This window comes from Sciurus carolinensis, chromosome 2 (assembly GCF_902686445.1).
Source record: "Sciurus carolinensis chromosome 2, mSciCar1.2, whole genome shotgun sequence".
In the NCBI taxonomy this organism is placed as follows: Eukaryota; Metazoa; Chordata; class Mammalia; order Rodentia; family Sciuridae; genus Sciurus; species Sciurus carolinensis.
This window is the reverse complement of record NC_062214.1, coordinates 95,919,090-95,991,178: the sequence shown is the minus strand read 5'-3', so window position 1 is coordinate 95,991,178 and position 72,089 is coordinate 95,919,090. Positions and strand designations below refer to the sequence as shown.

The 72,089-nt window shown below is 40.2% G+C and overlaps 1 pseudogene; it reads right to left on the bottom strand.

Moving 5' to 3' along the window:
• Nucleotides 1-30,028: 30,028 nt before the first annotated feature.
• On the bottom strand, nt 30,029-30,651 carry LOC124977988 (high mobility group protein B1-like; annotated as a pseudogene).
• Nucleotides 30,652-72,089: the final 41,438 nt, after the last annotated feature.

Here is a 72,089-nt window from a genome sequence, read left to right as displayed (position 1 = left end):
GACATCACATCCTGTAATGGAGAGGTCTGGCACCCCAATTTGGGTCAGAGCACCCCGCTCCAGCTGTGCATGTTGGCTGCTGGTTACAGATGCCACCCTCTCTGGAAAACTGGGCCTGGATGAGCAGGAGTTGCCTTTCCTGAAGATTATTCACCCTCTTCCGGAGAACAGTCACAGCAGATGACTAGTTGTGGACATGGGGGATCAACGTGCCCCTTCTCCAGGGAGCACCAAGTCTGTAGTACAATTCAAGCTTCAGGGCTCCGGGGGGTCAGATTGAGAGTATGCCCATGTTCAGCTTCACCCCCTGCCCCATTCAGCTTCCCTCACTCCTCTTTTTTCTAAGAGCACTCCTAAGTAGATCTCACACACCCAAATCCTTTTCGTGAGCTCAACTTCCAGAGAACCTGACCTAAGACTTTACCCAACACACATGCACCTGAAATAAAATTTCAGGAAAACATGCCTATGCTAACTTCATGTGATACATTGTTTTGTGATATATAATATCACAAAAGATTATATATATATTATATATAAGATTATAGATATTATATATATATATATATAATCTTAACAGATCTGTGTCCAACACATGAATGGGTAAGAAAAAAGGTGGTATATATACACAATTCAATCACAAAGAATGAAATTACGTCATTTACAGGCACAGGTATGAAACTGCAGAATATTATGTTATGCAAAATAAGCCAGTCTAAGAAAGTTAAGAGTCATATGTTGTTTGTTTGTTTCATATGCAGAAGCTAGAGAGAGAAAGGGATCTCATGAAACAGAAAGGAGATGAGTAGGGTAGAGGAAGTGGGTAAGGGAGAGAGAGGAGGCAAGGGTACAGAGAGGTATTAGGGAATGAAAATGATCAAATTTTATTATGTTCAAGTATGAATATGTCACAATAAATCCCACTATTATGTATAATTATGCATCAATAATTTTTTTAAAAAAATCAATTGACCCCAGTATTATTTCATTTTTATTTTTTTAAAGCTAGTAAAGATAATATGGAAAAATATATTCAAAATTATTTGTGGTACTCATCTGCAGGGGAATGATTGTGAGAGGTTTTTACTTTCTAAACTATGCAATTCCACAGCAATTGAACTTTCTATTGTAAGGATGAATTATTTCCAAATAAGAAAAGGCAATATATATATTTTTCATGTATAAAAGGTGAAACACAAAAAGCAACCACTGATAAGGTACAGCATAGGTTCGTCCTTGAGCACACCAGCAATGTCCTGCCAGGTGAGAAGGTTTGTGAGGGTCAGAGGAGGCACTTCTGTAGCTGTGCTCTCAGGAAACACCTTCACCCAACAGTGGAAATGTTAGCTCAAGTCCAATCGGAGGAAATTTATAAACCATAGCAAGGTCAGAAACTGGATAAATATCCCTGTGTGCCAAAAACAAAGAGAAACTCTATCAGGAGTGGACTGAGGCTGGTACCTTCAGGGTCAGGCTGAAATCAGGGAAAAGGGGACTTCGGCAGGGCCAAATGGGCTAGGGGATAGGGTAGAGTTGAGGGACCTCCAACTGTCTAGAAGGCTAGAAAACACTGGAACATTGGGCTGTCTGTTTGTTTTGATCAGGGGTTTGATATCCTGGCTACAACTTAAATCACCTGAGGTCTTTAAAAAAAAAACTACCGCTGCTCAGAAACTAATCTAATTTCTTTCTCTCCCTCTTCCTCTCTCTTCCTTCCTTCTCTACCTCTCTGTCTCCTCCTCTGTCTTTAAAGTTTCTTTTGGAGATTCCAAAACAATCTAGGACTGAAACCACCTTGGAACATTGGCTTAAGGGACAGGAGATCCAGATTCTGCCCAGGAAGTGAGTCAAGCAAGCAGCCGGCTAGAGATGAGATATGGCATTTCCCTACCACCCAGAGTGGGTGTGCCTAGCATCAGTGAGGTTGTTTTGAAGCTGGAGGCCCTCAAGAGTGAATGGACTCAAGAAGAGAGCCAAACGTGGTTAGTCAGAGTGGGGTAAAGAGGCAGAGAGACCAGGTAAAAAAAAGATCATCTGCAGGTAAATGAATGAACACATGATGTAATGAAATTACATGAGATCACATAGCAGTGAAAATTTGTAACCCACCATTACATGGCATAACATGGATATCCCTCAAAAGTAGAATGGTGAGTTATAAAAGCAATTTGCAATATGGTTTGTATGTTATGATGCCATTTCACTTTTAAACAATAGGAGACAAAAAGTTTATATTGCTTTGTGGCTAAATATATGTACTGAAATTGTAAAAAAAATCATGAGACCCCAACACACTGACTTCAGGACAGCAGTTATCTTTGGGGGAAGAAGAGATGTGGGATTGGAGGAGAGCATACAGGGAGCAAAGAGCAAGAGCAAACTATTGTTGGATGCCCACAACAAGAGAGATGAGATTCAAAGTCATCACTGCATGTAGAAACTCGATGTCAAAAGACCACAAACCTTATGGTTCCACTTATGATGTTTGTGGGAAGACAGAACTATGTAATGGAGAACAGAGTCAAGGTTGCCAGGAGATGAGATTATAGGGATAGTGCTCCAGAGCTTCAGTATCCTGACTATGGATAATACACATGTATTTAAACCTTGTAGGATTGAATATCACAAAGACAAAGTACAATGGTAGTTGCCAAGACCAAGAGGAGGGAATTCTTGATGAATGGGTATGGAGTTTCAGTTTAGGAAGATGAAAGTTCTAGCAATGGATGTGGTGATGGTCACATGACAATGTGAATGTACTTACTGCCACAGAAAAGGGTGAAGATGGTAAATATTTTTGGTTATGTATATTTGATCACAATAAAAAAATGAAATAAGATCATAGGACTGTATGCCAAAAAGAAAGAAAAGCCAATTTTACTACATGGTAATTTTTTTAAACAAAAAGAAAAATTCCAAAGCAAATATCACAAAATATTATGATATATTAAAGCTAATTGAGAGATATATTCATATCTATTACTTACTTTTCTAAGCCTTTTTGTGTGCTTAAAATATCCTAATAAGTTATTAATAGTTTAAGATAGCATTCAAATTTCAGGACTTTTGAGATGATCTGCTTCAAATTCTTTATTGAATGGAGTAAAATTAGTTTCCACAACTAAAACTCCTGACTCCCAGTCCAGTGTTTTATCTGAAGTTCCAAATTGACAATTAAATCAGACTTCTTCACCTTAAAGAGTGTATGGGATACAGATAGCTATAAGAAGTGTCCTCGACTTTCTCAATCATTAGGAAACAATTTCTATATAATCAGAATGACCAACCAATTTCCAAGAGCAGAATTAAAATCTAATCAGCAGATCTCTTTAGAAGAACTGTTAAAATAATTTTAACGTGTCAATTTTACTCTGAGATATCTGAATTGTTCTCCTAAGACATCTTAATTTGTTTCATCTCTTGCTTCTGCCTATTTTTGTCCTCACCCCCACTCTGCTCCTATCTAAATACAACCTCATTTTGAATAGCTCCTGTGACCTCTTCTCACCCTGTATCTAATCTTAGATTAGAACTGACTTTCTTTAGAAAGTAGTACTCTGCAAAATTCTGGGGTGAAAAAAGAAATCTCTTGCCATATTACATTTGCAGGATTCTTGGTTGCAAGCAACAGAACGAACTGGGAAGGTGAGAAACGACAGGCCTGGAGGGGGAGTGAGGGGGGACATGAACAAAGACCCCAGCAAGAAGGCTGTGCTTGAGATGCCACCTGGACTGGTTTGGATGTTAAATGTCCCTCACCACTCCCAAAAGGGTTCATATGCTAAAAACTTTGTGGTCAACTTGTAGTGCTAGTGGGAGGTGGGGGAACCTTCAGGGGGTGGGGCCTCAGGGAAGGAAGTTAGGTCACTGGGGATTTGCCCTTGAACAACATATTGGAACACAGTCCCCTTCCTCTGTCTTTTTGTTTCCCAGCTGCCATGAGGTGAGCTGCTTCTTCCTCTGTGTGCTCCCGTCCTGGAGTACTGTGTTGCCTCAGGACCAAGTGACCATGAACTGAAACCTCTGAAACCCATGAACCAAAATAAGTCTTTCTTATAAGATGCTTTTCCCAGGTGTTTTTTTTCCAGCAATAGAAAGTTGACTAACACACTGCATTTGCTACCATTAGCACTTTAACATGTGATCATCATCATAAAGAATTTCCCAGCTGATGGAATCTTCTGTGGGTTGTTGTTACAATTTGGATGTGAGTTGCCCCCCAAAAGCTCATGTGTGAGACAATGCAAGAATGTGTAGAGGAGAAATAATTGGGTTATGAAAGCCTTAATCCAATCAGTAAATTAATTCCCTGATAGAATTAACTGAGTAGTAACTGAAGGCTGGCAGGGTGTGGCCGGAGGAGGTGGGTCATGGGGGTGTGCTTTGGTCTCTCTCTCTGCTTTCGGATCATCATGTAAGCCACTTCCCTCTGCCACACTCTTGCACCATGATGTGCTGCCTCACCCCAAGCCCTGAAGAATGGAGCCTGCTGCCTATAGATTGAGACCTCTGAGACCTGAGCCCCCAAATAAACTTTTCCTCCCCTAAAATTGTTGTAGTTAGGTCTTTCAGTCACAGCAGTGGAAAAGCTGACAAAAACAGCCATCCTATTAAGACTGGGCATCCGATTAATCGAGCTTTGTCCTCAGCACGTTCTCTGTCTGCAGGAGCTTCTCTAAAGGCACCTGCCCACACTCACGCAGGAAGGATTGCCCTCAGCCCCAGGTGGAAAGAGGGTGCCACACTGGGCAGAAGAAAGGGAGAACTGCTGATTCCACAGGCTTCCCACCATCCGCATGTGCCCCTCCCCCTTACTAAGTCCCCCTCACCACCCCACTGCCCTCAGGCTCCCATCGAGAGCCACACACACAACCCTTTTTCAGGCAACCAAATGCCTCCTCCCACCACAATCCTGGCGGCTTTGAAACTCCCGCTTCTACTCTTAGCTCTCTTCAGTCACTTCTCCACCTACCAACAGAAAGATCATTTTAAAATCTGAGACAGAGCTTGTCACTCCTCTGCCAAATCCCTCCCATGACTCTGACGTCACTCAGAGGGGAAAAAACAAACAAACATTTTCACAGTGGTCATCTATGTCCTACATTACAGTCCCTCCCCACCGTTCTGATTTCCTGTCCTACTGTTCTCCCTTGCACTTTGCTCAGAGGGAAAACTCAGAAAAAGGCAGAAACTCAAGTACATGAAGCAGCAGGAAACACAAACCCAAAGGTCCAGCAAAGGGTCATAACAGAAATTGCCCACCAGGCAGCACAGATGATCCACTAGAGGGCTGAGCCTCTCCGAGGAGGCTGCAGTGACCTTGTACTGCCCACACAATCTCTTTGTCTACACAGGCAGTGTCAAGCCCATGAGCAAGAGTCAGACAGCAACCTGCCTTCCCCATCTCACCCCAGGCCCTCTGCTCCCACCTGCGTGCATGCCGTGCCCTGCGGTCCTCATTGACCTCCATACTCATGCATCCCCTCCTGCCGTGGGACCTTCCCATGGAACTTTTCCCATGGTCTAGAATGCCCTTCCTCCCCTTCTCAAGCCTTTATCAGCTTGGTGACCTACATACATTTCAAGAGCCCACTAATCTCCTCCTATAAGAAGCCTTTCACTCTTCTCCAGGTCCCCTGTGTTCCCACAGCACCCAGGTGACATCTCTGTTATAGCCCTGATAGTATTATTTTGCAATTACCTATTTTCATGTCTGTCTTCTTCACTAGACTGTTACCTTGCAGAGGGCAAGCTCTGTGTCTAATTAATACTAATTAATTAATTTATTTATTAATTGGGTTTCTATTAATGAGTTAATTGGGTTGCTCTAATTAATCTCAAGGGTAAGGCCTAGTCATTTGCCCCAGAGAGAATGCATTTGCATATTTAATAAGTGCTTAAACAAATAAGTAATTAATAAAGACCCAGAAAGCTGGAAAATACCCCAAGGTTCCACTTAATAGAGTCCTCTATCTTTAGGCAGGAACCTACTGAAATCTGACCAACTTTCTCCTTAAAACTGAGAAATCAAAGGTCAGACATTCTAATACTTCATCTGCATTTGAAGAAATATTCTTATGCCTAATGTAGATTCCTCTTACTGCATTTTACCCCAATTCATTCTCCCCCAGCCCCTCCACCTCTCTCTCTTCTCTCTCTTTCTGTGGTACTGGGGATTGAACCCGGGGCGCTCTACCACTGATTAAATCCCCAACCTTTTTTTTTTTTTTTTTTTTTTTTTAATTTTAAATTTTGAGACAGGGTCTTGCTAGTTGCTAAGGCTTGCCTAAAGTTTGCGGTCCCCCTGCCTCAGACTCTCAAGAGGCTGGATTATAGGTATGTGCCACCACACCCAATTTACCAGTTCTCTTGAGTCCTCCAATCATTGAGAAGTAAAAGCTGTTCACCATCACTCCTACAACTTTTATGCAAAACTAGGAAGGAACGGCTACACTATTAGTTTGCTAGACTTGCTATAACAAAATGTCACAGACTGGGTGGTTTAACAGAAATGCCATTTCTCACAGTTCTGGAATCTGAAGTGCAAGCTCAGGTGCTGGCAGCGCTGGCTTCCTCTGAGGCCCGCCTCTGTGGCTGGCAGAGGGCTTCTTAGATTGTGCTAATACAATGCTGCCCCTTCATGAGGCCTTTCCCCTGTGCACACATTCTTCTGTTGTCTCTGTGATTCTTAATCACCTCTTCTCATAAGGACACAAGTCAAATTGGATCAGGGCACACTCCAGAGGTCTTGTGTTAATTTAATTACCTCTTTGGAGGTCCTATCTCTAAATACAGTCACATTCTGAGGTATTGGGCACAGGGGTTCAGCATGTGAATTTGAGGGGAATGATTCAGTACATGTACCTCCCAAACCAGCATCTGTCTCAGACAATAAAACCAAACAGTACCTGTAGAAAGCCAGGTGCACCCCTCTTTCTTCTATCTATTATTATCCCACCAATGTTTAATGAGAGCTATTTATATGACTGCATGGTCTACATAAAACCAACCAAATTATCTTTCCAAAATGCAGTTCTGACCATCTCTCTGTTCATATAGAAACTCCTGAATGATTTCTCTTGGTCCTAAGAAAATTCCAAAATCCAAACAGTATCCAAAATAGTCCAAACTCAGGAATCTGCTTACCACCCAACTGCAATTCCCTCACATGCTGTTCACTTCAGATAAAGTACTGGAGTACTGTGAGTCCCCAGATAAATTATGCTGAGTTAATCCTAGCTGTATGATGCTAGGCAAAAGTGTATTTTATTTGTATTTTATTCAAACAAACATTTAATTATCATTTCTTTTCTATAGCTATGCCATGGCCTGAGGCAGAAAACAAGATCCCATCCTCAAAAAATCTAATTTGTCAGATAAGTAAACAAAAATTATAATGCTACTGATAGGCAATATAGTTTAGGTGTACACAAAATGTGTCAGGAGCTCAGGGGAGGGTCTTCTTAAATTTTTAGAGCATGAGTAAAATAGTATATCAACCTCTAAAATTAAACTAAGGGGATATTCAATTTATAGCGAAACTTATGTGTTGTGCTAACACATAGTTGAAGAAATCATTAATGTGAATGCAACTAATACAAATGAGATTATCACATCTTCCATACTAATGAGATGGAAATTGATTACACACCCACCAATGTTTGCAAAGCCTTCAGGTAGACATAAAATTCCTCCTTACTGGTATGACTCTCTCTCTCGAGTGTTATTAAAATGCACATGTGAAAGTCGCATGGGACAACCGTAATACAAACTGCTCCTCCAAGTTTCCGACAGTCTAGTTTATTAATCACTGGAAATTAGCAGCCATGGTCTGATGATATACTAAAATATAATAACACAACTTGTGGCAAGGATTATTTTATTTGTGTTTTAGACCTTCTAACATGTGTCTGAAGGAGCTTCCTGAGCCAAAAATTTACAAAAGAAAACTGAAAAAAGGATAAGAACAGGTATTATTAAGTCAACAGAAACCCTCCCTCTGAAAACTTCCCTCTGAAACCTCCCTCTGAAGAAAAGCTGGGTGATATACTCCATCATGTTTTTAATGCATAGCTGTGTTCAATACCAAGAAAGGGAAATTCCCAAGTGATGATGATGAAAACAGAACACAAAAGTCAAGCAGGAAGTGAGGAGTTGGGGACAATGGACTTTAAAGCCCACATGGGAATGGGAAAGGAGCTGTTGAGTCCACAGGAAGTGGGAAGTGGGAAGAGGACCCGCAAGAAGCCTGAGCGCTCAAAGGGCGTCACCTGCAGAGAAGGATGGGCTAACAATTATGTACCCACTGGAAGTGTGTCTTCACCCACCTTCCAGATGAGGAAAAACTTCAGTTCTGATAGATTGATAAATTGAAGTTTATGTCAACTTATTGCCTGCTTTCAGCTTCAAATTTATTTTTTAGCACCTAGTCTGTAATAGTAGTTTGGACAACTTACCCATTTCCTTGTCACAGTCAGCATCATGCTACACTCTGTTAGTAGAAGGAACTGGAGAAATTGCAGGAAGAAAGGGTTTTCTCTTCCTGGTTCCTGAGTGCTAGGTTTGCTTTTTCTTGCTCCTGCTGCCTGGTCAGCTGTCTGGATGTGTGTGTGGTGAGGAAACATCTGGTGGTATTCTGAACTATGCGTCAGTGACCTCACCATCCCAGTTGGGCTTGGGGGCCACATTTCCATAGCCCCTTGACACAGATACCACATGCCCCAGACTTCACATCCACACTGTGTTCTGAATCTCCTGTACATGCACATAACAGCTTTAGTGCTTCTGTACCCAGAGAGTTGCTTCTGTCTTGCCAGGGACTGTGGGTCAGCAGTCCAGCAAATTTCTCTGCCTTCCTGTGACCTCCAAATACACCTTCTCCAATAAGTTCTGAACCCCAGCCTCAGGGAGCCCCACTCTAAGTTTGGACTTTCTTGGGTACTCTCTCTCAGTCCTAAAGTCCTAAGTTAGCATTCTCTTTACATCTTTTAATTACTCCTTTACCATTGCTAAACAGTTCCTTATATTAAACTAATACTTTAAATTATTGTGTGGTTTCTATTTCCCGATTAATACTATTGAGAAATCAAAATCCTTGGACTATGGCTTATTATTAGCTCAAACCCTCAAAGGATGAATTAAATAGCTTTACATTACTTATCATGACTAAGAACTCAAATATTGGGAAGGGATAGTTCGTCAACCTGGTCTCCATAGCATCCTAACAGAAAAGGCATGCTGAGTATAAACTCACAGGAAACTCACCAGGAAATAATCTTTCATGAGGAAGTGTTTTCAACTACAACAACTGTGGATCTTAGAACTTCTATCAGTTCTGATAATAAGACAATCATAAAACGGTTGTAAGTATACTTAACATAAAATTGATAAATTAGAAAAGAAAAAAATTTTAAAGATAGATTTGTAAAATTAAACTAAAAGTAAAACTTCTATAAATAAAAAAAATGAGTTAAGTAACTGAGTAAACATATTTGCAGAGAAAATATTGGACAATGAGAACAGAATCTGCCCTGAATTCAGCACAAAAAGTTAAAGAGAATGAAAAGTACATAAAAGAATAAGACGCTTCAAAATGCAGGCAATAAGAGTTTTAGAAGAACAAGACAGAATGAATTAGAAAGATAAGATTTGGAAAGATAATGAGTGAGATTTTTCCAGAATTGATAAGTACTTTCTGAGAATGACTTCACATATGGGAGAAATACAGATCCCAAGCAGGAAAAAAGCCCAGAAACACTGAAAAGAAACTGCAGACAAAAAACAAACACAAAATGAAGTCAAACAACAAGAAAAACCACAACAACAGAAAAGAAAACCTTAAAAGCAAAAAGAGACAGATTGCTTACACATAATGGTTGGACTAAGAGCAGAAGTACCCATGACAGCTGCAGAGATAAGAAGACACAAACTAATATTTTCATAGTATGCAGGAAAATAACAAACCAGCCCAGAATTTTATACCTAGCTAAATTATTACTCAAGAATGAGAGCAAAATAAAGATGAACAAAGCTAAGCAAATCTATTCAATGACCCTTGCTAAAAGAATTGCTGAGGGACTGGGGTTATAGCTCAGTTGATAGAGTACATGCCTTGCAAGCACAAGGCCCTGGGTTCTAATCCCCAGCACCCTCCAAAAAGAAATTTCCAAAGGATGTACTTCAGAGAGCAAACCACTGAGCACAGGAAGAAGGATTGGGGTATAGGAAGTAACAGCGAGCAAAATAAAATCTGTGTGAATCATCAATTTATTCCTCTCAGCTTCCAATTCACTTTTCTGTGTCCTCCTTTGGGACATGGAGCTGAATCCAACTGGCACAATGTTGGTCTGTGACAGCAAGAGGGCACTAGAAAGGCTTGCTTTTCTGGCCCTTCCAGCAGCCAGAAGGCAGTTGGTTTATGAGCTGTCACATCCTCCAGCAATGGCATGTAAGAGACACACTGATACACATATTCCAGAAAGTTCTACTGACTCCCTAGCAGATGGTTTCCTAGTGAGTTCAACTGGTATCCCAATGAGTAAGTCCAAGAGAGTCCGTCACTGGCAGCCCAGCAGATGGTCTGCTATTGGTGTTGCCAGCATTCCAGGAAGAAGTTTTGCCTGTCCATGAGCTCCAGTATACAGTACCTTGGCAAACTCCTTCACCATGTGGTGGGCCTCAACCACACCCCCTCCAAAAAATCTAAATCTCAGTCTGAAAAAGGACTCTTTTCTGAATTTGTCTCTTCCTTTGGGATTCTCCCCTACTACTAGAGGTAGTAACTGCTTGATTTGCTATTCCTACATTCTTTAATGTTAGCTTTACCCCCTCTTAATAGTTAATTCTCTGCTAGTTAAGAATTCTTTATATTTCAGATAACAAATGCATGAAAAAGGAGAAATAGTGTTTGGAATTTAAACTCCTTAAAGTTCTTATATCATTCAGAAGGAGAGTAGCAATACTGAATAATTTTTAAAATTAAAGCTTGCATATTTTATCTTTTAAATTAAAAGGGTAGCCAAAAGAGTTAGTCCAATGTTTCTACTTCAACAACCAGAAAAGACAGGCAAATTATACAATCTTATTGTTTTAATATTAATGCATCTTGAAAGCAATGGTGACTCCATTATTTCATTTCCAGAAGGAAAAACTTGAAGGAAAAAAAAAATGCCTTTTTGAAGTGAACAGTGTTAGCCAGTTGCTGTGTTTCTTCCTTGGAAACAGTTGCTGATGCTATGCACAGACTGAGAACTGCATGTGGAAAGCAATGGGATTTGGAAGGCCCAATGGCAGAGTGGACAATCTAGAAGGCCCCAAGCATGTGACTGGCTTTCCCGTGGAACAAGTGTGGAGTGCTCTGGAACATGCAGGAAGCCAAGAGCAAGGTTGAGGGCTTCCAACAGCACAGCATGCTCTCTGACAGTGACCCAGTCCACAGGAGACAAAGAACCATGACAGAATGGGCCGGCCTCAGGCACAGTCAATCTCTTCCTCATAATGTTTGGTGGATTTGTAGGAGTGGCAGGGTTAGATCTCCTGCAGTTTTTCAGGATTGAGGGGATTGAAACTCACTAGGCCCTCATCAAAACCTTGGGAGTATGAACCAAATCTTGCCAACTTCAACCCAGCTCAAACTATAATCAGATTCTCTGACCAGCTTAAAACATAATAGGATTCAGGTATTAGCCCCTTTTCTTACCTACCAAACAGAGGAAAGAGAGACTCCCATTTAAAGTACAACATTATAAAACTCATTTAAAAAACTGTCTACAGTGGCATACAAATAGAATATACTATGCCAATAACAATAATAATCCAGAGATTAAACAATAAAAGTAAACTCAGAGATGATCCAAATATTGATGTTAGGGTACAAACACTTTTAAATCACTGTAATTAATAAGTTAAAGACCACAGATAAAAACATGGGATTAACAAGAAGAAAAGAAAGACCACAGAAAGGGCAGGTACCTGGATAAGTAGAAAGAAATCTTGAATATGTAAAACATCATCTCATGGGGTTCACACATATACAGAAGTAAAACATAGAAAAACAACATCACAAAAGGCAGGATGGGAGTCAAGGTTAAGTCACTGGAAGTTTCTCACATTGCTTGGGAAGTGGCAAAGCTATTAACTTAAGCTGTAATGAGTCAGGGATGTCTATCATATTGTCTAAAGAAATAACACAAAGACATGTAACCAAAAAGTTAATACAGAAGTAAAGTGTAATAAAAAATACTCGTTAATCCAAAAGGAGGAATAAGGAAACTACACATGGGGCAAAAGGAAAATAGCACAATAGTGGACCCAAAGTCATGTACATATTTATATAATTACTTTAAATATAAAAGAACTCAATAGTCCAAGGTCGCAGGTTGTCAGATTTTTATTTCCTGTTTATATGGTGTTTACATGGATGCATTTATTCCGTGAATATTTATACAGCTATTCTTTTACAATTATGTAGTTTCTGAATGTATCATTTGCTTCAATAAATATGTTCTCAATGATATATACATAAATATTGGATCAAAACGGAGACATTTTTTAAAAAGAAATTGTAATAAAGTACTATGCATTAAAACTTGGCAATGTAGGGCTGGGGAGATAGCTCAGTTGGTAGAGTGCTTGCCTTGCAAGCCCAAAGTCCTGGGTTTGATTCCCAGCACCGCAAAAAAAAAAAAAAAAAAAAAAAAAAAAACTTGGCGATGTAGATAAAGTAATCCTTATAGAGAAGAAATCCATACTTTAAGTAACCACATTAATAAGAAAAAAAATCAATAAGCTAATAAATGAGATCAAAACAGAGTAAATTCAAAGAATGCAGAAGGAAGGAAATCATAAAGGGGAAAAGTGCATGAGAAATCGTGAATACTAATAGCTTTTCTAGTTCTCATCTGCCCTTGCCCTGGATGGTCTATCCGAGCTGGTCAGCCACCTGAGCATTGAAGCTGCTTTGACCCTGAGGGCTTTTGTTGATTTAGGCAAACTCTTCAGTTTTAGTGTCCTCATGAGGTGAAAAAATAGAAAACTAAAGGCCCAGGGCTCACCTCGAGACCAGTGATCTAATAAGAAATTCTGTTCCATGTCAAACTGGTCCCAAAAGACCACATCCCCAAGCGAGGTCAGCCACAAGTTAGTCTGCTCCTAACCCATCCCTGGGCACCACAGTGAAGGTCACATGAGTGCGAGGGCAGCTGGTGCTCAGCCTGCCTCCTGCTTCCCCTATTCCTTAAATTCTTGCCTAAGAGTTTGCTATGACTTTGTCAGTTCTGAAATACTTTTGCTAGATTTTAAATTATAGTTAAAGAATCATAGATATTTTCACATATAAGTAAATATAACATCTAACTATATCTCTCTATCTATATAAAACATCCATAGTTTAGGTAGATTTTCATGTACTTATCGGGGGAATGGGCTTGACTTTCCTAGTCTAATATTATCAGAAGCTAAATCTACATATGTAGTTAAAGAATTAAAAATCTGCCTGGAGTTATTCGATCAGGTAAATGGTTACTTCTGGGATAGAAGAGATGAAAAAGAGACAAATCTTTACCTTGATTTGTAATGTCTTATAACCTTAAAAGAAAACAGAAGATCTGAAACAAATCTGCAAAGTATTAACATCTGTTAAATCCTGATAGTGGGTGGCAGCTGACATTGGTGGGTTGTGTGCCCAATATCCCTTCTCTCTTTTTCTTATTAACGGAACCCCAGTTTTGATGTGGTTGGTAATGTCACTTTTCCAAAGTCCCTTGGAGCCTGGAAGGATCATAGAGCAGAATTCTGGCCAAAGAGAGGTAGGCAAAGATTCTAGGATGTGCTTCCTAATGCAATGAAATGAAAGCAACAACAACAAATGTTTGTGTTTGGAGAAGGGCCCTCCTGGAATAAAAAATGCAACATTGGCACAGCCATCTTCAGAACGTGAGGCTGGAAGCCACATAAGGTGGTCCAAGGGTACAGAAGCAGCAAGAGAAAAGATACCTAGATCCTAAGGCATCTTTAAGGTGCCATTTCAGCTTTGGAGTGTCTATCTTCGAACTTCTTGTTATGGTTCAGAAAAATAACTTTTTAAAGCCACTAATTTTTATTTTAGTGTTATAGGCTCCTGAGTCCCAATCTGTGTCATACATTGGTGCACAAGTTTTATTATATGATTTTCTTAATGTTGAAATACACCAAAATTAAAAATATTTTTAAAATTTAAAGAGAAAACACAAAGTATAGGAAAATAGAAACCACTTAACAAATGAGTGTAGCTTCTCTACTCTGTTTAGGCTGGCTGAGGGGAATTAGTGGCTATATTAGTCATTGTTCCTTCTGTTTCTAGTACATTTCTTGTGCAGAATCTGATTTCTGTTCCAAGTTTGAAAAATAAATCAAAGTGGAGTAGTACACTCTGAACAGGAATAAAAATAGTCTTCTTGCCTCCTGGGTACTAAAATTTCAGCTTGTACAGCTAAGCAGGTTTGACCAATGTTACTGACATTATTTATAACATCACTATTTGATGGCCTATGGCCTTCAGTTACATCTTGTCATAAGTTGAATCATATCATGGTAGTGGGTTTGTCAGCTTTCTGTCACTATGACAAAATACCTGAGATAATCAACTTAATAAAGGAAAAGTTTCCATTTGGCTCAGGGTTTCAGAGGTTTCAGTTCATGGTCGCCAATTCCTATTGCTTTGGGCCTTTGGCAGAACAGAAAATCATGGTGAGAGAACATGTCAGAGGAGTCTCATTCACTTCATGGTGCCCGAGAAGCAAAGAAAGAGACAGAAAAAAGACCAGAGTCTCAATGTGCCTTTCAAGGGCATACCCCCAATGACATAACTTCCTACCACTGGGCCCCACCTCCTAAACCTTCCATCACTTCCCAAGAGCACCAAGCCTTGAACCCATTGGCTTTTGAGGGACATTTCAGATACAAACTCTAGCAGGCAGTTTGTTAGAGAAGAACGGAAAACAGGTAGATGGGTTAGACAGAAAGAAAATAATGTATGTATGGGAAAGAAGCTGCATATTGAAGGGAAGACTGAAGAGGTAGATGTGGACATCTTCATGTATTTTAGAGGTAGGAGCAACTCAAAGGCCTTGGCAAAGCGTGTTCACCAAATGACTCCAGCCATTTATTTCATCTTTGTGACACAGCAGTCCAAATTCAAAGTCCCAAGTCGTGTGTGTATGTGTGACAGAGAGAGAGAGAGAGAGAGAGAGAGAGAGAGAATTATTAGTTACACAAGGCCTTCTTTCTGCTGCCAGATTTGGACTTGAAGAACAGACAAACGGAGCTTGAGGTTCTGCAGAGGAAGAGCATGCCAGAGACTTCTCTCTCTATGCCTTTAGGAGAGCTACTGCAATGAAAGTAATGTGGGACACTGCAAGGAAGGGGCCCCTATCGGGGGTGGGCAGTGTGTGATAAAACAATGACAGCTGCCTACTCCAAGCTATGTGTGCAGAAATAAGCTAGTTTACTCTAGAGATTCCCTTAACCACTATTTTTCTACAGTATTGCATGATACAAATTCTGCGAATGGAGATTCCTATTTTTGTAGACATATTTGAAAGTGTATCTCTCAATATCCCTGTCAGCTGAATGCATAGGTAGTATTATCAATTGAAAAAAAAACTGCTCAAAACATGGACTTGTCAGACATGAAAATAAGAAAAGAGAGACCTCTAACTTGTTTTAAAGAAAGGAGTGGCCATGTGAGTAAACTGTATCCCCAGCTGATGAGAGTAATGAATGTTAAAAAGCAAATAAATAAAGATCATCCTAAGGTGTTACCTTATGACATCATTTATTCAAACAACTTTTCTATAATAAATATAGACAATGATCTCCTACATGTTAGAGTTAGTTTTGAATAAGAATTTTACAAATTACTTTCTGAAACTGTTAAATATTTTTTTTATTATTTTGAAGTTCTTTAATGGGTAAATTTTTTACCTTAGAGCTCAGATTAACATTTCTATTTAATCTGTCTTTTTGTGAACAATTAAAATCTTTGAAGAACAAAGCAGAGCATAATGAAATCTTAAGTTTGAAAAAATTGTTCTGGTTTGTGGTGCGGAATAATGTATGAATACACACATTTATCTACTCTTCCTCCAGAGACCACATTAAGATGAAACTAAAGGAACGAGAAAGGACAAAGTCGACAACAATGATGAGAACCAGAAGAGGCTGTTGATGGATGAGAGATTTCAATAAATTTATGCAAGACAAAAAGTGGATAGAGACTTTCACTTCTGGGAGTGAAGTGGGTTGAATTTTCTAAAGGGTCCTGCTGCTAAAAACTAAATCCTGCATAAATTACAATGAACATGACTGCAAATGCCTGGCTGAGATCATAAGAAAGAGAAGGAAATTTATAAAAAGCAAAAGGGAGGGTGTGGGGAGAGGGAGGGAAAAATGAAGGAGGAAGAGAGGAAGGGAAAGGGGGAGGGGAAGGGGAAGACAAAAAATAAGTGAGCGGAGCCCAAAGGAGCACAGTGATCAGTGTAAAGTAATTTCACCCTTCATGCAGTAAATGTGTTTCTACAACCACCAGGCTATGGGCTTTTCCATAATAAGAAGAACAGGACAAAAGGAAAAGCAAGGCTTTGAGGAAAACACTTCAAACTTGTATGGTCTCAGGAAATTTTAATGAACTAAACAATGGGCCCTCTATATCTGTGAGTTCAACAAACTGTGGACTGAAAATATTTTTTTTAAACTCCACATTTACCGAACATATACAGACTTTTTTGTCATTACTCCCTAAGCAATACTGTATAGCAACTATTTACATAACATTTACATTGTATTGGATATTATAAGTAACCTTCAGATGATTTAAAGTATATAGGAGAATTGTGTAGTAGATTATATGCAAATACTATGTCATTATGCACAAGGGACTTGAGACTAAGGATTTTGGTATCCCCAGGGGTCTGGAACCAATTCCCCTAGAACACCGAGGGATGACTATAGCAATAAAGGTAAATGAATGCAAATATAAATGCTGCTGCCATGTCCTATAAATAAATACTATGGTAATAACATACATAGCATTTAAGTTTGCTTGCTGTGCTAAAATGTATCTCCTGAGTAGTGGAGAAGAGGAATAAGGAAGGACATCATTCATAGACTGGAGTTCTGACCAGAGGTGGAAGTTGGTGACTCGTCTGTTTATCTTTCTTTTGCTCTGACTAAAAATAGAAACCCTACCTTTGTGTTTCCCAGCTCCCTCCTTTCATACAGAAGCTATAGATGTTCTAAAGGCAGCCCACAAAGGGTACCATCCTACAGCTCTGAACACTAATGGCACTAACTCAAACCCCTTGCAAACATCCCCATCCCAATGAGCACCATGATAATGAGATGTGTTCACCTCTCCCTTCCTGTATTTTGATGGTGGTGTCCCCAGTGGAATGCAACATTCTTTGAGTGTCACATGTTCACTCCTTTCTTTTAAAATCACAATGCCAAGCTTTCCACAATACTTCAAAGCCTTCCTCTCTGTTTTCCCTACTTGGATTCATATAGCCAGAAAGCTTACTCATATTCAGAATGCTGTCTTAAAAGTTTATATTAAAAATAGCACACAAGCTTAGGAGAAGAGTACAGTACAGTCTGGAAGGTTATATGAATAAGCTAGAGAAAGTGAGGAAAGTTGGGGATGGAGGGTGTGTGTGTGTGCATGCATATGCATTATGTGGACTTCCAGAGTGATCCTCCGCTCAAGCATAGTCAAGATGTGAAAAATCATAGATTACACTAACACAATTTCTAGTTGAAGTAAACCTATATCTTTGCTTATTTTCCTCATATATATATATATATATATATATATATATATATAAATTTGCCCATTATAAACAAAACAGAAGAGATTGGAATGAGGCAAAGGCAAGATTGCCTCATAGACAAATATGGATAGCAGTTCTATAATCTGGAGAGTAACTCTTGGGCCAATGGCAAAGCCAGTGAGCTAAATCTGACTCAGGAATTATAGTAGGACTCTCAAAGGGGGTTACAGTATTGTTGTTAGCACCCTAGTTCCCAGAGAAAACAAATACAAAAATTCTCTGGGTGGAAGTAACCAAATTTAGGCTCTCAGGAGTCCCAAAATCTAATCCTCTTCATGAACAGAGGCATAAATGATGTCTGTGCTTTTTTTGGGTATACTTCTACCTTAATTGGCTTTTTTTTTTTTTTAATGAAAGAACTATAGAGCCTAAAGAAATTGTGAAGCAAAGGGGATGACAATAGGAAGAAGGGAGGGAATGACATTTTTATCTTGTAGTAAAAAGTCAGTAGATACTTTCATGGAACAAAAAATGTAGGCTTAACTATCTTAAGGTTGCAAAAGTGATAAAGGGAGAATCCAAGACCCGTGATAAATTACAGAATGTGGATGTGTGGCAGAAGAGGGTGAAGCGATGAACTAAATTTTCACTTCTATAGAAGGAACAAAATAGACAATGCCTAAACTAGATAAAGAAACTTTGTCTCCTGGTCTCAACTCAATGTCTCATGATTCTGTTGAATGACTGGACAATTCCTTCTTGACTGTTGATTTTACATGGGCTCCCCATTGCTGGACCCAGTCAGCCTAATGTATCATCTGGCCATTAGTCCTGACAGATGGCTGGGGCACTTCAGTTCTCTTCCATGAAGCCTTTTTCTTCTGTAGAATAGACCAGCCTCCTTAAATGACAGTCTCAGGAGGGCATTCCAAGAGCAGAGACTGCAAGGTTCCTTAAGGCCTAGCCTCTGCCATGTACAATGTGCCTTCTGCTGTACACTACTGGACAGAGGAGGTCACAAGGTCATCCCAGATTTAAGGACTGGTGAAATAGATTCTGCTTCTTTTTTTTTGTTTGTTTGTTTGTTTGTTTGGTGCTGGGGATTGAACCCAGGGCCTTGTGCATGTGAGACAGGCACTCTCCCAACTGAGCTATCTCCCCAGTTCAGATTCTGCTTCTTGATGGAATAAGCAGTAAATTCACATTGCAGAAGGGTGACTTTAATAGGATAGGAGGAATCTGTGACCGTGTTTGTGATCTGCTACAGTCTACCTTCTGCCCAAAATTATTTTCATTTCTCTCAAACAAACACAAATAGAAAGTTAAAATGACTAGCTTCTGGGAAGTAAAATAGGGGTGTATTGGTCAGTGTTCTCCGGAGAAACACAAACAACTGGATTGATTGATTGATTGATTAAAAGAAATTGGATGCTGAGAAATCCCACAATCTGCTATCTATAAACCTGAGCTCCAGGAAGCTGGTAGTATAGTTCCAGTCTGAGTTCATATGTCTGGCAACCAGGAGAACCCATGATATGAGTTCCAGTCCAAGTCCTAAAGCCTGAGAATCAGAAGCACCCATGTCTGAGGGTGGAAAAGTCCTGTCAGCTTAAGCGGACAGAATGCACCTTCCCTTCCTCCACCGTTGTCTTCTATCCAGGCCTTCGATGACCTGAATGCTGCCCACACACATTGGGGATGGCGATCTTGATTCCAGCCCACCAACTCAAATGCTAACCTTATCCAGAAACACCCTCACAGACACACCCAGAAATGCTAAACCCAATATCTGGGCATCCTTTGGCCTATAAAAATTTACCCATAAAATTAACTCTCCCAAGAGAGAAGGCATGGGGACAGGGATTCATTTCATTAGAAGCCCTTCCATCTTATTCTTTTAAAACACTGCTTGTTTAATAAAATTGGTTACTTCTAATGTCCTATACATCCCCTGCTCTGGACAGAAAAACTAGAAAGGCAGTTTTCCCCATCTTCACTTAATAGGTGCTGAACAACGTTTACTGCATAGGGATTTTTAAGAAATTTAAGTTCATTAAACAACTGAGAACCAACATGCTTCAGCCTCATCCTGCTACCCCACGGGAATAGCATTCAATTAAAGAATATGACTGTATATGTGAAAAACGCTCTTTAAACTGCAAATGTTTTGTAACTCACCATACGTTATCCACAGCTGCTAGTTCTGTGTGGTACCTGACTCTGAGTTACATGAGCTGTGTGGAGGCCCCAAACAAGCCAGAAAATAAGGTGCCTGCCAGCAAAGAGTTAACAGTCCAGGTGAGGCGACAAGATGACACCACAAACCAATTATAGTACATTACCCTAGACTGGAAGGGCCCAAGTAGCCAGGGAAATTATGCTTCGTTCATTGCAGACCTCTCAGGGACCCATACATAGTAAGACCTTGATAAATATGTATTAATGGAGAGATGGATCAATGACCTGGAAGTCCATAATTTGGAGATTGGACACAATAAGTACTACAGGTACTAAAGCACCAGAGAAGCAGAGATGGAAGAACTGACTGTACTAAACTGAGGCACCAAGGCTGGGCTGTACTTCCAATCAGCAAAGTCACAGTGTCGCTGAGGGGATGTTGAGTTTTCCGGTCTAGGGAGGACCAGACACGGAAAGACTCAGGAAGTGAAAAGGAGAGCAAAGCAGACTGGGTGGAAGCAGAGGGCTGTGGGGTCCCCCAGATTTCCCATCTTGGGCCCCTGGACAAGCAGCAAGGAGTGGCTGTAGAGTGAAGGGGGACAGGAAGTCTTCAGGACATAGAAAGATACAGAGGGAACAAATCCCACTGTGCAGCGAGACACAAGTGAGACCCCCTCCTCAGGTGCTGCTGCCCTCCATATGGAGGAACTTCACCCTTTCCTTGAACTTTCATTCAGGATCTGCAGTACCAGAATCAAGTGGGAAAACGAAAATGAATTCCCCATTACTAGGACCCTGAAACCTTCTATAGTGGAGAAACCAATAGTTCTCTAGCAAAGGGCAGATGGTGAACATCCAGGATGCATCCCCCCGGATAGTGAATGGCAGGGCTCTGACCTCTGAACCTGAGTTCCCATTCCACTTCCAAAGTTGTAGGTTGAGACCTTTAGGTCAGTTAACCTTTCTAAGCCCAGCTTCATCACCCGAGACAGTTCCTGCCTCACAGGTTGTGAGGACACAATGAAGCCACCTTTGGAAAGTATTCAGGGTGCATAACTCCTGCTCAGGACTCCATGAGCGTTAGTGTCAGGGAATCTGCAACTGTGAGACCAGGGAAGACTGGACGGAGGTGCTGGCTTTTGATCTAGGCTTGAAAATAAGCAGCATTTAGATATGCAGAGACCAGCAAGTCAGGGCATGCCAGGGGAGCTGCAAGGGTGAAGTCCCAGCAGAGTAAATCTGTGTGGAGGGAGCCATGAAGCTTTCTATTTGGGAACCAGTCTAGTGAGGTCTAGGGAGCAGACTGGTGAGGTCAGGCTGGACAGAGTGGGGCCAGCCTTGTGCCTAGCCCCCAGAGGTGGTGGTTGCCAGGGGTAGGCAGGGGTCCTCTCTCCAAAGGTCAGCACTGAGGACACATTCTGAGGAAGACCTAGGGTGGGGTTGTCATTCTTAGGACCTTATCTCTTTCACAACTGGCTTCAAAGGGGAGAAGGTGGGGTGACAAAGAGGAGATAAAGGGCCATGTTAATGATTGAAGTGACAATGATTGAAGTGACTTGGTTCAGGAAAACATTAATAGGCCTCAGCTAATCATTCACCAAGTGAGGGAATTTCCTGGGAGAAGTACAACTCTGCAGCCCTGACAAAGGAACCAGAGTCCAGATGTGGTCTGGAACTGGGAAAAATGAAAAGGGGATTGTTCTCCAAATGTCCTTCAAAACTTTCCAGGGCCCCATTGCCCATTAGCACCACCCCTCTCTTGGGTGCTAGACACTATGGCCCCATCCAAATACACTGTGGCTTCACAGACTTGTGAATCCCACAGTGCTAGTCCCAGCTCTGTGACTCTGGGAGGTGGCTTAACCTAGTCACTGGACACCTCTGCAGGTGGTGAAGGTGAGTCCTTCAGTGGAGACCTCCTGTCTGAGAGTCATTGTCTCTACCACCAACATGGAGGAAGGTGGTTGAAATCCAAGGAACACTGAACTAAGTCCCTGTGGGTCCACCCTCCAGAACCTCCTGAGTGTAGGTGCAAAAGCTCAGGTGTTTTCCTTTCTGGTTGATTCTAAACCCACACAGACAGGCATAACATGAAGATATGTCACAATCTGTGAGAACATCTGAACTTATAATCAACTTACAGTCAGGCACGGGGCAACTGTTCCAGACGCTTGCAGGTGTTTCTGGGACAAATTGTTGTTGGTGGTGTTTTGTTTTGTTTCCCTTGAAGAAATTTTATGAAATGTTCACACTGGTAAAGCAATTCCAAAATGAAATGTGATTCAGTACATCGTTCCACTGGTTTTAACATAAAATAGATTTATATAATATTATTTCCCTTTTGAATTTGGCAATGATCTAATAGGAGGGTTATTATTTTCATTTGATATGCTTCCACTGAATTTTAAATTATCTCTATCATATATGTTCCAGTGTAAAACTGAAAGCATTTCTCACTGGGAATACAAGGTTCATGAGCATTTTTTGCCCCACTAAATCTAATTTTGTTAGGGTTTTGCGCTAGAGTTTAAGTTTCTACCTTTCATATTCACTAATATTAGCACTGATTAAGTAGTGAATGCAAATGTTGTAAGGCTGTGAAAGTCACTTTTTCCCACACGAAATACAGGAAAGTATTCAATCATGTTAGAGGCACCGTTTAAGTAGAATTTATTTCTGTCTGGTTCATCTCCAAAGGGCTTTTCCTCCAACATTTTCTTAGCTAAGATAAAAGGCCTGAAAGCAATTGAAAATATAAAACCATATTTTGAAACATCTTTCAGCAATTCAGTCTGCTGTTTCTTCTGTCTAACCTGAACACATTCAGTTTTACACAGCGATGTTAAGAATAACATTGAGAGCAGACTTGCAGGTATTTTCACACACATCCTAATTTCCTCATGAGATAGGACAGTTGTGAAAGAATAATAATTGGAGTTCTTCCTTGCTCAGAATGAAAGCAGACTCATGAACTCAAGCAGATGAGAAAGCTTGAAAAATCGACAGGAATTCTTATAAGAAAACCACAAGCATCAAACAGAAAAAAGAAGAAGAAGAAGAAGAAGAAGAAGAAGAAGAAGAAGAAGAAGAAGAAGAAGGAAAAGTAATGTAAAACTAAAAGAAACCATGATTTGAGATAATCAGGAAACAGAAAGCATCCTAAACCATAAGCAAGCAAAAAGGCTAATAATAAAGAAGACAAAACCTAATATCTACAGAGATATGAAAATATATTTTACACATATGTATTTAAAAGCCATGCTATCCTTTAGAAACAGTCAAAAAATCAGAACTTTGAAATTTTAAAAAGTATATTGAAATTCAGTTTAATAGTGAGCTTTTCATAATAGGATGCCAGAACACAAATCAAGAAATGTGACAGGAAAGGTGAGATACAGAAACAGAAATAGAGCATCTGTCGACTGAGAAGGCCAATTACCCAATTTATAGGTGATGTAGAAAAGTGAAGAAAATGGAAAGAAGGAAGGGACTTACTAAAAATAATAGAAAAATATCCAAAATGAATGGTGTGTATCATCAGAGAATAACTTTTGACCAGCAAATATAATTTTGAAATCTCTACAACTTAGATACATGATATAAAAAATAAGGAAATCTAAAAAGTTTTTATGGGGGACCTATGAAAGACAAGAGACAGGCTGACATCTGACTTCTTATAAGCTGTACTAGATGTAAAAAGAAACTGGTGGGGAAACGAGTTTTGAAGGCAGAGGTGTACACCCAACCAAGCTATTAGTCAAATGTGATTGATATAAATAAAGACATGAGGACAAACAAGACCTCCAAAGTTACTGCTAGCTTTCTTAACACGTTACTTAGGGATATACTCTATCAAAAATGAATGAGAACAACTCAGAAAGAGTAAGACATGGGATCCAAGAAACAGCAGATTCAACCTAAGAAAAAAACCCCAGGATGGTTGCTACACAGGAGAGAGAAACAAGTCCAATCCCAGGTAGGAGAACTTAACCAGGGGAAAGACAGGGATTCTGCCATCACTGGTATGTTTGAAAGGCTAATAAACTGGAGGATGTGGTACAGCCACCTTCTTCTGTTGCTAGAAAGCACAGAGTGAAGAAGGGAGAAATAAAGGTAAATGATGAGACGTGTCAGGAAGCCTAGAGGAGGAAGTGATCATGCAAACACAGAGCAAAGTAAAGTGTTTTCTGATTTTAAGCAATGGATAGATTGAAAGAAAAGACCTCAAGGTTATGACACTTCCTCTCTTTCCAGTGGTCCCCAGGCAGGCCCTGACATCAGACCTGTAGAAAGGAACATGGAATCCTAGCACATGGTCTCTCCCTAGAGTGGACAATAATTAATTGATTACAATGATACAAATGCCTTTTTAGTGGATTATAACTTTTTAAGTCAACACAGACAAGCAGAGAAACCTTTATTACAAATGCAGAGCTGAATGCAAATCTTATGAACGTTGACAATATGAAGCCAAAGTGTTCCTGATGAAAGTGACTCTAGGTTGACTCAGTGGGTTGGTTCACATTCCCCATAAAAATGAAATTGCTGAGCCAGAAGCCACAGCAATCACATCAATATGAGAGGCTAAAATCCAAAATTTGATAAAGTTTGCAAGTTTTTATATTCATCAAATTGCATATTAGAAAATTGGGCTGTCTTTACAGAAGGTAAGAGATGAAAGAGAAAGAATGTTAACCTTATCTTTCAGAGTGCAGCGTGAAATACTGAGATAGCTGACAGAACAAGAAATAGAGATTTAAGCACATTATTTAAAGTTAAAAATAGCAGCGATAGAGGAATTTATTTAAAAATTAATATAATTAGGCCACAGGAAGAAGACTAAAGGTGGGGCCGTTTAGCACCATTCAACCTAAACCCTCATCTCTCACACCAGGAGTCAATAGAATGTCCTGAGGCTGATGAAATCGTGAAACAGCAATTCAAGATGATTATGGCACTTTGAATTATGAACTAAATCACAGAAGAATGGAAAACAGAAAACTTGATGAAGCTTTCATGAGGAGAATGGGCCTAAAGCTCAGGAGAGGTAAGCAGGAGAGCAATACTAGTTTACTTTTTCACTCTGTGTATCAATGGTGTTATTAATATTTAGGTGGGAGGCAACTTGTAGACAAGGGCCGTATTTTATTCTCTTTGTTTTTCTTCTATCCTAGTAGCTGGCACAATACTGTTACTGAAAGCTCAGTCCTTGTCCCCAATGCCAATCCAAAAATGAGGACATGGTTTTGAGAAAAAGGAAACAGAAGGTTTATTGCTTTGCTAGCAAAAGAGAAGCACAGGGCATTTCTGTCCCAGAGGCTGTGATTCTGTCCATCAGAAGGAACAGGATTTTTTCTTAAAAAGGTGATTCTAAGGATACATTCGTCATGTTCTATCTGGAGTTGTAATTCACTTGTTAGTTTGGGAGATCGTCATTTCTGAGATCTTCTGGTGCCGTCCCCAAAGTCTGAATTACTTCATTCCTGTGGTGGGTGTATGCTCAAGGACAGAAAACTCTGCCTGGGATGGGGAAGAAAGGCAATCTGGTTTCCCCTGAGATTAGGAGGAAAAGGGAAAGAGGAAGAGAAAGAAACACATCCTTTTAAAATTAAGTCACAGGGGCAGAGAGGCAGGGCTATATTCGTAGCGTAAAGTGAACCAGTGTCACAATACCAATAAAATAACAAGAATAGTAAGATCGTCTGTGTATTAAGTGCTTCCAAGTCTCAGACACTGCACCAAGTGTTTCACCTACAGTATTGTGGCTCCTTCCACAGCTCTACAAGATCAACATTATCTCCATTTTTTTGATGAGGAAATGAACATAAGAGAGTTTAAAGACAGGAAATTTTCCAAGGTCTGATAGTTAATTTTCTAGGAGTTTGGCCTTTTATTTTTTTCTAACTAAATCAACATTTGAATAAATGCTTGTGAAGAAATGATTGTGAATAACTAAATGCATGCAAAACTTAAAATAAATGCCAGCGTGTTAGTCCTTGCCTCAAAAATACCATTCTATCTTGCTACAAATATTACCATTTAAGCACAAAAAGCTTTAGCCTCAAAATCTTACTATAGCTGAAATAACTGGAAGAGGCTATTGTGAAGTAATAAATAAGGTTTGGTGGGAGCCAGAGGGAAAATTTAGATTCTCAAAAGCAAGTGAAGAGATTTTGTTCAGTAATAGAGCAAATTGAAATAATCCATGCTGAAGGAACACTGGGTAGTAAATATATATTGAGTCAAACTCAACACTCAGCTTTCTGAACTAAAATATTATCTTCATGCAGATTTAAATGGCATAGACATTAGGGCTTAATGCAAAATTAGTTTGCCTAAGTGGCTATGTCTTTGAACGTAGAGAAGGTCACACAGATGCAAGAGCACGCCCTGCTACAGCAACACAACATGGGTCCCCAGGCCTTTGGATCAGCCAATCAATGACAATAGAGTACTCCCCACTCCCCTTATATATGTATTTATAAATTTTATTCTGATCTAAATTTTATTCTGATCTACTTAAGATATGCATGACAGCTCATACACAAAAAAAAGAAAACCAGAAAGGATTAAATAAATACGACATAAAAACAAAAGTTCTCTTTCTCCTTATTCTCCAATGGATAATCCTCTACAACCCCAGCTGCTCTCATTTTGGAGAACACTGGTATGTGGGGTGAATTATCACAAACTGAGCAAATGGCCTTGAAAAACAAATCGTGCATAAAAAGAAAAAATATATAAGTAGAACTACTGCTTATTAAGCACTTGCCTTGTGCCAGGCCCTGTTCTAAGCAGTTCATGTGTATTAACTCATTTAACCCTTGCAACAACCCTATGCGGAGGTTTTATTATTGGTTCCCATTTTACCAAAGACAAGACTGAGATGCTGAAGGATCAAATAACTTACCTTAGGTCAATAAAATTGTAAGGGTTAAATCCAGGATTTTTTTTAATAAACACTTTATTTTTGTAGTGATGTTTAATTTGTAGATAAGTTGTGAAGAGAGTACAGAGAGTTTCCATATGCCCATCATGCAGCTTTTGCATTGCTAGTGTGGTATGTTTGACAAAAAAAAAAAATTGGTATGTTGCTGTTAACCCAGACTTACCCGGGTGTCCAGTTTTTCCACTAATGTTCTCTTTCTTTTCCAGATTCCTCCCTCCAGGGACCACATTGCAATTAATTGTCTCCTCGGTCTCCTCTGGTCTGTGGCAGTTTCTCTGTCTTTCCTTGTTTTGCTAACTCTAAGATCTATGGGAATCACAAGGCATTTTGTAAAACGTTCTTCAATTTTGTTTCGTTCATCTCATATGTTGTGTTGCTCCTGAATGGATGGGGCTGTGAGTGCCCCTCTCCCCGTACCAGAGATTGAACCCAGGGGCACTTGAACACTAAGCCACATCGCAGCCCTTTTTTATATTTTATTTAGAGATAGGGTCTTGCTGAGTTGCTTAGTGCCTCACTAAGTTGCTGAGGCTGGCTTTGAACTTGAGATCCTCCTGCCTCAACCTTCCAAGTCACTGGGATTACAGGTCAGCTGGGGCTATGAGTCATGAGAAGTGCCCTGCTCATCACAGGGACTGGGGCAGATGAGAGCAACATATCACCACTGATGCCAACTCCAGTCCTTGACTAAGGCAGTGTTTCCTAATTTTCTCCTCCAGGAAATTACTGTTTGGTTTTGTCTCATTTTATGCTCTGCTTTTTGGAAACAAATTGCTAAGTCTAGTCCACCCTAGGGAGGAAGAAAGGGATTAAACTTCACTTTCTGGATTAGGGGTTATCTACATATATTATTAGAATTCTTCTATGAGAACAATTTGTCTCTTGTCCCTATTTATTCATTGAATGGCTTATTTATGGCAGTGTGGATTCACAAATACTTATTTATACTTGGTTATAATCCAATACCATGTTATTTATTGCTGCTCAAACTATTCCAACGTTGGTTTTTGACTACCTTTTCAAGTTGACCTCTGTGTCCCTTTAGTATACTCCTATGGATGTGAATGGAGGCTTTTTTGTTTGTTTCAATTTAACATATTCTTATTTTCTGGCACTATAAGACACTCCAGGTTCATCTTGTGTATTTCCTGCCCTGATCTTTGAGACTTTTCTTCAAGAATGGCTGGTTCCTTCCATTGGAGGACCATATTAGAAATCAAGGTCTGGATGCTGGGTATGCTCATTTGTAATGTCATTGCTTTTAGACTTTCTTGGCTAACATAGCAATGACATTGATATATGTATACTAACATATGCATATGCACAGCTTTATAATTATATATATATATATATATATATATATATTTAAAAGCATGAGTTCATATTGTTGGTCTTAAACACTAATGACTTCAACTAAATGACTTCAGGGCTCATTTTAGCCTTACTTTCTTGCTTATCTCTAACTTTCCTCTCTGACAATGGGAAACCTGGCACCAACTATCTATCATCCAATTACTTATTTGTTCAACTCTAGTATACAGATAAAAATTCAAAATTGTTAACATACAGAATTAATTTATCAACTAAAGCACAATGTTTTTTTATACATCCTTCTATAAGGTCTTAGGCCTTATAACTTCTAGTTAAAACAACTTTTTCCAGTTACTGAGGAAATGTTCCCCCATTCCTTCAGTGCTATTCTATCATTGTGCATCAATTGGTTCTACCAGATACACATACCAGTAGGATATGGAGAGATGTCTGCATTGTTCCTTGGCTAAGCGGCCACCACCTTCTCCAGCATCTTCACATCTCCTTTCCTCGATGCATGTTTATCTGTGTCCAAATGTTTTCCTTTTTTATAAAAAAAGGTCATAGTCATATTGGATCAAGGCCTATCATAATAACCTCATCCTGATCACCTGCAAAGATTCTGTCTCCTAGTAAAGTCATGTTCACAGGTACTGAGGGTGAGGATTTTAGCAAGTTTGTTGGGACACAATTCAATCCCTAGCACTAGGCAAACCTGAAATCCATAGGGCAGGACATCAGAAAGTACAGACTGGAAAACCTCAGACAGGGACTGAAGTTGTTGTCCCCAAGTAGAATTTCTTTTCCTTCAAGAAAGACTGCTCTTAAGTTCTTTCAACTGATTGAATCAGACCCACCCGCACCATCTAGGATAACCTTCCTTAATTAAAGCAAACTGATCATGGACTCAACTCACAGTTACCAAATACCTTCATGGCCTCACTAAACTGACACATAAAACTGACCATCTCACAGTGTGATACACTTGGATTCATTTGTCATGATCTGCATTCCACAGGATACCTTTTGAAGTCAGAAAATATTCAGAATAAGCCCAGAAGCTTCTGTAACTATGAGCATTAACTATGAAATTTTAGGCATCTGCTTACCAATGCCAGATTTGTTCCACATGCAGACTATCTCATTTAATCCTTCTAAGAACCCTGTGAGTTAAGATACCAGCCCTACTCAACAGAAGAGAGATCTGTGATGACAGAGGCAGGATTGGAGTCTAGGCATGTCTGTTTGACTCCAAACCTTTGATGTCCAAAAGCTTAACCATGATGCTACAGTGCCTCCCTGATCCCCAATAGGGTCTTTTTTTTTTTAACTAATAAAAAAATTGTATTTACTTAGAAGCATTCAGAATGTCAACAAAACAGCTGCAATTTTTTTTTTCCAATTGCAGAGTGGTATTCAGTTAACAGAACAACAATTATTTCATATAAGCTGCATCAGAGAACAACTGCAGATGAAAAACTACCATCCCCATATATAACTAATTTGTGCGTGTACCATCAGAACCTGCTTTAAATTTCCGTGCCAATTGACAACCCCCATACTATACCAGGCAAGGTGAGTGACTATGGAAAATACCACCAGGACAGGGCTATCTAAAGACACATTTGGTAGTGTGTTAACTGTACAAAAAAAGACACTGTATGGTTTTAAAACAAATCTTACACAGCCTTACAATTCAACTTTTTTTCTTTAAAAGGAGTGAGTTTTGTATAGGGGGGTTAAATGCTTTATAGACAAGAAAAAAAATAATCATGCTACAACCAACTTATTCATCATCATCTTCTTCATCTTCTTCCTCTTCCTCCTCCTCCCCATCTTCTTCATCTTCCTCCTCTTCCTTCCTTTTCTTGCTGTTTTCAGCCTTGACAACTCCCTTGTTGCTGCATCAGGTTTTCCTTTAGCTCAGAAGGCAGCAATATCCTTTTCGCATTCTTCCTTCCATTTGCAGCTTTCTTTTCCTAAGGCTGCTTGTCCTCTGCAGCAATGTCATCCCACATCTCTCCCAGTTTCTTTGCAACACCACCAATGGACAGACCAGGATGTTCTCCTTTGATTTGGGGGCGATACTCAGAACAGAAGAAGAAGCAGTCCGACACAGGCCTCTTGGGTGCATTGGGACCCTTGATCTTCTTTTTCATTTCCCCTTTAGGAGGGATATAGGTTCTCATTTCTCTTTCGTCACGAGCCTTGTCCGCCTTTGCCGTGTCTTCAGTTTTTCCTTTCTCTTTAGCAGACATGGTCTTCCCCCTCTCTGAGCACTTCTTAGAAACTCTGAGGAGTTGACTGAAGCATCTGAGTGCTTCTTCTTGTGCTCCTCCGGGAAGTTTGCACAAAGAATGTGTAAAATGACATTTTGCCCCTCTGCTTCTTAGGATCTCCTTTGCCCATGTTTAGTTGTTTTTCCTCAGCGAGGCACAGAGTTGACGAGTGCCCGTTGGGCTCTCACTTGCTCAATGGCCTGCCCCCGATGGGATTTTTTCAAACATACATGAGAAAGATTCCAGGGAATGTTTAAGCATTTTGAAGTCGTGTAATTTGTATTTTTTTAAAAAAATCCATTTATTAATGCATCAGCGACCAGGCATTTTCATATAAGGACAAAGTTCATACACAATATACAATTTACTATCTTCAGCATTTTTAAGCGTTGAGTTCTCTTTGAGGTTAAGCAGGCATAGAGGTCTCTATGGAGAGCCAGATGCTGTCCTATAGTTGGTTAACATAAAAGGGAATAAGAGGAGTGACTTCCTCAGGCTTCGTGCCTGCACTGTGTGCATGTCAGGAGTGCGCCTCTGGGCCAAGTGGCAGACGTCAAGTATATGCCAGGGTTCTGACACATCTACAAGGTTCTGAGAAGATATGACACAGAGTACTGTACAACTTCCTCTTCATGCCTTCCTGACATCTGAATTATTCTCAAGGTTTCAAGTAAGGATCTTGGTCATTAAACAAAGAACAGGACCGATCTTTTGTGGTATGCAGATTACCAGCAGTTGTGGAAAAGTCATCCTCACCATCCTACTTCCTGCAGGCAACAAAGATTTACAGTTTTGACACTTAATCATTAACCTGTCTGGGGACCCCCAGCCATACTGAAGCCCTAGGCGGGGTTACATGTTATACTTCTCAATACTTTATACATGTTTGAACACAAAAGGACTATTCTATTTTAGAGAGGGATACAAGGTGGTTTCCTTAAAATAGCTGCAAAGACAGGGGACAGAGTCCTGGGGTAATGGAAGGAGCCTCCAGAGGCAACCTGCTTACCTGCAGCTCTCATCTGTGCCTGCCGCTCTGCTCCGCAGATCAGAGGCCAATATCATGCAACAGGTAAAGTTTTCAAGATGGAACAAGCAATTTCACCACAATGGAAATCTGTCCATCCTACCCGAGCCACCCACACAACCTACCCCAACTAATGAGACCTAATGCTTTGCCCTCCATGGGATCTGCAGTTATTACTCAAAGGTCACTGGAAATAATAGTGACCCAGATCTACTCCAGACACCCTGGGCATCTTTGAGAAATCCTCTGCTGCTTTCCAACCAGAATCTCAGACCTGAATGAGAAGGACAAAATAAAATTATTCCCTTCTCTGCTGAAGGAGCTAGCCTGGAGTCAAGGGTGTTACAATGTGAGGCTAATTACTGTAGCCTTTTAATATTCCCTTCTCTGAGGTCCTCCCGGGAAGGATAAAATAAAATGCTGCATAATAATAGGTGAAATGAACGATGGACTGGGAGCCTTCACTAGCTGTGTGACCTTGGACAAAATACTTGACCCAGGCTTGCAATCTCATTAACACAAAAGTGAAAGAGAGAGAGGGAAAGAGAGAGAAAGAGACTATTTTCTTTACCTTCCAGAATGTGGAGGATCTGAAAGGTTGTGTCAGAGAGGAAACACCTATGAAATGGACCCTGGGGAGGTGGCGCAGGCTTAGTGAGACTCAGCACTTGGGTGTTTAGCCTCAGGTTCCCCATTATGGAATACCTTACATTTTCCCCACAATTTTGTTTTTCACTTAATAATATCAGTTTTATTTACCCTGCAGCTTTTGTTGTTTTAATTATGAACTATTGCATACACACAGAAGAGTGTAAAAGGCTTACATGCAGTTTAGAAACTAAGAACAAAATGAATATCAGTGTATTCATCACTCAGGAACAGAAATAAAATCTGACCGTACTTAGAATCCCCATGTTCCTTTTGCCTTTTCTTATCACCCATGAATGTACCCCCAAAATGTGCTGATTAATTTTGGTTTTGATGTTTATATCAATACATCCTTTTCTGAATTGGCTTACTACTTGCTTCTTGTGCTCAATTTTGTGTTTTTAAGAACGCTTCATGTTACTGAGTGCAGCTATGAGTACTTTATTCATTTTCACTGCTGTGTAATATTCTGGAATTGAATATACCACGTGTTTATTCATTTTGCCCTTGATGGGCATGGGTTGTTTCCAGTTGGGAACCATTAAGAACAATGCAGCTATGAATTTCTTTTCATACCTCTTTAGACACATGTATAGAGTAGAATTCGCCTGGAAGTAGAATTTCTCAGCCACACAGTATGAGGATGTTCCACTCTCCTAGTTAACACTAAGTAATGCTACACTGGTTTTCAAAGTGATCACACCAATTTATACCTCCACTAGCACTTCTTAAAGGTTCCTGTGGCTCCACATTCTCCACACACTGTAAGCTGTCACCTTTGTTGTTGTTGTTTGTCAATTTGGTGGTATAAATGGTTTCTCATTGTAGTTTTAATTAATGATTCTTTGGTTGTCTTAGTTCATTTTCTGTTGCTATAACAGAACACCTAAGATTGAGTAATTTATGAAGAAAAGAGGTTGATTTTGGCTCATAGTTCTGGAGTCTCAGAAGCCCAAGAGCACAGTGCTAACATTTGTTCAGTTTCTGGTGAGGACCTCATGCTGTTTCTATTCATGGTGGAGAGCCAGGCAAAGTGGTGCAGCCCTGTAATTCCAGCTAGTTGGGAGGCTGATACAGGAGGAACTTGTGTTCAAGGCCCTGTAGGGAAGGCCCAAAATGACAGTAGTTAGACTCCCTTGCCTAGTCTTCCAGCAGGCTATGTTTTTAGTGTGTAGTCAAGGTCATAAACACTCTGATTCAGTGTACGTACTCAAGGTCATAAACATTTGCTTGTGAGCTTGTGCCCACTGATGTAACCTGTTGGCAGCATGCCTTCTTTGTCTGGCTGGTTTATTTAAAAAAAAAAAAAAAAAAAAAAAAGGCCTACAGAAGGACTCAGGGGGCTAAATGGAACTGACTAGGCTAAAGCTGGGGCTGGGGCCTGGCTACAAGTTATTGCCACCTCCAAATAAAACACATCTACTATCCCAACTGTGCCTCCCATCTTCTTCCACCTGCAGGGATCCTGAATCTGTTTCCTAGGGTCTGAGCCTCCACCTGAACAACTGCTGTGGTTAGCAGGGTATTCTGCAGGTGAGAGATGCATTGACCACAGTAGATAGAAAGGAAACTGTGGACACTAAGCAGCTTGTAGTACTCGATTGCCAGGGTCCTATTAACATGGACTTCTGTGTAGAGTTGGGATATGGGAAATGGGTTTCCTGGGAGCATAGAGAAGACTTCTGATTGCCCTGCAGTAAACATGGAGTTAGAGGGGTGGGCTGTGAACACAGCAGTGGAGCCCAGGTGCCAGCTTGCAGCCGAGGACAAAGATGGCAATGATGGTACAGATGAGGCAGAGCAACCACACAAAAGCCACTGGGGCATAGGGTAAATGTTTCTTGAAGCTTTGAGAGCAAAAACTGATGCAACTTTACCAGAGACTACCAGGGTGAGGGAGTCTCATAAGGAAGAGGCCTTGAGAGCCAGAGTATATGGTCACTGATAGAAGATCTCCGTTCCTTGAAAATAATCCTTGGCCTCCCCTGTAGTGCTGATGAAGTCCAAGGAGAAGGAGAGGAGGAAGAGGAAGATTAACACCTGCAAGCCCTGCCAGTGATAATGCAGAAAATAAAATAGCAGCAACTGATGGCTCTGATAGGCAGCTGCCAGCTGGGTGGGTCCTGGTAAACATCTGTTTCCTGGGTCTGAACCTCCAGCCTGAAAGACCCTGTCTCAAAATAATTTTTTTTAAAAAGGCTGGGAGTATAGCTCAGTGGTAGAGTGCTTGCCTAGCGTGTGTGAGGCACTGAGTTTGAGTGTCAGTTCCTACAACAAAAAAATCAATTCAGGGCAGAAAGCAGGAGAACTAGTCGGGTGCAGGTCAAACAACCACAATAGCTCACCCACTCTCCTGAGAAAGACATGAATCCATTCATTAGGGCTTTGATCCCATCTTCCTAACTCCTCCCACTAGGGCCTAGCTCCCAACACCACAGCACTGAGGAATTGAGGTCCTAACATGTGAACTTTGGGGGGACTCACTCAAATCAGAACACTGGTTAATGAGATTGGGCATCTTTTCATATGATTCAAAGTCATGTGATTTCCTCTCCTATAAAATGCTTGTTTGTGTCTTTTGCATACTACTCTATTGAGTAATTTGTTTTGTTCTTTCTGCTTCTTAATGTTACATATTCTGGAAGTACTTTGGGTTATATATGGCAAATATCATCTCTTCATTTGTACCATCTGTTCACATTCTTTAAGGTAGCTTCTGATGAAAATGTTTGTAAGTTTCATATAGTTGAATTTGCAGTAATTTTTTGCTGCTTGAAGGTCATTTTGACCACCCTGGCCTTTTGATAATCTACATCAATTTAAGAATTTGCTTGTCACATGCTACAAAACAAAACAAAACTCCTCCTGGAATTGCCCTAAATCTACACATCAAAAGGAGAGGCATTTATATCTTTATACTGTTAAATCTTCCTATTTACAACTGTGGTACCCATGAAATATATCCTAATGGTTTTAGGAATAATTTTAATTATTTCAGTAAAGTTTTAGAGCTTTATCTATACAGAATTAAAGCTCTTATTAATTTACTAATGAGAACTTTATATTTTCTATTGCTAGTGTAATTAATGCCTTTAAAATTACATTAGTTAATTGATTGCCTCTGATGATGTATAGAAATGTAATTGATTTTGCATTAATTTTATATCTATATATCTCACTAAAATCTTATTAACTCTAATAATTCATATGTAAATTATTTTGGATTTTGTACATCTGCAAATAATGGTGATTTCGTTTTTTCCTTTCTGATATTTACACTTTCTTTATCTTTTTCTGGTTTTGCTACCCCAGCTGACACCTCCAATACATTGTTATACAGGCAAACTGGTAGTGGGATCTGTGAGGATTAATTTTAGTTGTCAATATAACCATATTTGGAGATATCAGATATCTGGTAAAGCATTAATTATGGGTGTTTCCTTGAGGGAGTTTCTGGAAGAGACTGGCATTTGAATCAGTGGACTGAGTAAGGCAAATATTCCCTTACTTGCTGTGGTTGGACACCATCCAATCAGCTGAGCTCTCAGACACTTTTCTCTTCCTGTCCTTAGACATCAGAATCAAATTGTCTGGTTCTCTGGTCTTTGGATTCTGGAACTTGCACCAGTGACCCCCAACACTCTCAGGCCTATGACCTTGAACTGAGAGTTATACCATCAGCTTTCCTGGTTCTGAAGTTTGAACTGAGCTGCATAACCAGGTTTCCTGGTTCTCCAACATCTGTTTATCTATCTAATCTATCCATCATCTATGTATCCCAAATCTGTTCTCTCTGGAGAATGCTAACACAGCACCCCTGTCTTACCCATTGAACCTGAGCTTTGACTACTAATAATGCTGTTTGCTATAGGTTTTTAAGAGATCCTCCTTCAGATTAACAAATATCTCCTATTTCTAGTTTACTTACTTGTATTCCATATATTTCAAAATAGAATTTTCATTATATTCAGTTCTATATATTTTTAAATTCCCATATGATTTTTCCTTTGATCTAAGATTTATTTAAAAGCATATTTTCCATTTCCAAATGTAAAGGTTTTTTTTTTTCTAATTCTATTTTTGGCATTGATTTCTAATTTAATTATATTTGAAATTTATTCATAGAAAGTTCCATGAAAGCTTTAAAAGAAGTTATAATCTCCAACTATTGGGTGCAATATTCTCTATATGCCCATTTGATCAAGGTTGTTAAGGTGTTCTTTAAGTCTTCTTTGTACTAATTTGTATCTACTTAAACTATGAATTATCAAAAGAAATAAGTTAAAACTTCCCACAAGCATAATGGGCTTGTCCATATTTCCTGGTAGATCTGTCATTTGTTTGCTTTATTATATTGTCAAGGCTGGTGCTTTGGGCTATTTCTTCCTGCCTGAAGTACATTGTGTAGTATTTCCATTAGTGAGGAATACAAGGATAAATGATCTGCTTTGTTTATCTGAAATATCTCTTCTTTTCCCTTGTTTTTGAAAAATCATTTGTCTGTACATAGAATTTCCGTTAACAATTATTTCCTCTCAGCCCACTGGCAATTATTATCCCGCTTCCTGCTGGCAGTCATTGTTGTGGTCAGGTCCTCATGGCGCTAATTGACATTCTTTTTCTGTCCAGAGTTCATCATTCCTATCTGGCTGCTTTGAGATCATCTCTTTTTCCTTTATTCTATACATAGTTTGAATGATTCTAAATATGATGCATTCAGATGTTTTCCTTCTGTTTATCCTCCTTCAGGTTTGTCAAATATTAGTATATTTCAAGAGCTCTGAAATGCTCCCATCCAGTATCACTTACAGTAAATTCCCCTCCCCACATTTGACTGATACTTCTCACTTTGTCATCTTTCTCATTTCACTTTTTTTCCACGTTTTAAAATTTGCTTCTCAAGTTTATTGCTGCAATAATTCCATTGCACTCATCTTCATTATTTCTCTCTGTGTCTAAGTTTCAAGTTACTCCATTCATTGAGACTTTAATTTCAATTATGATGGTTTTCATTTTTAGAAGTTAGATTTGTTTGGTACTTTCTCAAGTCTACTTGCTCCCTGCTCAAGTTCTAAAGTTTCTTGATTACATCTTTAAGCATATTTTGCATAGTTATTCTACTTTGGCTGATCAATAAATTTACTATCTGAAGCTCTGACTAATCTCTAACTACTACCTGGAGTTTGTTGGGTTTTTTTCCCCTGCTGTTTCTCTTAATGGTTGTTTTATATTATTTATTTCTTTGTGTGTTTTGTGATTTCTGACTGTAAGATATGCATTTTCCTTGGACATTTATCTGTGGAAATTTTGAGAGGCCTAGGCTGTAGGAGGATTTCTCTAGAATATTTGGAGAAGGTCATATGATTTTTTACAAAACTGAGAACACCTTAAAATTTTCAGTTGGATAATTAGGACAACCCATATGGTATGAATTGGAAAAGCAAAAGCAAGTGAGATTCAGTCTGTGTCAGGTCAAAATGATTTTCTGGGTTGAGGCAGGCTTTTTTTGCCCATACCATCTTCAAGGCACAACCCCAAGGCACTAGCATTTGGAAGAAACTCCAGGGGAAGGCAGGTTTCAGTATTCCTTTACCTCCCAGCGTTCTTAGTCTCAGCTTGCTTGGAGCTCATAGGATTTCTTACTTCCACGTCAGTTCACAGATGCTTTTTTAAAATATACTTTATCCAGCATTTCAGTTGTTTTAGAAGGGAAAATGTTCGAGCTATCTAATTCACTGTATTGCTAGAAACAGAAATGATCAAGCTGGTTTATTTTTAGCCAAAGCTAATTTCCAGATCACTCTGCACCTGTGAACCTGAACCAATTTGCATGGATGTGCCTTCCTTTTCTTGCTAAAAAGAATTTCTAAAAAGGAGAATCAATAGACTGCTGTTGGAGTGAAATAGCTTGCAGGCTGGTCTATGTGTCTCGTTGGCTCCCAACTATCATGTCAAATGTACAGATAAAGATAACTAATGTTGATGGGACAGGGCTTATAAGCATGTACCAAACACTCCAACACTAAGTATATTATCTGAAAAACTTCATTTTTCGCAATAACACTTCAGGGTAGATGTTATTATTATTAGCTCCATTTTACAGGTGAGGAAACTAAAGAATGGCTAAGTAATTTAATTTTCTCAAAGAACATAGTGGAAATGGGAGGCAACTGGGCCCCAGAGCACAGACTGTTAGCCTTGCTGTTAGGCTTTTGCTATTGGAGGAAAACCAACCAGTGAAAATCTGGTCATCTGAGAAAACTGGCCCATGCTGTATTATTTAGAGAAAATTATTCATTCAGCATCATGGTTCTTAACCTGTGCAGCCTGTCAGGAGCACCCAGGGAGTGTATTCAAAACATACCTGACAGCTTTCAAGTAGAAATTCTAAGTAAGCTGGTCTGTGGTTGAGGCTCCCACATCTTTATTTTGTCAAAGCACCCAGCATTAATAAACCACCTTGGTTAGAACCGCCCCTCTGTGAGTTACCCAAAGCTGCCGCCTTGGAGAATTTACCCTTTCCCTTTGTTCATGTTGGAAACTTTATCAGGTTTCAACTTCCCAGAAAGGTGGGCATTGGGCAAGAAAAGGAGTCGTCAGCTCCCCAATCACATTTGAATGACCTCGGGTGATTCACCTCCTTGTAACTGAACCTCAGTGTCTTCCTATGTAAAATGATAGTCTTTTAGTGTTAATATTAAAGATTCTGGCATTTCTAAGTGGCCACTGAATCCAAGCCAAATCTTTTTTTGAATTAGAACTCTATCAGCAGGTCAGGCCTTGGAGGAGAGCAGCTCTGGCTTAAATTAGGCATGGGTACTACTGATGGGTTTCAGACTTCCACTAGTCCATGTGCATGGGTATTTGGGAGTGAGGGTCACAACAAGATGCTACTACCTTAAGTGATCCTGAATTGGTCTCCATGAAAGCTCCATGCTCTCTTCTTCCTACTCTAAGTGCTTAAGGAAAGCAAAAAGTACAGTTTAATTGGGAAAGAGTCACTAAGGGACAAAGCCCTAAAAAAAGAAGAGGAGGCCCAGATTGAGAATGCCACCCACTTCCACATGTACACACACACACACACACACACACACACACACACACACTTACTCACAAATCCTTCTGCCAAGGCTGCTGAAGCCATCTGGACAGAAAGAAGTTGCTTTTAAGGAATTTGGCTTTGTTGGGCCCTGCATATGAAAAATTCCAACACAGATGTTCCTTGGCAACAAAGCACCTAACTGCTCTGGACCCATATGACAACAACTCTCCCTCCCTGGCTGGTTCTGGCTCCAGGTTTATACCATCGGATCAGTCTTTCCACTCAGGGCTTCTGGTCTGAGCCCTCCTAACCACACCGAATCCCTCCCAAGCAGTAATCAAACAATTCTCCCACAGGCCCCAGCCTGGACATCATCCTTGGTGCTCATAGTCATGGGCTTTGCACGGATTCACAGGTCTGCTCTATTCACCCATTAGTGCCCTCTAGGCCTCAGGGCAGAAGTCACTCTGTATGCAGTTAGAAAGGTACCAGAAGAATATGCTGCGTTTTCTGAGCACTCCTAACCAGCCAGGGGCCCTAACTCACAGCTCAACCCCATCTGCTGTAGGACTCCCTGAGTGGTGACTTTCCTACAGGCCCCGGCCAGTCTCTTGATCACCAGCTAAACCTGGCTCTGTCTCCTTCCTACTCTGGGCCTCTGAGGCTGCTTCTGTGAAGCACATCAGGACCTCAAATAGGTTAACAGTTCCTAAGAACGGGAGGTCTTAATTCTGGTTCCCTCCTTCCAAGGGTTTTTAAATGAGTTTCCACAGGTTCCTTGGAAAGACCTCTGGGGACTCTGGGGTAGGAGCACAGGAGAGTGCAGGCTCTTGGGACCTGGCTCTGTATGAAATGAGCTAATATGCTTAGAGAGTTACCCAGCACCTGATAAGGACTCACCACACCTTGGCTGCTTTTACAGAGCGCCAGGCAGGGTGGCGGATCTCATGGATGCTACAGGAGAACTTAATATGTAGTCTTCACCAAATCCTACTACAGGTCCTGAAGGACTATGGTGGTTTTCTAGGTGAATAAACAGAATCTTAGAAGGGTTAATTAACTTGTCCAATGCCATACATCCAGTGTTAAAATCTGGACTCAAGTGGCAATGAGTCCAATTCCAAAACCTGGACTCTTCTCATGGGTCCAAGCTGTCTTACTTTCCTCTAGAAAAAATCAACAAACTTCTCAATTCATTTATTTTTTAGAATGATTAATAAAATAACATTTTAAAAAAGGATTAGCAAGAGCTATGAGCGGAAAGGCCAAAATGTCAATCATTATAATCAATGTGGGTATTGTAATTGAGCATAAAACCACACTCTGGCTTCCTAGAAGCCCAAAGAGGGAAATAAAATAAAACAAAAAGTCAACAGGTGAAATTCGTCTTCCTGGGCTGTCTTTTCCTGGTAGCTCTTCCTCCTACCACCACCTGCATCCACCTGTCTTCTACCAGAATGCCGATACCTGGTTCTCATGCACTGGCCCTGTCTCTCCTCCCTCAACTTCCAACCTGCCATGAGTGATCACTTTTTCCTGCATTCTGTACATGCATAAAAACCAGAGAATACACCAAGTGCAGTAAAGGACCTATCTGGGCAGCACAGGCAATTACAAACCAGGGCAGAATATAATGACAGAGTTCAAGGTTTAAACAGAAAGGACAGTAAGTTTGCATCACATGGAGGAAACATCTTCCATGGGAGGTGGGTGGTAAGGGTGAATTTGGAATTGGAGTATCTTTGGGGATTTTACATATTGTACCACTTAGTCCCCTCCCTGCTCTACCATGGATCTGACTGCTTATTCTCTGTAAATTAGTACAAGATCAAACAAGTTTCACTCAACAGTCATGGAAGAAAAGGTCTGCTCCCCTGGACATTGCAACCTCCCTCTATTCTGCTGCTGTGCAGGGCAAAAGCAGTTAATTAATTCCTGTACTCAAGGTAGAGCAGGCCAGCCTATTCCTGGGGTGTGAAGATATTTCAGGAGTCTAAGAGTTCATATGTGCACCAAACATTTACTAGAGACCACATATGTTTATTATTATTGTGTTAGTCAACTTTGTGTCACTATAATGAAGTACCTGACACATGTTACTTATGAAGTAAAGAGAAGTTTATTTTGGCTCATGGTTCTGGAGTTTCAAATCCATGATCATGTGGCCCCTTTGGTTGGGCCTGTGATGAGGATGGTGGATGGCAATAGTGAAAGAGAGAGGTCACAGTGTAAACCAGAAAGCAGAGGGAGAGACACAGACACCAGTGTCCACTATCCCTCTTGAGGACTTTCCGTCAACAACTCAAGTACCTCCCAAAAGGTCCCACCTCTGAAAGGTGAATTGCATCTCTCCATACCACCACCCCAAGGATTAAACCTTTAACATAGGACCTTTGGGAAACATTACCCATATTCAATCCACAGCAATCATGAGCACCAATTTAAAAAAATGGTGACACTGTTGAATTTATTATGCTGAGGCGATTGAGTTTATTGTGCAAGGTTCTTTTGATTTTTAAACAACAAAGTCGGAGGTAAGGACTCTTCTATAGCAATGCCAAGGAGTTGATAAAGGAGGTAGACTCTCAAGGTGTATCAGTCAGGGTTCTCTAGAGAAACAGAACCAATAGTAAGAGGAGTCATGGGTCCAGATTCTGTATAAGTCAGTAAGCTGAAACTCAGGCAGAAATTAATGCTACAGCCTTGAGACAGAATTTCTTCTTCTCAAGAAAACCTCATTTCTCCTCTTAAACTTCAACTGATTGGATTAGGTGCTGACATTGTGGAGGGGACTTTACCTAATGTTAAATGATTGGGAATGTAAACTATATCTACAAAATGCCTTATGGCAAAATCTAGATTAGTGTTGATGAAATAACTGGGAAGTATAGCCAAGTCAAGTTGACACAACTTGACACTAAGCATCACACATGAGTATCCAGGAACACAGCCATCATGACCTTGTGGAACCAGGAATGATTGTTCTGGATCTACTTGTACCCACATTAATACAAGTCATCTGTCTCCTCTCAGTTTCTTCTACTCCCAGTTGACCCATCCTTTCTGTACATCCAGTTCAGATTTCCAAGAGAGAAAATCATATTGATTCAGGTCATTTTTCACATCACATTATGTTAAGGTCAGTGTGGGGATCGTTTGCCCTTGAGTGAGGAGATCACCCCATGGACCAATCAGCAGTTGTTCCTGTGCAAAGAAGAACCAAGGTTACATCCCAGATCGGGTGGCCATGGGCCAAGGACTTTCAGCTCAGGTAGGACACTGAGCACAGCAGTCCCCATGAGAGACATTCCATTCTTTGGTTGTACACCTGCAACACACCCTTCTCTCTTCCTAGCCCCAGCTCAATATGTCCTAATCATCACCTTGATAGGCACAACTCAACTACCCCAGCAAGGAAGCCGCCAAAAATGTATCCTGCAGGTACTCGGTGCAGTGGCCAAGTTACCTAGAAACAGCCTTGAAAAGTTGTTTTCATCACCATGCGCATGGTTTCCAATGACACTCACTCCTCCAGTTTTCCTTCTGCCAGGAAGGGGTTATGTCTGATCATTCTGCAAGCTCAGGGCTCAAACCACCACCAACACACAGGATAAAAACGGTGGAAGAAAAAAAGAACATTCTTAAGTTAGCAATATCTAAAATCATAACATATTTTTTATGATGAGTGGGGTGGGGAATACTCAATTTTCAGATACGTAAGCAGGAAGAGGAAGATCCATCTGAAAAAAAGGTTGAAACCATGCCCTTATCTCTACAACAGTTCCTGAATCTGTAGCTACCTAACACTATAGCTCCCTCTATACCTCTTCCAGGTTCCCTTTATCCTTTTGCCCAACGGGGTAAATCTAACTCTTGCTACCAGGAAAACCTTGGTTGCAAATAATGGAAAATTCAAGAATGACTGGATCCAACTGCAAATATTAGAAAAGCTAACAGTGGCTTGAATAAATAGGGGATTGTTTTTCCAAAATAGCAAGAACTAGAATGTAATTTACAGAGTTGGCTTAGCAGTAATATCAAGTCTTTGGGACACGTCTCCATTCTACTCTCATCCTTTGCCTCGTGATTGCAAGAGACCACCATAGGCAAACCGGGCAGAGGCAAGGCAGAAAGACTGGAGGACTGACACCAGCAGGACTTGCTCTTTTTATCAGCAAAGCCAAAACTTTCCTAGGGACAACCATCATCCTTCCCCTCTCTTCTTCTTGGTCAGAACTAGGATGCACCACCTCTTCTGTCAGCATTGGAGGCTGTAGAGTTAATAATCTAGCAAAAGGAAAGGGGGCTGTCAAACTGGCTTAAAGTCAGTATGATTCTTGAATTAAGTTGTGGCAGATTACCTTCCCCCAAACAAAATAAGCAGGAAAGAGATGGGGAAATGGCTGGGTAGATGGTGCTCCTGATTATATGGGTTAGCCACACTTTTCTGCTCACTTTTATAGCCCCTGTTCTCTCTTGTACAGTTGTATAGTCTTCCTTTGATAATCAGTATCGAGCTGTTCTGCCAACACCCTGCAAGCCCCAGCATGTAGCAAATTACAAAAATCCTTGATCCAGAGGATTTTTTTAAAGCATCCTTAGTGGAAGTATCACCCATTGGATAACAAAAATTGCATACCAGTAGAGTCCAATTAGGATGGTGAGACCGCATCACCAGGTAAGCATGAGGGACTCCCAGTGGTCATGGACCACCCTGTGTCATTCACAGCTCTATTCTCAAAATTAAAACAGAAAGGAAGGAAGGAAAGAGTTAGTTCAAAGAGTCTTAAATCCCCCCAAATAAAATTAAAGCAAATTGAAACTGCATGGATGCTATTTGGGCCTTTCACCTTGTAGGCTAATGGGCAATGCATCAAGACTATCACATGGTTCTATTAGAATTTATTAATGCCAAAATTCATTTATTCACACATGATGTAAAAATGATGGTGTACCATGGTGAAATAAATCTTCATTTAAAAAATAAATGTCAAGGTGGTTTGAAGATTTTTTAAAATTAATTATTGGGTTGTTCATGCCTTTTTTTGTTCATATTGATTCTATTATGGGTTACAAAGAATCCTGAGCCAGGAATTAGCTCTCAAAACCCTTGACTATATTAATTGTGAGCTCTTAACCAAGTCCTTCTACATTCTTTAACTTTAATAGAGAGATGATAATAATTAACACTCAGTGCTTTTTTATTCTAGTGAGAATAAAATCACACTAGAAATAACACAATAATATATGCCAATGTTTTTTAAAAACTACAAAATAAAATTAAATGTCTCATGTGCTAATTTGGAAATTATAAAAAGAAACATTTGTAAAGTATAATTGTGATTAATAATTCTGTTTAAAGTCTGAAAGATCTTCTACATCTGAGAATTTTAGTTGTAAAATCCAAAGCAGCTGAACAAGTCCTCCCCTATAGCAGGAGATCAGAAAGTTTTCATTTCTTCTCATACAGTGAATTATTTTCATTGTCCTCTTTGGGGTTATTGTTTTATAGGTACATAGATATATACAGATGTCAAAACTTATCCAAATGTATGCTGACCATATGAGCCATTCATTATATATCAATTATACCTTAATAATATTGTAAGAAATATTAATTCTCAAAGGTAACTTAATACTGATGACTATATCCTGGTTGACTCCCTCTTCTGCTTCTTTCTCTGCATTTTTCTTCCCGGAAATTTTCTGAAAGAAAATAATAGGCACACATCCCCAGGGTTGACCTGCATTTAGTGTTATGGGGCGCAACTTAAGAATAGACTGATCACCACTGAGAAGTCCAAACTTGAGAGTTTTTATAAGCTGGCCGGCTGACTGTCTCACACAATGCCCCAAAAATGGTTATTGGGAGAACAGCCCCGACCATCGGGTTGTAGGGGTTTTCATATCATAAATCAGTGCTTCAATCATAAGTGTCTGTTGCTATGATTTAAAATTACAAACTAACATCATGGGATCTGAAATCATTAGCAGAAGGAGAAGTGGGTCAAATGACCTTTCTTAGGTACAAACTAAAGAATGGTTACTAACATCTAAACAATCACTGTTGACATCACCATTAACATGGTACATTGTTTAGGAAACTAAGAATCAAAAAGAGAACAATTTTTCATTTTACAATAATTGCCATTTCATCATTTTGTACTGCCAAACAAGTCATGCTAAGCATCTGTTGATGGGTACAGAGGCAGGGCATTCCCATGGGAGAAGCATTCCTACATAACATGGAGTCTCAGGGCAAAATGGAGTCTGTTTAGTCATTGCCCATATAGCTTGACCTAAAACATTTCCATGGAGTCAAATATGTCAACCCGTCACACCAGGTGAATTTAAGACTTAATGCCAAGATTTCAATTCTGCCTCTGGATAGTCATGAGGAAAAAAATGAAGACCAGGACTCTGAAAGCAACTAGTGGTCTGATGGGGGCCCAGCAATGAGTTGGCAGGTGTGAAGAGAACCAGCCACTGACCCTTTCTGGAATTCCACACCCAATTGTTCAGCCTGTCATCCTCTGGGAATTCAGCAGTCCCAGGAATGTATCAGTGAGGCCAAAGAAGGAAAGGAAGAGTAGGTGTGGCCTGGATCAGAGTCACATCTCCTGGAAGACAGTGTGGCCTCTTTGAAAGGACTGTGATCCCAGCATGTCTGGTGGGATGAGGTTTAGCTGTGAGCATATCAGGGGAGGGTAGACCTGGGAACAGATTTTACTGAAAGCCATTTTCATTCAACACAGAGATTTCTAGATGGATAAACCATTTTAGGCTCAACACAGGAATAGAAGACATAAGAAGTTTGCAAAATGACAGGAAGTTTAGACAGGAATGCTAAGAAGAAATCTACTCTGCCCAAATTGAGTCCTTTCTTGCCAGCTGCAGTTAACAATCTATTCCTATGCTTTGAGGATTTTACTTTTATAAAATTCCTCTAGAAGAGCAATGCTCGAATAATGCTTTTATTATCAGATAGTTTGTTGAGGGTAAAAAAGGCCCTAGTAGTGGTTCCCAGGGTTGTCTCTCCAGTGAAATCACATGGACTAGATTTTTAAATATTGACACCTGATTCTAATCCCCACAGATTGATTTTATTTGTCTGGGCAACAGTCTTGGGTTTAGGGAGTTTTTCTTAATTAATCTCCTATATGTTTCTAGCACACAGCCAAGCTGAGAACCACCTTCTGAGGACAGTATTCCCACACCTGCTGACAACAGAATACCCTGGGAGAGTGGTAAACATACAGATGTGTGGACACATCTCAGAATCTCAGGTAGTTTATCATGCAGGTATCTATTGACCCTGGCACTAAGGCCTCCAAGAAAGTACCTATACCCATGCTGGCCACTTTTGCCTCACTTCCAGGATAAAGTCTAAATTCATTGCTTTTCAAAAGTGCATGCTGGTTATCTGAAGGTCTTGTTAAAGTGCAGGTTCTGGTTAATATGGAGCAGGTCTAAGATTATTTTGCAAAGCATACCAGATCCCACAGGATACCCAAGCTACTGGTCTGTGGACCACAGTTTAAGGAGCAAGGACCTAGAGCAATGATTTTCAAACTTGGCTACATGTTTAGAAAGGCTGATGTCTGGAAAATCCTGGTTCAATTCGATTGGGGAACAGTCTGGGAACTAGGTTTGCCTTTAAGTTACTCTGGGTGATTTTTCCATGTAACCAAGGGTGAGAATCTCAAAGAAACAAAACAGAAAGCTAAGTTAACAGAGATCTCTGCTTTAGGATTTTGGCAAAATATCAATGCTTTAAACTTATGACAGGAACACAAATGCTAAAATGAAAGCATATAATTTCTCTGTGCAGGCCTCTGCAGAGAATGGATCTTGAGAACAATCCTTTGTTCACTGAAGGAATGATAGAAATGCAGACTGGTGAGAAGGGAACTTTTGAGAGAGAGAGAGAGAGAGAGAGAGAGAGAGAGAGAGAGAGAGAGAGAGAGAGAGATCATGGATCTGCTAGGCGAGATGATTCCAGGCACTGGGCAGCTCTAGGAGAGACAAAAGACAACTTGGGTAAGAGGGAGAAATGTGTACAGGCGATTTTAAGTTTTCTTGTGTGTAGAATTGCATGAACTCCTTCCTTGGTATCCTTGAGAAATAATCAACAAAGACCTAGTACAAAAAAACATTAGGACCCAGATTTGTGATGGGTTTAGTTTGTTTGCAGCCCAAGTCAACACACCTAATGGGGCCTTGCAACAGCCCTACATGGAGAGAGCTGTTAGCATCCACATATTACAGATGAGGAAACCAAGGCTTAGAGAAGGTAAATTACTTACCCCGAGTCAGCAGAGCCACAACTGAAACCTGGGCTGTGGTTATGTCAATGGACACTGAGGTTCTGACCTGCCTGCATAGGATCTAAGGTTCGGGCTTGATTTGCATGAGAGGAGAAAAGGGCTGGAGGTAAAGAAAGTAAGGACCTGACTGGACACAGGAACAGTGTCTCTCACTGCCTTCACTTAGACCACACTCTGGGACCATGCCTAGACTTCAAGGAAGAAAAGGGATTGGGCAAGCGGTAGAGGAGTGAGGAAGTACAAAGTGTAGGAGATTATCCTTCAGGAATCTCTCTGCAGAGTTACAGTCACAAGGCAGCCCTGACTTGAGATCCAAATAACAGAAACACAAAGTGGGACTTCCCTGCTTTGGCTGAAAATCAACTTTAAGGGCTCATTCAGAAAAGCATTTATTTAAGACCTACTGCGGCATGGCATTGAAATTTCAATGATGAGCAAGAATACAGGCACTCTACCTAAGAGGCAAGGCTCACTGGCTTCCTATGACCAGTTCCCTGGGGGGCAGAGGTACCTCTGTAGGCTGTCCTAGCCACCCATGCTTCTTGAACAACACTCATTTCACCAGTGAAAATTATCTCTCACATTCTTATGCTCCAAGCTTTTGGGACACCAAAGACAAAAAGAAAGTATCAATAATAATCTTAAACAACTACTCTCTGTCTTTGATGAAATTTTTCTCACAGTTCCTTAGGAAAGCACACAATATAATGTAATTCACAAATCAATAGCCTTATTACAAATGAAGACGAGGATTGTTTCTTCATGTGCTTTTAATGTAAGTTCACATATCAGTCAGGAAAACACACCACAGAAGTCCATGTATGAGGGCAGATCCATACACTGGCTTTATCTAAGGAGATGTTAAAGTAGCGATTCTCAAATGTGGGGGTAGGTGGAGTGCTGAGATTCCTTTTGAGAATCTGAAGCTCTTAGAACATTCCCATGGAAGTAAATGACATTTTGCACAACCCCACAAAAATGCTGCTGCCTGGGACTCCAGTTCCCAGACCTATGAAGCCCAGTGACAACCTATTAGGGTCAGGTCTGAGAGCCCAGGTTGAGAGCCTCCAAGCCAATGGATGGTTGGAGGGATGGACGGATGGATGGGTGAGTGGAGAGAGCACCTGTGAGGCTGCCTTTTACAAGTGTCCCCCACCCCCAGTAGGGTTTTGGAAAGGAGTGAGGGACCCCTGAGTTTGAGGTTTGCTCATGACCAGAAGCTGAAGCAACTCCTACTCTACGGTGGCATAGGAACACAGGACACTCACAGAGACTTCTCAAGTAATTCCTGCAACTGCAGTCCTTACCCCCTCATACTTCACTTCAACAGTTTCTAAAAAGGAGTCATCTTAGGCAACCCACACTAAGACGAAAGTGACTAATAGCCCCAAAACCTCCCAGGCATATTTTTATGTCAAATGGTGACATTTCAGAATGATGGAATTCAGGATATGTAACCCCCAAACATGGTACCTTGGCATATGGAATATTTTAAGCTGAAGAAGTTGAAAAACTACATTTAAAGGAAGGAGTTTCTGGCCTTACCCTGAAGCAGGTCATAAGGGTTGCCTTCTTTACACTGAGAGGAAAGAAACCTCCTTATCCCCAAAGATGAAGGAACAGAAGGAAGAACACAAGCAAACAGGCCTTGCAGAGTTTCCCCTAGTTTATTATATGGAGTTCATACCCGCTTTCTCCTTTCATGTTTCCCCAGGTCTCTCCACTCCTGCAAACCTAACAAAACAATGCTCAAGTTTAACCACTTTCTTGAGTCTTTATTTCCTTACAAAGCCTCACATGTCACATAAAACTTCTATTAAATACATTTGTATGATTTTCTACTATTAATCTGTCTTTTGTTGCAGGGGCTCCAACCAATGAATCCAAGATGGTTAGAAGGAACAGGTATTTTTCCTCCCCTATATGAACATAAGACAAAGGAAAAGAAAGAATTCTAGAAAGAAAAGGGAAGGGAAATAATTAGAGAGCACCTACTATATTTGCTGCACATATTCATTTTATTTTTCCAAAATGCTGATAAACTGAGTATTATTCACTTGCTGATAGGGAAGCTGATTCCCAAAAGACAAAAATGACAGTGTCATAGAGCAGCGTTCTCAACTGTGTGCATAGTAGTGTCACCTGGGGTCTTCAATGATACTGGATCCCACCCCAGAAATTATAGGCTGGGCTTTGGCACTTTTAAAAGATCCTCCAGGAATTTCACTGTGCAGTTTGGCAACCATTGTCCAAGAGCTGTTAGTGGAGATGTTAACTGCACCAATTCTTTCTTACTCCCTGGGCAGATTTTCCACTGGGACACATCTATGTGGCCTGTTTTAGTCAGCTTTTTCACTGCTGTGACTAAAAGACCTGACCAGAATAATATTAGTGGAGGAAAAGTTTATTTTGGGGCTCACAGCTTCAGAGGTCCAATCCATAGACAACAGGCTCCATTCCTTGGGGCTCAAGGTGAGGCAGGACTTCATGGTAGAAGAGTGTGGTAGAGGGAACCAGCTCACCTGAAGATCAGGAAGCAAAGAGAGCGGTCTCCACTAACCAGATACAAAATATATACCCCAAAGTCACACCCCTAATGCCCCACCCAACCTGCCTTCACTTACCACTCAATTAATCCCATCAGGTGATTCATTCACTAATTGGGCTAAGACTCTTTTAACCCAATCATTTCTTCTCTGAACCTTTTTGCCTTGTCTCACATGTGAAATTTTGGTGAACACCTCACATCCAACCATAACATGACTATATCAATTGTATAGATTTTGAACTAGGTTCATATTACTTGGTATATAACTGCTATCTCAAGCCCCTGCCCTCTCCAATAACTCCATTTCCTTGTCCTGTGTATTAGTCAACTTTCCATCACTGTGACAAAATTCTTGAGGAAAACAACTTAAAAGGAGGAAAGATTGATTTGAGCTCATGACTTCAGTCTGTGGTAGCTTGACCTATGGCAAAGCACAGCCTCGTGGCTGGGAGCTCCTGATGGAGGAGGCTGCTCATCTCATGGCATCTGGGAAGCAAAGAGCAAGACAGGGAGAGGCTGGGGTTACAAATACCCTTTGAGGACACACCTCTAGTTACTGCCTTCCTCCACGAGGATCCCTCTCCTAAAGTAGTGCCATCAGCTGGGGACCATGACTTTAACACATGAACTTTGGGGGAACATTTCAGATCCAAACCATAACACCTGAGCTCTCTGGCCCTTCCCCTAAGACTTCTCAGCCTAGTGAGTAACAAGCTGGAAGCTTCTTAATGGCCTTGCCTATTCTGGAAAGGTTGGCAAACACCTTAAAGATAATATCTGGTAGTATCAATGCTGATTCCCTTTTTATAATATTTAAACACATATTGTACAACAGCTTTCTTAGCATAATTACACAAAACTGAAGACCCCTATTCCACCTGTCCACCATACTGATACTAGTTGGTGATGGCAACAGAAAATTGGGGCCTTTGGTCAGTTTTTGCAAAGCTCGGGACTTTGAGGTCAAAGTTTTTTTGTTCCCAAAAGCAGCAAGTCTGTTGTGTGATGGGCTTCATTAATTGTCCAGAGAATAAGAGAACAAAGAGACACTAAGTAAAAGGAAACAAGTGAGGAAATGATTTTACACTTTCAAGCCAATTCCATCTTCCCATTAAAACAAGAGCAGGCCCAACCAGTCTGATAGTTTGAGCAAGAAATTCTGTCCTCTGGGGGTAAATAGCAGGGGATTGCAGTTTTTCACCATTAACCGGAGTAAATCACATTAAATAGAATAATCAAGCAACAAGCAACATGCAAGGACAAGCTGAGAACATTTGACCTCTGTATATTTGGTCAGAGAACATAAATACAGGTTGAGTATTCCTTATCTGAAATGCTTGGAACCAGAAGCGTTTTGGGCTTTTGATTTTGGGATCATGGAAAATTGGCATAAAATATTGTAAAATGAGACATCTTGGGATGGGACCCAAGTCTAAACAAAAAATTCATTTATCCATCATTTATCCATAATCATGTTAAGCTGAATTCTACTGTCATGTATAACTAAAAACCAATGATAAAATAAATAAATAAACAATTTTTTGTTTCATATAGACCTTACAAAAACATCTGGAAGGTAATTTTCTACAATATTTTTGTCATGCCTGTGTTTTGACTGCAACCTATCACATGAGGTCAGATGTGGATTTTTTTTCACTTGTGCACCATGTTTATATTCAAAGTGTTTCAGAGTTTGAAGCATTTAAGTTTTCAGATTTTTGGATTGGAGATGTTTGACCCAAATAGAAAATAAAAACAATATGCTTCACTATTTGTTCAACCTCCTTTATATTTAATTGCAGAAGAAAGTAAGTAGTACTGAAGATCTTTACCTTACTCAAGGTACTTCTGCTGTCTGTACCTGCCCCCTCAGCTTTATTGTCTACAGAAAGTGAGTCCTTCTTTATGCATTTAGCAAACTTCAGTTGAGCAGCTGCTATTTGCCAGGAACTCTGCTAGGACCTAAAGTGGAACAGAAGCTTGGGTAAGGTATGATGTGCAACAAATAATTATACTGTACTCTGGGAAAAGCTGCAACAGACTCCATGCAAGGTACATGGGAGCTTAGAGCAAAGAGTAATTAATTTGTCTGCCAGATTAGTAAAGACCTCATGGGGAGATGGTATCTGAAATAACACTACAGATGATAGATTCAGAAGATCTCTATGGTTTATTCCAACTGTATTCAAAATATATTAACAAAAGTTTGCAGTGGAGACACACATGGGGAGCAGTCTAGGACAGAGCATGCATATTCCTTACCAACTCAGACCAGGGTTCGGAGCTTCTCCTTAGGTATCACTGGGTACTTTCGAGGCTGGCCTGTTAATATCTGCTGGGTCTTGAAAGGTATCAGACTGAGGTGTGACTTAGGTATTATGTCATGACATCAGAGTCAGCCTTCTGTGGAAAAATGTTTGTTCCCCTCACTGTGAATCATGCATTTCCCTGAAGTCTTTGGTTCCCTGAAATTTCCCATGGGAAATTCCTAGATGCACTAATGAACTCTTCCAAATGGAAGTTTTGAATCAGATTTGCCTTAGCATTCCAGTAAAGAAAACTGGAAAGCCTTTCCCATTGAAGATTCCATGGAGTTTTATTTCTTTATGGGATAGCTTGGCATTTTTTTTGTTGTCGTTTATTTGGTTTTTTGGTTTTTGTTTTTTGTTTTTTTAGGGAAACCTATGAGATTTCTAAATGAAGGCTTTGGAATAAGCCTGACAATACTCTGGAGTAAGTGGAATTACTGAATACTCTTCCCTGAAGAGCAGCCCCCTTCCAAGACCCACTTCCTGGAAGCTGAGAGAGAGGAGGAAAAGGGAGGGTTGAGGAGATGGTGTTCCAAAAGCAAACCTAAGAGCAGACTTGGGGAAAGGAAAAAGAAATGAAACCATCGATTCTGCTTCCTGTCTTTCCCATGCGGCCATCACTGCAGGTGGAAGCTTCTCCCACACATACATTCAGGTTGCATTTGTCTTGGTTTCTTCTTATCGGGCATCTACCCGAACTGGAGGAGAGAAACCACAACATGAGGGTGAAGGGCAAGTTCTCAGAGGAGTTTGCACTCTGTTTATAGACGTGTTCATTAGCTCTATTTATTGTAATTGTGAACAGAGCATAGGGGACAGTGCTGAGTGTAGAAGTAACCTGCCCGTCTCTGGATTAGAATCCAGCATGAGGTGTGCAAGGGTCCCGAGTAGATTCTGAGCATGACCAGTGTCAGGGAATCCCCCCAGGTCTGGAGCAAGGAGAGTCTGTTGAACAGGTGTTTGGGGCATTCCAGTTCTGCCCAGCTCCTCAAAACTCTCCTCCTCTGCAGACAGGAGCATCCATGGCTTCAAGGGGGACCCCAATGTGGCAGGAACATGACAACCTTTGCTGCATCACACTGAGGTCCGTGGTCTGAGAAAAGACAAACTGCTGACAAAAAAGCTTCGCTGACTAAAAAACAGCACTGAGTAAGGTTTCCTTGGGTTCTCATCGCTTTGTCATCCACAGAGCTGGCAGTCTATCACGGAGAGCAGGCAACTCACTCACCCCTGACCTCCACTTCCTCACCAGTAACGTCAGGGAAATGGATTCTGGCATCTCTAGGTGTCCACCTCAGGCATCCCCAGGACCTGGGTGCAGAGTCCCTCAAGGGGCCCCCTGTGGCCCTCACCTGAGGATTTCGCAGGAACCTGGTCACTAACATGGCTTCCCAGGTAATTAATGCCACACCTGGAAGAAGAAAGCCCTGCCCCTAAAAGCAACCTTCCTGTTGTAAATTAGGAAGTAGGTATTCTAGTTTCCAACTTTCACTCATCTTCCCAACCCTGCCAGTGCAGGATGGCTGGCAAGGTGGAGGGACTGTCTCTGGCTAATAGCACCCCATTTCTCCTGCAGAATGCCCTGACAACTCTGTCTTCAGTTCACCTTCTTCTCTTTCTTCCCTTTCACACACTTGTCCAGCAGTTACTGAGGCCCTCCTGACCCAGCAGCTTACAGTCTAGTTGAGAACAAAGATGTTGAATTATCTCCCACCCAAATTTATATGTGAAGTTCAACCCCGAGTGCCTTAGAATGTTATGTGGAAATAGCATCATTGCAGATATAATTACTTAAGATGAGATAATTAGGGCAGTCCCCAATCACACATAAATGGTGTCGTTATAAAAAGGGGTAATTTGAAGGCAGACACTATACAGAGAGAGCACTATGTAAATAGACCTGAGGAGAGATCAGCCACCCGCAAGCTGAGCAGAGAGCCAAACAGACCCTGCCTCATGACCCTCAGAAGAAAACAAGCTGGCCTCAGTTTTGTAGCCTCCAGAACAGTGAGATAATAAATGTCTACTGTTTGAAGCCACTGGACTTGTGCACTTCGTTCTAGCAGCCCCAGGAAACTAACAAAGATGTGCACCTGAAGCTTGTCAAGGTAAAGCTCAAGACCTGATTGAAGATTCAGCTGGGAAAGAACCAACCCCTCAGACACAGTTTACTACCCATACAGAGAGCGAGAGGAAGAGTGTCAAGGGGCCAGCTGCCTGTGACCCTTACTCAGTGTGAGGCCAAAAGAAAAGGGGGTCAGATGGCTGAAAGACAGTCGATGAGACACCTGTTAGTGAACCCATGTCCTCTGCAGTGCAGCAGGTTTATAGCCTGCAACAGCACCCTGGGAAGTGAGCAGAAACCTCACGCCTCATCAGAAGCTGGAGTAGACGAGTAGCCCTTGGCAAACACAGAAGTGGGAGAGAAACACCCCTGTAACAACCCTGGTAAGCATACCATGCTCTTGTGTCTGGGAGGGTCACATGTTCTATCAAGACTCAGGTCAGCAGTGGGTCCAGCCTTGCCTGTGTGGCCACTGGGAGTGCATGCAGTGTGTCCAGGGCACCACGGCAGAGCCACTCTCCTGCAGCAACATCAGACAGTGCTGTCAGTATTAGGAGCCTGGCTGCTGAACTGTCCAGAAGCTCAGCAGAGAGTGCTAAGGTTTGAATGTGCCCCCACGCCCAGAAGTTCATGTGTTGGAAACCTGATCTCAAATCACATATTAATGGTTTTGGGGAGTGGGGCATTTGAAAACCAATTAGGGTTAGATGAGGTTATGGGGGGGAGCATGATGGCATTAGTGGCTTTACATTACCATGCCTCAGGTATTTTGTTATAGGGAGGTCAGTGAGACTGAGGGACCAAGGGTTGCAAGGGTACAACTTCAAATAAGTGGCCACAGACCATCAAAGAAAGAAAGAAAGAAATTTCTACTTTTATCAAATCATTTTTCTCTAATTCCTGGAATAGGGCAGGTACAACATGCAAAATTTAGAAAATTTAAATATAGATCTTACAGACATAAAACTAGAAACAGAAGCCAGACTCAAAAAGAGTACACTCTTTATAAGTCCAGGGCTGAGACTCTAGAACAGGCAAACTCATCTACAGAGGAAAAGTGAGAAGAGATGTGGCCTCTTTCAGGGAGGCAGTGACTGGAAAGGGCCACAAAGGAGGTTTCTGGGGAAATGGAAATGTTCTAGCATAGGGGTGTGAGATACATGGGTGTGCTCATTTGTCAAAATTGCACAATTAAGATTTGCGCTTTTGGATATGTAAATGTATTTCACCCTAAAAATACATAGAGAAGATAACAACCATCATTTTAAAATCACACCAACCAAGATATTCTGCTACCATTTTTTTTTCATTATTCTATTGTCATTTTTTCTTGCAATTTATATAGCAGAGATCATCCTTTATATACATTTTGTTTCTTTTTTGTTTTTCAAATTTATATGTCTTATCAACTGCATTTTTAAGTGTACCATTGTTTGAGGGTATCTAACTCAACACAATTTCCACAGCATTGGGCATTTAAATTGCTCTGGTGATAATAAGTAACGCTTGTGGTTAACATCTGTGCCCATACATTTTTGTCTGCATTTCTGAATATTTCTCCAAAACATTCCTGGAAAAGAGTTAGTGAAAGATTATGCACGCTGTAGGTTTTTGCGATGGCTACTGCCAAATTGCTTTCCCTTTAGCAGCATGGGGTCTTTCTTTTCTCCCCACATCCTCACAAGCCTTGAGTACAGTTGTAGTCTTAATCTCACATGATGCAGCAGGGATTTTCACATCCGTGATTATTGCTGGTGAGGCTGAGCACCTCCCCATGTTTGGAGGCCATTTTTACTGCTCTATCTGTGAACTGTCAATCCGTGTTCCTTGATGACTTTCCTGGAGCATTGATGTTTTATAATTTTTCTTATCAAAGTAAGAACACTTTAAAGACTGAGGCTCTTAACTCCTTCTCAGTCACATTCATGATAAGTACTTATTGCTAGTGGACTTTTAATACTGCAGGTTGGTTTTTTTGTTTGTTTGTTTTTGCTTTTTTTGTGTGTTTTTTTTGTTTTAACTTGGATCAACCACATGCCTGTGTAGCCAGAATTGTTTTCGTTTGTTTGTTTTGAGTTATGCGCCATGCCTAATAACTAGGTAGGAGTCAATCATGTTAGCTATGGCCTGGAATCCAGAGTGAGATGTTGAGGTCAAAAAGAGGGCCTGGGCCAACAGGCCTCTCTTGGGGGGCAGGGAAGAGTCATGCTGGATGTGTGAGGAGAGGGCCAAATGGGCAGAGCTCTTCCCCAGGCTGGAGCAGGGACTTGCTGTCGGGGAGGAATGCACGGCTTCTCCAGCTGAGCTGTTCATTGCATAGTCACACATGTGCCTATTGAGTGCTTGAATTGTGCTAGTCTCAGCTGGGATGTGCTGTGAATGTAAAACACACCCCAAATTCAAACACTCAGTGTTTTATGACTGTGTTGGTATGAAGACAAATATAATCCAGGCTGAACTTATTATTCAATTGTCTATTATTACATTCTTTTTTTTTTCAACTAACTTAAAGAGAAATTGAAATTAGAACATTTTAGGGGACCCTTAAAAGTACCATAGCCTTAGGCACTGCACCTACTATACCAGTGGGGAAACTGGTCTCCAGTTGATCCCTACACTCATGGAGTCTACTATCTGGCAGAGGAGGCGGGCGATCTTGGAACATGTTCCAGGTGTTCTGTGCAAAGGGAAAACCAAAAGGACGGAGCACAGTTCCTAGAGGAACTAAAAGAAGGTCAGTGGTGCAGCCTAATAAAAGGGTGTGCCATTAACTAGAGATGTAAACTAAAGTTGATTATGTAAGGTTTTGGTCTTTTATCTCGGGAGTAATAAGAAGGTACTAAAGTACATCAAAGGAAGCAACCAACAGAGTAAAAAGGCAAAACATGGAATGGGATAAAATATATGCAAATTATATATTGGATAAGGGTTAATATCCAGAATATAAGAGAACTCCTACAGCTCAACGACAATAGCAAATGATTTAAAAATAGGCCAAGGATTTGAATAGACATTTCTCCAAAGATATATAAATGGCCAAGAAGCAATGAAAAGATGCTCATCACTAATCACTAGGGAAATGCAAATCAAAACCACATTGAGATACCACTTTACACCCTCTAGGATGGCTCCTATCAAAACAACAGAAAATAAATGTTGGTGGGGATGTGGAGAAATTGAAACTCTTGTGCACTATGGATATAAATATAAAATCATGTGAGTACTATGGAAAACAGTAAGATGATTCCTCAGAAGATTAAAAATAGAAGTACCATCTAATCCATCAATTCCACTTCTGGGTATATACCCAAAAGAATTGAAGGCAGGATTTCAAAGAAATACTTGTCTACCCATGCTTACAGTGACATTTCTCATAACAGCCAAAAGGTGGAAGAATCCAAATGTCCATTGACAGATGAATGAATAAACAAAATGAGGTGGGTGTAGACTTACAATTAAATATTATGCACCCTAAAAAGGAAGGAAATTCTGATACATGCTACAACATGGATAACCTTGAGGACATTATGGTAAATGAAAAAAAAAATCAGAAAAGAAAAATACTGCATGATTCTACTTAATGTGGGGTACCTAGAATAGTTGAATTAATAGAGACAGAAAAATGGTTTCCAAAGGCTCAGGGAAAGAGGAAGTAGGAAGTTATTGTTTAATGGGGACAGAGTTTCAATTTTACAGGATAAAAAAGTTTTGGAAATTTGCTACATAATAATGTGAATATATGTAATATGACAAAACTGTATACTTAAAATGGCTAAGATGGCAATTTGTATATGATATGAAATATACAAGCAAATAAAGTCATTAAAGTTGAACAATGGGGATAATATAACACAATTAAGTTTCATTTTAAAAGATTACTCAGACTTGTGGAAAGAATAAAGTGTGAAAAAGTGAATCCATCAGAGTCTCCTAGGAGTCTGTTGCAGAATTCCTGGTGGAAGCAGAGGGCAACTTGACTAGACTTGACCAGAAGATGAGGTGATTTGAGAAGGCAGAGGAAATGGAGATGGAGATATGGAAGTATTAAAGCAATGTGTAGGAGCCAGAATCCACAGTACATGGTAATTGATGAAGCATGGAAGTCAAGGACAAGAAAGATGTGGATGATAACTCTGGTTTTGACAAGAACAACAGAGATGGTGCCTTTTCTCCAGGAAACTGGAGGGAAGGAGCATTTGCAGGGTCAGGGGAGGTGGGTTGAATTGGAGAAGAGGATGAAATTCAATTTTGGACACATTGAGTTGGATTCACCTGTGAGATCCAAGTGTAAAAGTTGGGTTGGCAACTGAAAAATGTAGCTCTAGTGCTCATAAGAGTCATTCAAGCTGGGAATACATCAAAGTACAGCTGTTTTAAAGTAACAGAAATGAATGCAAGACTGAGGAGGTGGTTGCTTCAAGAAAAGGAAAGAACCAAGAACTGAGCCCTGAGAAATTCCTAGGGGGTTGAGAGCAATAATAGGAAAGGTTAGAACTACTATCACATTTTATAAATGGGGTATAGAGGCTTTAAGAAATTAAGCAAACTTGCCCAAGATCATACAAGTCAGTATGAAGCAGGACTAGGATTTGTACCCCAAATCTACTGTATTAGTCAGCTTTCCTTTGCTACAGCAAAAGACCTAAGAAAATCAACTTGAAAGGAGGAAAAGTTTATCTTAGCTAATGGTTGTAAAAGTTTCAGTCCACAGTTGCTTCTCTGTGTTGCCCTCAATACTGTGACAGAGCCAAGTACATCATGACAGCAACATGTGGTAGAGACCACTGTTCATCTCATGGTGGCCAGGAAGTAAGTAGAGAGAGAAAGGAGTCTGGGTCCCAGTACGTCCTTCAGGCACATCCCAATGACCTAACATTTCCACTAGGATCCACCACCTAAAGGTTCCACCACATCCCAAGAGAGCCAAAGGCTGGAGACAAAGCTTTCAACACATGGTCTTTGAGGTCATTAAAGAACCAGACTATAACACTTGACCTCGATCACTATCTCCTTCCCACCCAAACCAAAAATAAAAATAAAAACACAAAGACCTGGATGCCTCTCCTGGATCCTGGCCAACAGTAGCCCCCAAGGGCAAGTTCCCTTTGCTCTGCCTCAGTTTCCTCATCTGCAAAATGGAGAAAATGTAGGGGTTGTGGTGTGGACCAGGTGAATCATAGACACAGGCATTGATCAACCATGAAATACTTCTGATGGGGCCAAGTCTGTGAACTGGTCTGTGAATGGAGGGATGATCCTCCCCACAGTTAGCCTGCAATAATCCTGGACCAAAGGTCATAATCTTCCCATCAATCATGACCCAGTTATTTGATTTTACATCAAACTCAGTTTCTTATGTTTGGCTTTCTCTGGGAACATCAGACCCAGCCTAGTTTCCAGCCTAATTCTCAATCTCTGCCAGATGTTCTCCCTGGAGCTGAGGCCACTAGATCCATGCCTGCAGGCCTATCCCCCCTCTTGACTGGGAAATTGAATTCTTACCCTGTTTCAACCCTTTAGGACAAGAAGCTGCCTTGTTTACAGCACATCCCTGCTTCATTGCCAGGACTGGAATCCTGAAGCCTGACATGGCCACTCGGCCTGGATACATGGCCCTGAGGATGACTGGCCAAAGCTCCCTACCCATGCCCCACGTGTAGCCTGAGAATGACTGGGTGTTTAGACCACCTCCTTCTCACAGACTCACAGACCTACTGGTCCCTGTGTGCTATTCATCAGCCATCCATCCCCTCAACAGCCTCAGCCGGGCTCTCCACCCTTTACCCAACACCCCCATCCACCAGGAATGGCCCCCTGACCTTGGGGTCTTTATCCCCAAATATTCTTGTTTCTCAAAATTTTGCAGTGCAATAAATTCCCTTCCCTGGATATGCTGTCCTTGAACAAGTCTATCCATTCTTGAAGTTTCTTTCAAGCAGCTGCCAATGGAGAAGAAGTCTACAGGTATAAAGATCATTTTCAATTTAAAATCACCAGGACCCAAGCTGATGCTCACAGGAGGGAGAAAGAAAGCATGGGAGAGGCAAAGGAAGTGGGACTGGTTCCTCCCCAAGGCTGCAGAAGGATTCCATAGTAACTGAATCCTCCCCGTCCTTGGTATACCTTCAGGCACAAATAGGTACAGGGTCTTTGCTGGATGAATGAGTGATTGAATGGACAAGTGAATGAAAAAGTTGTGCTTCCCTCTCTGGGTCCTTTGCAAAATTGTCCCCCTTCCTGATATGGAGCATGCACAAGGTCAGGAGAGGAAGTGACTAGCTTCAGTCAAACCACTGTGTCACATCTGCCCAGGAGTACATGTCAAGATGTTTCCTCCAAGGCTCACCTTGTTCTGTCAGGAGACCAAGAGAAGGTAGAATGGGCACCCACATTTTTTTGGTAACATCCATCTCCCTAAAAGAGCTTGGGTTCCACTGGCTTTTGAATTCCACTTTGCCACACTATTGCCCTTGTGTATTGACCAGCATAATATTGGGCAAGCCTTGGCCTTTATGATCTTTTTTTAATTCTCCAAAGACCTTCTGAGAACAGAACTATTAGTCTGTCCATTTACAAATGAGGAAAAAGAGCCATAAGGTTAAGTAGCTTGACCAGGATCCCATAGCTAACCGATGTAAGAGAACCAAGGGGTGTGTGTGTGTGTGTGTGTGTGTGTGTGTTTTTACTGAAATGGTGCCATTTAATCTTTAAAATATCAGCAGTTTTCCCACATGCTCAGCTCCCCTGCAATGTGTTCTTTTCAAATGTAGCAGTAACAGTAGAAGTGGAAAAGCTTTTGAGATGAATTCGTCCAGCTAGAGTAGGGGAGAAGGAGGAAAGACTGAGCAGGCAGGCTACAAATCCTCCTCTTCCTGTTCATTCTGTTCCTAAAATAAAATAGAACAAAAGACAGGAAAGACACTGGATTAGAGAATTCAGCTTCTCCCTCCCTGTCTCACTATAACGTTATAATTCCAGGACCCATTTACTGGAGCAAGGAGAAGCCAAGATCCCTCTGCTGGGGGATGTGATCATGATATTGGAGAAGGGCATGTGATATTGTGGTTTCTTCTACCAACTGGGGGGTTCCTCCCAGGGTATCCCCACAGCCAGGGTACAGACTGCAAATCTGGGAGCCTAGAACCTTCTGGGATTGGCTCCCTGGGAAAATAACCCCACCCTTCAACAAACCCCTATTTCCCATCTGCACCCCTAATTGGCATTTTCCTGGTGACTTCATTTCTCACTCCTATCTAAAAATGGGCCTCTGATGATTTATTCTACCTGGGTGTTGACAAGCTCAAGAAGTTGTGTGGGGCCTGCTGCCAGGCACTCGGGTGACAAAGCATGACTCACCACTCCAAGGTATGGAAGAGGCAAGAGGCAGGGAACCAGCTGATAATATTCACAGCTGCTCTGTCACCAGGCTGCTCTGTCACCAGGTCTTCTGCCCTCTTCCATGAGGCAGCTACACTCCTGGAGATGAAAGGGACACCCCAGAATGCAGTGACGCAAACAGGACAGGCAGCCCACAGGTCTGTCACATTCCCAGGATGATTCTGTTCCTTTTTTTCCCTACCCGCAGTGCCAAATGTTAAGCCAACTTTCAGAAAGAACTCTAAAAAGGAGAAATAACCTAGTCCTTTTTGAATCTCCCCAGTCTCATTTTCACAAAACCCTGGCTAGGGGGAAAAGGCTTACAACTAATTTACCTCAAAAGTCTTATTTTATGGGAAAGAATGTGGGACCCAGAGAGGTCATGCAACTTTACCAAGGCCACAGTGTGAGTGAGAGGTAAAACTGGGGCTAGAACTACAACTCTCTCCCAGCCCTGGGTTCAGTCTACTCACCGTGACATCATGGGAATTCAGCTTGTGTTCCTGAATGAGTGGAGCTGCCTCTGTCCTCCAAAACAAGGGCAAGAGGGATAACCTTTAAGGAGGGATGATTTGCTGAAATTTCAGCTTTGTCATTAGCTCCTCTCTCAGATGGGGCTCTAAGTTTGGCAGACTGTGTCCTCTCAGCTTGTGAAGTCCTTGGGGATGGAGTTAAGAATCCCCTCTCCTAGGAGTGACATCTCACTGTGCAGGAAGGTTTAAACTGAGGACAAGTCACAGACCATTTCTTGGCTTAGACAAGAATGAGTTGCCATTATGAGGGTTGATCGCTTTCCATCTCACTACTCCACGACTCCATTTCTCCTCTTCTCTCTACTGATCTGAGTAAGCAATTTGCTAGCTCCAGGGACACTCAAACTCAGAGAGACAGTAAATGAAAAGGCACATAAAGATCCTTCAGTCTGGACCTCCCGCACTCAATCCAGGAATTCCTCTACAGCCTCCCTGGAAGGTTACTACCTGCAGCTGGAGCACAGAGAGAGGGAACAATTTTCCCTCCCCTGTTGCCCCCCCCCCGCTGTGACTGGACACACACAAGCAATACAGGCGACACCTGACAGATGTCAACCTCTCTGTGAGGTCAGTTTCACCCTTCGGACAAGTGCTTTCCTTCTCCAGACTGTGGCCATGCCTTTGCTCATGTCTTATAGGTTGAGCTGAAACAGACATAACTGTTCTTGACCCTTCAATGTCTTCATATCCGGTTGATGGACTGGACAGGGCTCCTACTCAAATTTCTTTTCCCACTCAAATACTGTGGGAAATAAATAAATAAATAAAAGTTTGCCTTCCTGCCACAGAGAAATTGAGTAAGGAAAAAAGATAAGTATCAAACTTGTAATCTGCTTTTGCAGCAAATCTGGTGAAGGTCTGACTGAGCAAGAGGTAGACTCTGTTCAAGATGCTGTGCAATGAGCCTCTTTCTTCCCCTTCCTTTACTATGAAAATAGACCAAGATGGTCATGAAAAATATTCCTTTTTCTTCTAAAGTCTTCATTTACCATTTCATTTCTTTTGGAAACCACTTGTGAATTTTATCCAGTCAGAAGGAAAGAAACAAACTACACTTATTTTAGTCAACTTTTTTGCTGATGTGACTAAAAGACCAGACCAGAATAATTGTAGAGAAGGAAAAGTTTATTTGGGGCTCATGGTTTCAGAGGTTTCAGTCCTTAGACAGTCAGCTCCCTTCCTCAGGGCCTGAGGTGAGGCAGAACAACAGGACAGAGGGAAGCAGCTCACATAATGATCAGAAAGCAGAGAGAGAGAGAGAGAGAGAGAGAGAGAGAGAGAGAGAGAGAGAGAGAGAGAGAGAGAGACTCCACTAGCTAGATATAAAATATGTACCCCAAAGGCACACCCCCAGGGACCCACCACCTCCAGCCACACCCTATAGTTAATCCAGTTACCTCTTAGTTAATCCAATCAGAGGATTAATTCTCATAACCTTTTTTGCATTGTCTCACACATGAACTTTTGGGGGACGTCTCACATTCAAACCATAACAACCTGCCAGGTGGCATTCTAGGAGACATGATAGTGAAGGATCAGAGTCTTCACCACCATGAATCTTATATTCCTTAACATGTTTATCATGATATTTAATCTTGCAGTGCTTAAACATCAGAACTTAACACTAGGAACCAGTATACACTATGAAGGGAAACAGCAAGTAGAGACAAAAAGTAACAGAGCTACCATTGCTGAGGGGAAACCTTGGAGGGAACATTTTAGCAGAGGCTGGCATGAGTGGGGGATCTCAGTGGAGATACCTGGGGAAGTGTGAGAAAACCTTGACAGGTGTGCAACTGGATCAACCAGAATGACTTTCAAATGGGCTTAATTTTTAAGCCAAATTTTGCCAATAGCTAAGAAAATTCAACATGGCATTACCTGCATTTCTTTGGAACTCTTTAGTGTTCCTAACCTGGGTTCCAGGAGGTGGGACTATCAGTGTATGAATAAAGTGGTCACACAAAAGCTCCCTCACATGCTACTCATGATTCTAACAATCCCACAATGTAGATATTTTTATCCACAACAATATTACAGATGAAGAAACTGAGGCTGCAATAAATCAATGTCCAGAGAGTGGCAGAGGCAAGACTAATAGAATCTGGTGTTGTGAATCTCATGGGTACTTGAAAGGCAAACAATATCCAATACTGGAGACTAATATTTCTATGGCAGTGTGTCAGTACACTATTCAACTCTTCTTTCAAAGGACCTGCCAAGGGAAGCAGAGTTGATTGACAGCTGCAGTTAATGTTCTTTAGACCTACCTCCCTATTGGTGTGCAGGCCACATTTCTTTTTTTCCATACTTTTTATTGGTGCATTATAATCATACATAATGATGGGATTTGTAGTTACATATTCATACATGCACCCGATATAACAATATAATTTTGCTAATATCATTTCCAAGTATTTCCTTTTTCCCTCCCTTTATCCCTTCTCCTTGTCCCTTTCCTCTACTATACTGGCTTCCCTTCGATTTTCATGAGGTCCCACCACAACTTTTCTTTTTCTTTTTCCTCTCTGGCCTCCACAGATGAGAGAAAACATACAATCCTTGACTTTCTGAGTTTGGCTCATTTCCTTTGACATAATGTTCTCAATTTTTATATTTTCTTATACATGACATAATTTCATTCTTCTTTATGGCTGAATAAAACTCCATTGCATATATATACCACATTTCCTTCATCCATTCACCCACTGATGGACACCCAGGCTGGTTTCATAGTTTGGCTATCATGAATTGGGCTGCTACAAACATGGGTATGCATGTATTGTTGTAGTCTGATGACTTTAATACTTTAGGATAAATACGAAGGAGTAGTATAGCTGGGTCATATGGTGGTTCCATGCCTAGTCTTTTGAGGAACCCCCATACTGATTTCCATAGTAGTTGTACCAATTTACAATCCCACCAACAGTGTAAAAGTGTTCCTTTTTCTTCACCCTCTCCAGCATTTATTATTATTTGTATTATTGACAACTGCCATTCTGACTGGCATGAGATAAAATCTCAGTGTAGTTTGGATTTGCATTTCCCTAATTGCTAAAGATGTTGAACATTTTTTCATGTATTTGTTAGCCATTTATATTTCTTCTTTTTGAGAAGTATCTGTTAGGTCATTTGCCCATTTATTAACTGGAGTTTTTTGGGACTGCTAAGTTTTTTGAGTTATTTATATATTCTGGATATTAATTCTCTGTCAGAAGAGTAGCTAGCAAAGATTTTCTCCCATTCTGTAGGTTCTCTCTTCACATTCTTAATTGCTTCCTTTGCTGTGCAGAAGCTTTTTAATTTGATGCTGTCCCATTTATTAACTTCTGGCATTATTTCCTGAGTTTTAGGAGTCCTATTGAGAAAGTCATTGTCCAGGCAACATTTCTTATGGGCTGTTCCTAGTCAATGGCCAAGCAAGGTGGTGTGGTACAGGGCTAGACCACTCCTGCTGGACACAGGCTGCCTCCAACCAGCAATACTTGAGTTCAGAGACTTCTATTAACATGGCCAAGATGCTCTGAGAAATGTGAGGCAATCAGAGGCTCTCCAATTCTTTCTTCCTTCTCTCCTTTCATAGGCGGGCAAACTGTACTATGGTCTAAAGTTTCTCCCATCCCCTGAAGCCTCCTCTTTATCCTTCACAGGCATTTCCCCTAACAAATCTCTTGCACAGCCAATTCCATTTTGACATTCACTTCTCAGAGAACCCAAACTAACATCATTTCCAATTTAAATAGTTTTGTTCTACTTCTTTATTGAAGTACTAGATTTAGTTAATTATGTATTTATCTTTCTGGACCTGAACCCTGAAAGAAAAAAGAAACTTTTTCTCACTCTTGAGTGTCAGACTTTTGACCTCATTAATGGTTCATTTTAACAAAAACACAAAGGGAATTGCTGGGATTTTAATGTTGTTAATAAATTTTCATTACTGTAACAAATATCTGAAGTAAATCAACTTTTAAGGAGAAAAGTTTTATTTAGCTCGTGATTTCAGAGGTTTTAGTTCATCATTGCTTGGTCTTGTTGCCTTGGATCTAAAGGAGAGTAGTGCACCTTGGTGAGAATGCATGACGGAGGAGATCTATTACCTCATGGTGACCAGGGTACAGAGAGAGAGGAGGGAACAGTGTCCCAGTATTCCCTCAAGGGCACAGGCCCAATGACCTAACTTCCTTTCACTAGGCTCCAACTCTAAAAGTTCCACCCACCCCACCAATAGTGCCACAGGTTGGCAACCAAGCCTTGAACATGTGGGCCTTCAGGGGACACATAAGATCCAAATTATAGCAGCTGGTGTCAATTGAGGTGAAGTTTGGGGCTGAGTTCTGATTTTATCTTAGCAGTTTCCAATCTGCTTTCACAGGTCCTTGTTTAAGGAAAACACCTCAGCTGCTTTCTTACCTGGTTGTGAATTTCAAGCTTAGAGCTAATCTTAGCTGCCAATACATATTCAAAAGTATCTAAGTGGTTACAGAAGATTGTTGGGAGAAGGTGCTGAAGGCAATTGGAGGGGTCTGGACCAGCACTATCCAATAGAAATAGAATATGAGCCACATGCATAAGTAAAAATTTTCTAGTAGTTACATTTGAAAAAGGAAAAAGAAACAGATCAAATTAATTTTAATAATATTTTAACCCATCTAAAGTATTATCATTTTCACATGTATTGAAGCATAATTAGTGAAATAGTTTGCTTTTTTCACACTGTCTTCAGACAAACAGTATTTCAAGTGCTAGTGGCCACCATACTGAACAGGGCAGAACTGGGTACTCCTGAGTCCCAGAGGTACTATTTGCACATGGAGGAGCTAATAAGCTGCTTCCTGGCATTCCCCTAAACAGGTTATAAATTCATACTTACCCCATCCCATTGTGGAATTTGTCAAACCATCACCCAAGGGGATTTTCATTCAGAACTTTTAAAATTATTTGCTAGGAAATATAAAATACTCATTTTGAAATAAAATATTCTTGGGATTGAGCTCATAGGCACTTGTGAAATATTGCCTTTCACAATTAGTTTAAATAAATCTTTGTAACTAGAGAATCAAGTGCACAAAAATGTAAGGATATTTCTTCCTCCCAAACATATTTGATTCTAGCAGTTTCCCCTTGTGTGACTGATTTCTTCTGTCCCCTTCCCCAAAGTAGCCATCTACCATCCTTACTTGGCCATTTATACCCCCAGCACAGACCACCACTCCTGTTTTTACAGTTGCTTTAGATAAGGTGGAGGAGATTGAAGGGAGGGGAGGAGGTATGGGGATAGGAAGGATAGTAGGATGAATCAGACATTATTACTCTGTGTACATTTATGCATCATGTATAACCAGAAGAATGAGAAATTATACTCCATTATATATGATGTATTGAAGTACATTCTACTGTCATGTACTTATTAAAACAAATTTAAAAATTTTTAGAAAAGAGAGCACCATGATACTCTAATTCTTTTAACTGGAATTACACATGTAAAACCTACTTCATTGTGTAATATTTATACATTTACTCACTTCATTTTTCAACCTTATGTTATTATGTCTATTTTACAATGTAAAGAAATTGGGTCTCTGAAAGTGAAGTAACTTTCCCAATACCACATTGTTGGTTCTTTAAAAGTTGGCATTGGAAGACCATATCCAAAACTAATTTACAATGTTGATGGCATTGTAAATTGGTTCAATCTTTTCTGAGATTAACTTGGCAATGCTTAATAGCAATAAAATGGTCCATGCCCTTTTATACAATGATATTGGGATTTATTCTAAAGGAAAAGATAAAATAAACATATACACACTTACACATCAACTTGTGAGAAGGTGTTCATGACTGAGAGGTAGCCATGATAGCAAATAAATAAATAAATAAACTACCACCCCAAACTTTTTTGCTCATTTAACAAACATAACAAACTTTTTTTTTTTTTTTTTTTTTTTAGTTCCTTCTGCGTGTTACACATAGTTTTAACAGCAAAGATTTGGCAGTGGAGAAATAAATACAAGGACAAAGATGATTCCCACTTTTCTGGAGAAGTTTCATACATAAACATCTTTGGAGTGCAAAAGAAGAATGGATAATGAGAACCATACTCATTAAATTGTCTAGTAGACACATCAAGAAGGTAATAATAAACAAGAAAAATTACTTTGAGTAATACATCTTATTTAAACCAATGTATCCAAAATATTATGTCAACATGCAATCAAAGAAATTATATGATATAAATTAATGATATTTTATGTATTTTTCATAGTATGTCTTTGAAATCTGGTGCATATTTTATACCTATGGTACATCTCTATTTGAACACCAAATTTTTATCATAAATACTAGATCTCACATTTCATAAAATTTACCATCACAAAAAGTGGATTTACATACCCAAGGCATTCCAAACATATTTAAAATTTTTCCAATAATTCAATCCAATACCAAAAATAATTTTGTATTAGAATTTGCATTCGCATGGGCTAAAGTAGCCCATCTTTTTTTTAGAAAAATTGATTTGACTTTGAAGCAAAAGTACTAGGAGAAAAAATGGTGCATTGTTTTCAACAGCAAATTTTGCTGCCCAAGTTAGGTAAATGCACCAACTCTTGGATCAGCCCAACCTTTTGGTTATGAATTTAAAGGATATCACATAAACTGAAAAGCAACTCTAAATTTATCAATGTCAAAAAGGCATCCTTCTTAGTTTTTGTAGCCAATTTACACAAGTGTCAATTACAATTCAAATCTTCTGCAATTGATTCAGGTTAGGGAAAAAAGGGTGTAAAATACTTATCATTGATTTGGATAATAAAAAGTTTCAATTTCAACATAAATTCTGGTTCCTGTCTTGCAAGCTCACTAATAAACTTTTCCCTTAATTGAAACTTCATATTTATCTCATTCTCTTGCAGGATACTATTGGTGAGAAAACAGAAATCAGACTGCCATTTTGTTTCTTTGTTAACTATTTGATAAGTATTCTTTTGTTTCAAGAAAATCTTGAATTAGATCTAACAATACAGCAAATCTTTGTGAAACTCCTCCACAATTCAATCAACCTGTATTGGCAAAGAACAGAGGATCATTAAAGTCATTGTCTCCTATTTCAACAGTTCCATAAACTGCAGAAGATTCTAGCATTTGCTTATATATGCTGAATGATCTCCATAATTGCATCAAGCACATTTTCCATAGAGTCTTCCTCAAAAAAAATCATAAATATTTTCAGTATACATCACACAATGGAATGCAATATTAAGGGAAACATCAGTCTCTTATTTCAACATTCTGATATAATTGTATTTTTTTAAACTGGTAGAGTTAGATCACATTTCATTATGATAGAAACTAAATTTTTTTGTCTCCATCTAAAATTCTTTGATAGAAAGAAAAGCTTAAAAAATATTCATGCCTGAAGTTCAACTTTTTAGGACAAAAATTGGCATTTCTTTGTAAACCTGGAAGTGGTTTGAGAAAAATAATAAGTATTAATTGGGCAGTGTCTTTTATCTCACACAACTCACCTAAAACTTTAAAAAAAAAAAGCACCTGCAGTTTTTCAGAATTGAAAAGTTTTGTAGTCTGTTAAAAAGTTATTTGATGACTTACTGGAAGATCTTTCACTTTGTGGAATTTTTTTTTTTTTTTTTTAGACCAGGGATTGAATCCAGGAGTGCTTCTCCGACAAACCACCTCCCCAACCTCCCTGTTTCATTTTGAGACAGGGTCTCACTAAGCTGCTCAGACCAGGCTTTGAACTTGTGATCTTCCTGCCTCAGCTTCCTGAGTCACTGGGATTATAGGTGTGTAGCACTGTGCCCAGCATAAATATTTTTAGTCTTTTTTTTTTTTTATAATTTCTAACAAATTTTCATAATGAAAACAACTTATTTTACTTTGTTCATCTGAAAGTGGTTTTTCCTTTTGATTTAAGAATCTAAGTAATTTTATAGTTAGCCAAAGTCACATGCAATTTGTTTAAAAATTTTTGTTGGACATATAACTCGTATTTCAGTATCTTAGTTCATTGATTTTTTTTAATTGGTTAATGGAAAGTTCTTATTAAATTCACTATGCATCATTATCTTTAAAATATCTTACACAATAAATAGCTTTATCATTTTTTTTTTATTGTAAACAAATGGGATACATGTTGTTTCTCTGTTTCTACATAGAGTAAAGGCATACCATTTGTGTAATCATAAATTTACATAGGGTAATGTTGGTTGATTCATTCTGTTATTTTTTCCCTTCCCCCCACCCCTCCCATCCCTCTTTTCCCTCTATACAGTCCTTCCTTTCCCCATTCTTGCCCCCCTCCCTAACACTAACTCTAACCCTAAAACTAACCCCTCCCACGCCCCATTATGTGTCATCATCCACTTAGCGAGATCATTCTTCCTTTGGTTTTTTGAGATTGGCTTATCTCACTTAGCATGATATTCTCCAATTTCATCCATTTGCCTGCAAATGCCATAATTTTATCATTCTTTATGGCTGAGTAATATTCCATTGTATATATATGCCACAGTTTCTTTATCCATTCATCAATTGAAGGACATCTAGGTTGGTTCCACAATCTGGCTATGGTGAATTGAGCAGCACTGAACATTGATGTGGCTGTATCTCTGTAGTATGCTGATTGTAAGTCCTTTGGGTATAGGCCAAGGAGTGGGATTCCTGGGTTGAATGGTAGTTCCATTCCAAGTTTTCTAAGGAATCTCCACACTGCTTTCCAGAGTGGCTGCACTAATTTGCAACCCCACCAGCAATGTATGAGTGTACCTTTTTCCCCACATCCTCGCCAACACCTGTTGTTGCTTGTATTCTTGATAATCGCCATTCTAATTGGGGTGAGATGGAATCTTAGGGTGGTTTTGATTCAATCGTGTCTATTGTGATAATTCCTTTTTCATTCTGAATTTTGGTGATTTGGGTTTTCTCTCGTCTTCTCTTTGTTAGTGTGGCTAAAGGTTTATCAATTTTGTTTATTTTTTCGAAGAACCAACTATTTATTTTGTCAATTTTTTGTATTGTTTCTTTCGTTTCAATTTCGTTGATTTCAGCTCTGAGTTTAACTATTTCCTGTCTTCTACTACTTTTGGTGTTGGTCTGTTCTTCTTTTTCTAGGGCTTTGAGCCGTAGTGTTAGGTCATTTATTTGTTGAGTTTTACTTCTTTTATTGAATGCGCTCCATGAAATAAATTTTCCTCTAAGTACTGCTTTCATAGTGTCCCAGAGATTTTGATATGATGTTTCTTTGTTCCCATTTACCTCTAAGAATTTTTTAATTTCCTTCCTAATATCTTCTGTTATCCATTCATCATATAATAGCATATTGTTTAATCTCCAGGTGTTAGAGTAATTTCTGTTTTTTACTCTTTCATTTATTTCTAATTTCAATCCATTATGATTTGATAGAATACAAGGAAGTGTCTCTGTCTTCTTGTATTTGCTAACATTAGCTTTGTGGCATAATATATGGTCTATTTTAGAGAAGGATCCATGTGCTGCTGAGAAGAAAGTGTATTCACTCTTCGTTGGATGGTATATTCTATAAATGTCTGTTAAGTCTAAATTATTGATTGTGTTATTGAGTTCTATGGTTTCTTTGTTCAATTTTTGTTTGGAAGATCTGTCCAGTGGTGAGAGAGGCGTGTTAAAATCACCTAGTATTATTGTATTATGGTCTA